Below are 72,089 nucleotides of genomic sequence, written 5' to 3'. Positions count from 1 at the left end.
CAAGTAGATTTGAAGCAGATGGCAAAAGGTCTAAACAATTGAGACTATGATTACGGCATCCCTTTTCATAGTTCTGAAATTGTTTTGACACACATGCATGCTATCTAAGGAAAGGTGTATGATTTTGATAAAGTTTTATCAAAGCATCTCGTATCAGAAATCTGAACTTTGGTAAGGAAGTCAATAAAGTATTGATTTCTAGAAGTCCAGCTGATTTCTGAGTACATGTCAAAGCTAGTGGGAGCATAAGTGTTATGCTAATAATCATCATGTTAGTGGGAGCATGATAATTATTGTTAGTGTTGCAAGTTAGCAATGTTAATTATAGAAAACAAAAGTTTCAATTCGTGAGGTTGCAGGGATTGAAAAAGTTGTTTTGCTATAATTAAGGGAGAGGATATACTTCATTTCAGTTCTAAAGGCTTAGATTGAGACCTTAATCATCTTTAGTCAAGAATATATATATGAATTTCATGTTGTATTGGTTCAACTTAAGGAAATTCTATATATTGCGTTCTCAAAATTCGATTATGATTACGGCATCCCTCTTCATAGTCAAATTTTGAAAACATGGCAAATAAAAATATTGTAGCAAAAGACTGGTCTAGAATCATATCTTTATGTGAGACATCATGAATCGTGTACCATTTGCTTTGGGTACAGGATCGATTGCATGTGCTATAATATTTGTCATTTCTAAATTTTTCCAAATGCCCAGAGGCATTAAGAAGGGAAAAGGTCTAGAATTGGATATGACTAAAATGATTAAGCAATTGTCGAGGACAATCTGAGGTTTACCAAAGATTGGTTGCTCAGGGACAGTTGGAAGTATAGTGCTAATTTTGGAAGGACCATATTGACATATTCTGAAAAGAGGCATCTCTTATTCAGAAGTGATAGTCAAAATGAGAATATGGAGTTGTCTCCATAGGTGGAAGTTATATGTGTAAGATTAGAAAACTTAATGCAAGAAACATGTCCAAAGCAATGTACTTTGAATATGAGACTTAGTTTCCATGGAGTTGATCTCCATTGGAATACCTTATAATGACTGTTGACAAGTCTTTGTGACTTTGTACATATTCATTACAGGAGGGTCAGTGCATATAAGTTTAAAATCTAAACAGATTTCGATAAATGATAGGAATTTGAAATTCTCACATTTTTCGATAAGGATTTGGGAGTGTGAAATTAGAATCATTGAAATTATGTTCAATTGGTTTATTTCACAAAGTAAGGATCATAGACAAACATAGAGTGCATACTTGGTGTATGGCAAAGCTATTGTTTAAGAAAAACATAGTGTACATGCTTGGAGCATGGGACAACTAGTGTTTTTAATTCAAGTATAAAGTTGATAAAACCGAAACAATGAATAATGAGTAATCAGTATGGTGATAAATAAAAGTGTTTATTTATATTCATAGGGTTTGATACCATATTTGATTCATTTATTCTTGTGTTTCACTTTGCATGTTTTAACTTCCAGAATAACTAAGTCGCTCTTCCTGAATGATTAAGTTATTCAAACCATCCACAGTCGGTCATATGTTGGAAGTAGATATGAATCAAGACTGTCATGGGTTGGTTTGTAGAGGTCCAAGTTGGTGGACAAAGTGGTGCTACAACACTCATGAGTGCTCATAAGTTCTGAGTATTGGATTCAACCCGCGCTCATTTGAATCACTTCATGGATTTTATCACGAGTGATCCTGAGACGATAATATCTTATATTCTTCAAACCTAGAGATATGAGTTGTTACTATGAGTTGGTTGTACATTGATTGCACGAAAACGCATTCGGTAACTCGATGTTATAAAACGTGCCTTTGTGTATGATTCAACAAGTAGTAGAACAAGCCATATGAGTCGAAGTTTATCCATTCCTTTTACCTTCGGGATAAAAGCGATATCTGTGGGCCCCTCGATGATTTAAAGATGATACATGTGAGTGCTTGGCCAAGCCAGGACTGATTTGATTTGTTCAATCAGTCATTCATCATGAATCGGAAATCGGGAAACAACAAATGGACAGAGAGAATGATTGATAATCCATGTCTCAGTCCATATGATATCTAGAATGGAGGAATTAATGTCTAAGTCCATAACTATAATTGGTAAGACTTGACCCGACCCGGCATGGTCCATTTGGGTTGCATGGCATCATGCATTTGGATAGACTATAATGAGAGAAATAACACTTAAGGTTGGTTAATATATTATAAGTTCTAATATATTAATAAGGTTATTTAATTAGTATTGATCAAGAATTAATTTGGAATTAATTAAGTGATCAAAAGGAAACTAATTAAATATATGGGTTGATTGTGTAAATCATTCATTCTTATATATGTGGGCTTGTGATCCAAGATTCCTTATGTTGGACTAAGTCCATGGGGTGACCCATGGATACTCCATGGAGGTTAAAATCCATGGAGCATAAGGAATGGGTAAAGTTATGAGTTACATGGTGTAACCCTAATAGCCACCATATAAAAGAATCCCATGGCTCAAGAAATCGTGCACTAATGTGTGAGTGTGAGGGCTAGACGATTTCAAGGAGTGTTCAAGTTTCTCTCAAGTTATTCCAAGTGTATTTGGTGTTGTGTGAACCATTTGAGGTGTCACACTTGGGGCACTAGGCACTCAAGCTTCATGAAGACATTCTACATCAAAGAGGTATGTATTCTATCTTGTTATATTTATTATTTTGTATGCTAGATTAGGATAATACCTTGGATGTTCATAATTGTATGTATAATAGAGAAAACATAGATCCAAGGTATTTAGGGTTGCATGTACACTTAGGAGTGTTAGAATGCTCATAACCCAACAAAAGTGTTATCCGTAATAATAAACCCTAAACCCCGAGTTGTGTTTTTATAATGACACTATATGTTTAAATATAACAATTATGTAATTTAACTATCTAATATGTACTCTTAAAATATCAATTTTAACATCCCTTAATATTTCAAAAAATCATATAAGTTGATTTTTATAAAAAAAGTAAATTAAATTACATTAAAAATTTAATTCCATACACTTCTTCCTTAATAAATAAAAATCTTTTTGCACATGTCATGTTCTCTTTGCTTTTGCCACATGTAATTTTCTTAGCATTTTTGCTTGATTGGTTTTCCACATGTCCTTTTCTTATTTATTCTACTTTTTTTTATTGACACGTCATTAATTTAATTAAGGCACATCATTATTAGAATAATTTAGGATAAATGTGATTGATAAAGCTAGCTCGAAAATGGTTACTTCCTTCTTTGTATTCGTAAATTCAGTAGCTATTTACAAGAGTAATATTGTATAATTAAACGTATTGATAATAATTTCCATGCTTGAATATATATATATATATATATATATATATATATATATATATATATATATATATATATATATATGATCAGTGTTTGTTAATTGTTTGTCATTTCTCCATGCTCAAGTCATCTGTGTTTTTATGGACTGCATAATCAAGTACTAATATTCTCCTTTTGATGCGACATATAGACTTGTAATGTAGTTAATCTGTTATCAAATGTATTTAATCGACATTGAAAATTATTATGTGATTTTACCATCAATGTGTTTGTGATACCGAGTATAATTGGTTCAAATTGAATGTTTTTTCGTTTAACATCTCCATTTCCCCCTTAATTGATTGCTAAACTTAATACAACATAGTCATGTTCTTTCATCTTTTGAAGTCCTTAATAAGACTGAAAAAATTAGTGTTTACTTTAAGGATACTTTTGGAATTTTGTCGACATAGTTGTCTTTATCGTCATTGTCAATTATATAAATTGGCATTGTACTTTCAATGCTCAATTAAACATGGAACATCTTATTTCAATATTAGTGCTGTAAATAACTATGGACTAATATTTTATAAAAACATAATTGTTATATTTAAACAATTAAACATGGAACATCTCATTGGTGCATACATGCACACAATAGTTTTCAGGAACATTTGAACCTATCTCTCTCTCTCTCTCTCTCTCTCTATATATATATATATATATATATATATATATATATATATATATATATATATATATATATATATATATATATATATATATATATATATATATATATATATATATATATATAGTGGATCTGTAACTTCATGTCATTTTGCATTAAATGGAATGGAGTGGTACCAACAACCGTAGTTCTCGACTATTTCTTGTGTTCTCAGGTCTATGAGCTTTTAATTTGTTCTGATGTGAAGGAGGGATGTCACCATATGTCCCTGCAGTTATGATAAAAAGAATTTTGTTTAAGTAACCATAGTTAGTTCCTAGAAAGCCACACATAAATTACATAAGGATTCAAACTAACTCAATAAGCACAAGATAGCAAGATAAAACAGCAAGTGAGCATACCTCTTTTCAAATTAATCAATAAGGGGTTGAACATGAAGCAAAGAACGAACAAATAGAATCAAGCCTTTTCATTTAAGCATTTTAGCAAACACTTGGTGGGCAAGAGTTGCTTTTAAGGTACCATAACACTCTCAATTATCTTATTCAACTTTGGCTTTATACTTCTAACCATAGTTGCAGAAATCGGGATTAATCGGCGATTAATCGATTGGGTTCTCCAACAGTCGAGGATTAGGGTATTAATCGGAAATTTAGGATTAATCGGGTTTGGTGGGATTAATTGGTCTTGGTGGGATTAAGGTCAACGAAAGTCAAAAAAGTCGAAAAATGTCAAAAAAAATTCAAAAATGGTAAAAAAATTTAAAAAAAAATTCAAAAAATCAACTTTTATTTTTACTCCAAAATTTTCAAATTTTCAAAATTTCAAATATTATACCAACATGTTCATATTTTCGTATTTTCAAATTACAAATTTTCTTATTTTCTAATTTTGAAGTACATGTTTTTCTTAAGATATATTAATATTTGATTAATTTTAATATTTTATTAATAATCTATGGTTCCTGATTAATCCCTTAACAACAGTTGACTGTCGAGCTACCGTCGAGCGATTTTTACAACCTTGTTTCTAACTAAAAGCTTGGAAATTCTGCATTATTATGACAAATAATAATTAAAAGGCAAAATATTAAAAAATAAAAAAAACTGATGTATAAAATATACAACATTGGAAACAGATGGGTAAAATAGGGTTGTATTGAAGGGTTAAATAGCCGATTCAAACACATACATTTGAGAGAGAGAGAGAGAGAGAGAGAGAGAGAGATAAGTAGAGTAATAAGAGTGGTTTACCTGATTATCTCCTTTGAGAGAACTCACATCCAAGAAACTGTAGGAAGAAGGATCCATCTTTATGATATCATCGATGAGAATTATTGAAACTTAACAATTCAAGTTAATTCCTTCTATTTTTTGATTTCTGCAATAAAAATCTGATTGCAGAAGACACAAACAAGAAGAGAGGTTAGAAGAAGAAAAAACATGAAATTGAGGATTTGGAAGATGAAAAAAAAGAGCAAACCTCGAGTAAATTCCATCTACTTTTCGATTTATGTTTCAGACCTCAGTAGTAAGATCATCCGTTTCTTGTGATACCTTCTCTGATTTCCATTGATTTCACTTAATGCTTCATTTCGAACGTCGTTTCTTGCAACGAACCATTGATGGAGAGGGAAGAGGATTAGGGTTTAAGAGAGAATTGATAGGTGCATTTTATGCACCTATTTTGCATGTTTATTTTCGTCCTTTCATAGCATTCTACTTCATAATTCTTGCATTTAGTTGATTATTAGCTCAATTGCATAATTTATCAAGAATGTCTGGTACTTCACCATTTTTTATTTATTTTGCAGGCATTATGGAGCTTGGATGCATGGAGCTTGGATGCTTGGAGCTTTGGAGCATGAGGAGAAGATGAACCGGTCATTCCATGGCAGAAAACATGAAGATGGAACCCGAGTCATTGTGCATTATTATCATAGCAAAGGACTATGTTTGAAGCACGACTCATGTCACACCGACACAGGTCGTGTTTGTCCTTTATCATCTTATATTTGAGCAACCTGACTTGTGGTGAAACTAGACTGAAGATGGAGCCAAAAGTGAAGACGTTTTGGAATTTTAGCAAAAAGCATGGGCCATGCCAAAAACACATGGTCAAGACAAATGGCCATGCCAAAAACACATGGGCAAAAGGCATGGCCATGCCAAAAACGCATGGCCTTATGGCAAGTCATGTGAACTTTAATAAAAGAGGAGGAAACGTCATTTTGAAGGCAGAACGGTTTTGGGAGTAGTTTCTGGCGATCTAGGGCAATTTTGGGAGATTTCTCAAAGCTTTTGAGAAGACCTAATCATTGCAAACACTTTTGATTTCATTTTAGTAAGAATTAAACATTGCAATTCCATCTTTATTCTTGTTTGATTTGTTCTTAGCCATGTGTGGCTAAGAAACCCTAGTTTCTAGTTCTTGTTCAAAACATGTTGATTGCTTGACTTGAAGCATATGATTTGATGTTCGATTTGTGATTCTATTTTAGTGATTATGTTTTTGTTTAAACTAGAATCCTTGAATTTGATTTATGTTTGATTGGCCACTTTCATGAATTGAATTTTTGTGCAGTTAATTAACTTTTAAGGCACCTAATCGTTCTATTGAGTTAATAATTGGTAACAAACAATAAGTTTTCTTATTGTAAAACATATATCACATGTTTTCACACTTCCGAGCGTATGAGAAGAAATGAACATTGTTGGGAAGGTTGTACAAAACTTAATGCAATCTAAGAGCGTGTTTAGGTTGAATTAGTAAAGCTAGGTCTAGTCAAAGAGCGTGTTTTGGTTAGATAATTTGGCAAGCGAGAGGTATTAGAGCGTGTTAATATCTTTCAGTACCAACTTAGAATAACAATCATGAATTACATCAAGTCATAATCAAGTTGAACAACAACATTGAGAACTAGAACTAGAAGCACTTTTACAATTTGTTTACAAATCTATTTCATTTTGTGCATGCTTTTAAAGTAGATTGTTATTTAGTTATTTACTTTTGCAAACAAACCCCCCTTTGTGACCAAAGTACCTTGTGTAGAGAGGTATAGACTTTTGTCTTGTGTCTCTGTGGTTCGACCCTGCTTGCCTTGTACTACTTTTTAGTGCATTAAAGCAGTGTATTTGGAGTCTATTGTACCCCTATCATTTGTTGGGTTTGACACGAATAACAAATTGGCGCCGTTGCCGGGGACACGGTGTTACTAATTGTTTATACCAAGATTTTTGTGAGCAGGTACATCTCTATAAAAAAAAACAAAAAAAACAAAAAAAAAAGTGTGGCTCGGAAATGAATACTCCTTACATTGAAGACCAACTTTCTGAGATAGCCCAGATAGTTATGATGATTGAAAGTGACCAAAGTGTGCATCCCACATCTATGCATTGTGATTTTTGCACTCAGAATGGACATTACACCAACATGTGTCCATATTTACAAGGGGGATAGGAGGAAATGCAGGAAAGGGGAAGCTACTACTGGCCAAACCAATGGAGTTATGATCAACCTCGACATGATCAATGGTGGCAAAACAACCAATGCCAAAACCCATACCAAACTTGGGAAAATGACCAATACCAACCAACTCCACAGTTCCAACAACCATATTCTGCACCTCCCCAACAAACTGAAACATCGAGCATGTCCTTGGAAGACATTGTGAAAATCATTGCCACTACTACCCAAATCTTCCAGGAAACAACAAAAGTTAGACTCAAAAGCTTAGAGCAACAAATTGCACAACTTACTCAATCTGTGAGTATATTGGAAACTCAAGGCGAATTACCATCGCAAACTGAAGAGGACCCAAGGCATATTGTTTTTGCCATGACCTTGAATGATGGAAAAAGTTTTGATGACCCAAGATTGCAAATTGAAGACGGGGAAGAGGGGGAAGAAGTAGAAGTGGAGAATGTTGTTAAAGAAGAAGTAGAAATTAATAAGGTTGCCATGGAAGCTATAGAGGAGGTGTTGGAGGTTGACGAAAGAGAGGTTGAGCTACTCACTACCAATGAGAAACTCCTTTCACTGGTAGACCAACCACGGGAGTCGGAAACGATAAATTTGTTGGACCATTTAAAGGATACATATCCCGAGAAGGAAGACACCCAATTAGTCATCAACTCAACCACCGTATCAAAGAAAGAAGAGTCGATTATTTTACTGGACAAGTACATGAAAGGGGTCAGTTGGATGATTGTTGTCATCAAGCGTCTAAGTCCAGTATGGTTCCTAAGCAAAAAGAAAGTCAGATACAAGATAAGTGTCCAATTTGAGGAAGTAGTAAGAAGTTCTCTGAGTTGGAAAGCCCCAATATTCAAAGAATAACATATTCCAAGGGCCAAGTCGAGCCAAAGACTTGAAACAAGGGCGGCTAACCGAGAGGCAACTCGGGGAGTATTTTATTTCCATTCTTCTTTCATTTACTTTATTTTGTTGTGGTGCAATGTTTTTGAGTCTTTTTAGAGTTCCAAAAAAAAAAGATTGAGAGTGAGTATGTTTAAAAAAAAAAAAAAAAAAAAAAAAAAAAAAAAAAAAAAAAACGTGATTTTTGTGTTTAACAGAAAAAAAAGCATGGGCATGTGAAATTGGCATGGGCTTGAACTAAAAACACATGGTCTATTTTTTGACTCGTGTGTAGCAGACGAGGTTTTTAAAAGAAAAAAAAAAGACCACGGCCTTATGTTCAAAAAGCATGGGTAAGTACTATAAAACGCACGGCCTGGGTTCACCCATGCCTTTCTAGCGCAACTTTTTGAACAAAAAAAAGCACGGCCATCTCCAAAAACGCATGGGCCATGCTAAAAAAAGCATGGCCTAAAATTAGACCATGCTTAAAAACGCACGGGCATGTCTTTTGATCGCAACTTTAAAAAAAAATTGCATGGTCTAGCTTGAAAAACACATGGTCTATTATAAGACCATGCTTTTTGCCCTATATTAAAAAAAAGAAAAAAAAACACACACACACACACATTTTTTGCCTTTCTTGTTCCACAAACCTTGCGACCATGCTCTCCCCTCTCTTTAAACCCCATCGCCGATTTTTGTCTCCCCTCTCTCAAGTCTCAACATAAAAGCTCTGATTTTTATTCAATTTTTTTCGAGATTAAAGCTCCAAGGGTTTCAAGAGCAAGCTTGGGGAGGTATTTTGTAAAGTAGATTGGAAGCTTGCATCTCCAATTGTGCAGTCCACCATTGATGTGTTCAAGCTTTTCTTGAGGTTGAAGATGAAGTGAGAAAGTCAAGCACACATCACAAATTCAAGCATTTGAATGGTACATTCTTTCCATATCTCAAGTTTGATGCATGAATCCTAAGATTGTTTGACTAGAATTGTTGAGAATTCGTTCATATGCTCTATATAGTTATACATTTATGTCTTAGTAGGTTGCCCTACCCTCTCCGAGCATCGAGGACGATGCTAAATCTTAAGCTTGGGGAGGGGTCTTTGTACATTAGGTTCTAGTTAGTTTCTAGTTAGTTTCTAGTTAGTTTCCACATGCATTTCATCCAAAAAAAAATCCAAAAACATTTTTACTTTTCTTATTTTTATATTTTTTTTCCATGCATTCATTTCAAAGCATTAAAAAAAAGTTATTTTCATTTTTTTTTCCTTTTTTCTCAATTTCTTTGCATTTTGCATTGTTAAAAAAAATCAGTCTAAAGGAACCTAATCTTCTTAAATAAGTTGAAGTGGTAAATTAGTCGTGGCTTGAGATTAGAACTTGTTCGTTTTTCATTAAAAATCTTGATACGATCTGATCACGCACGAACACGTCTCCCGAAGCCACTCGTGCAAAACAAAAAATGATAAGGTTATCAACACCGAAACATAACGACAGATATAGTTTAGCCCTTGGAACACACGATCGGTCTTATGAGTAGTATTGCTCATTCATATCCAAACTCCAAATTCAAAAGAGTCATAAAATGAATATAAAATTTCAGTGACTCGAATCCTCCAGCGCTCTAAAAAGTCTTTTCTACCTACTCCCTTCTAAATACCCTGCTTGGGGACATTGTTTCCAATTATACTTATGGGTCTTTGCGCGTTTACGTCAGTCCCCCTAAAAGAGTCAAGATGAAAATATAAGGAAATAAACCTGGCAAACAAGATAAAAATAAATAAAAATAAAAAATAAAAATAAAAATAAAAAAATAAAAAAAAGAAAAAATTATTAAGTTAATCTGTGACCTTTGGGACTCGAATAAGTAAACCCCGAGGGGTGTCCTACACCTAATTGCCTAAAGCAAAATTGTTTAGGACTGATTGGGTTGAAAGTTCGCTACACGGGTTCCATAGAAAGTCATGAACTTAATAATAACAAATAAAGCTAATATGTGGCCTTTGAGGTTCGGGCAAGTAAACCCGAGGGATCTCTTTAAATCTAGCACACTAAGGTCATTTGATTTGGATGTGTTGGTTGGAAGCCCGTTACATGGATTTCAAAGAAAGCCATGAGCTTTATTTGTAGAAAAAAAATATAATTAGATAGTTTGTATATATTTATGTTTATAGTTTAATTGAATAATGTGTTTGGGAAAAATGTTTCGCTGTAAACATTGGGACTGACTGTAAATTACTTTGACTGGTGTAAGTGGTTTGAAACATGTAACCAATCTGGGTAAATATTAGGGAATTTTTAGAAAATATTTTTTAGAAAAAGATTGTTGTTAGTCAACAAATAGCTGGAGTCGGTCATTGTCATGCTTTGTAAATGAAAATGATTGAGCATATTTTGCATCACATGTTTTCACAAGAGTAAGACCATAATTTGTTCCATGTGCTAACCCAATACCTGTAAAAGTGAACAAGTGTTGTAACTTTTGATTTTGTTGAGTTGCGTTAGGGAATGGCTAAAAACCTTGTTTTACATGTTATATATCTTTGTGGGGTTAATGTCAAGTTATCTCAAGGCCCGACAGGTACACCTTCGACTGTATGACATAATGAGGTTAATTGGATTGAATATGTTCGTTTTGTTTTGTTTATTGCATTAATGTTTGAAAAAAAAATCTTTTTGTACATATGTTATTTTCATTAGTTCTTCTTTTATTGCATGCATGCACTCTTAATTCCATTTAGTCCTTTTCGTTCCTTCCATTCTTTTCATCCTAGTTTCTTTTTAGTCACCTATCGTCTTCTCTAGGTAGATTCTCAATTTTGTTCTTTCTTGAGGACAAGAAAGGTCTAAGCTTGGGGAGGTTTGATAGGTGCATTTTATGCACCTATTTTGCATGTTTATTTTCGTCCTTTCATAGCATTCTACTTCATAATTCTTGCATTTAGTTGATTATTAGGGCAATTGCATAATTTATCAAGAATGTCTGGTACTTCACCATTTTTTATTTATTTTGCAGGCATTATGGAGCTTGGATGCTTGGAGCTTTGGAGCATGAGGAGAAGATGAACCGGTCATTCCATGGCAGAAAACATGAAGATGGAACCCGAGTCATTGTGCATTATTATCATAGCAAAGGACTATGTTTGAAGCACGGCTCATCTCACACCGACACGGGTCGTGTTTGTCCTTTATCATCTTATATTTGAGCAACCTGACTTGTGGTGAAACTAGACTGAAGATGGAGCTAAAAGTGAAGACGTTTTGGAATTCGAGCAAAAAGCATGGGCCATGCCAAAAACACATGGTCAAGACAAATGGCCATGCCAAAAACACATGGGCAAAAGGCATGGCCATGCCAAAAACGCATGGCCTTATGGCAAGTCACGTGAACTTTAATAAAAGAGGAGGAGACGTCATTTTGAAGGTAGAACGGTTTTGGGAGCAGTTTCTGGCGATCTAGGGCAATTTTGGGAGATTTCTCAAAGCTTTTAAGAAGACCTAATCATTGCAAACACTTTTGATTTCATTTTAGTAAGAATTAAACATTGCAATTCCATCTTTATTCTTGTTTGATTTGTTCTTAGCCATGTGTGGCTAAGAAACCCTAGTTTCTAGTTCTTGTTCAAAACATGTTGATTGCTTGACTTGAAGCATATGATTTGATGTTCGATTTGTGATTCTATTTTAGTGATTATGTTTTTGTTTAAACTAGAATCCTTGAATTTGATTTATGTTTGATTGGCCACTTTCATGAATTGAATTTTTGTGCAGTTAATTAACTTTTAAGGCACCTAATCGTTCTATTGAGTTAATAATTGGTAACAAACAATAAGTTTTCTTATTGTAAAACATATATCACATGTTTTCACACTTCCGAGCGTATGAGAAGAAATGAACATTGTTGGGAAGGTTGTACAAAACTTAATGCAATCTAAGAGCGTGTTTAGGTTGAATTAGTAAAGCTAGGTCTAGTCAAAGAGCGTGTTTTGGTTAGATAATTTGGCAAGCGAGAGGTATTAGAGCGTGTTAATATCTTTCAGTACCAACTTAGAATAACAATCATGAATTACATCAAGTCATAATCAAGTTGAACAACAACATTGAGAACTAGAACTAGAAGCACTTTTACAATTTGTTTACAAATCTATTTCATTTTGTGCATGCTTTTAAAGTAGATTGTTATTTAGTTATTTACTTTTGCAAACAAACCCCCCTTTGTGACCAAAGTACCTTGTGCAGAGAGGTATAGACTTTTGTCCTGTGTCTCTGTGGTTCGACCCTGCTTGCCTTGTACTACTTTTTAGTGCATTAAAGCAGTGTATTTGGAGTCTATTGTACCCCTATCATTTGTTGGGTTTGACACGCCTAACAAGAATATACCTTCAAGAATTTTTTATTAAGTTTGGATATGATTATGATTCCCGATTTATTGCTATGGAATTCCTGATTTATTGCTATCGAATTCAAAACTGATTGCCGATAATTTGGTATATCAATTCACGTCAATGCATAACTATTAAAGCTGAAGCAGGAGGGCATTTGGGGAAATTCACTTTGGTATTTTGAGCGGGAAAAATCAATTTGGGGGGCTAAGAAAATGTCACGTGGAAAAATTGATTTTATTTATTAGATTAGGGGATTAAAATAGCATCCGAGTATAACTTGAAGGGCGGACACAAGAATTTCTCAACACTAGTGGCACCAAACCGACAAGATCCAGTTTCTAAAATATAAACCCAACCCGAAACTGAAACCAATAGGTTAGGTTTCTTAGTTTTCCCGTGTTCGGTTTCGGGTTACTTAGTTTTTAAACCCATAAACTTTAAATTTAGCCACAAAATCACCATTTAACCAATGGTTAGATTGGACTTAGCAACTCTTAAGAATATAAGAAACCTTATATTGAAAGATAACGTAGACATGTGTTGCACACCACAAACAATGTAGGATACCACATGCATTTGAATGAAAAGGAAGGAAGCTACTTTTTTCAATTGAACATGAGACCTAAAACTCTAAGTGTGAGGCGTTGAACCATCGAACTACACTCTGTTTGTGATATCCTTCGGCAAAGTGTGTATATATATATATATATATATATATATATATATATATATATATATATATATATATATATATATATATATAAAGGTTGTGAAAACCGCTCGGCGGTCGACTGACGATAAGCGATTCATTGGATTACGCGGTGATTAATCGGGGACCCTAAAATATTAATAAAATTATTTAAAAAATTAATATTTCCTAAAAAATTAAGTTTTTGAAAATTTAAAATTTTGTATAATATTATAATATTTGAAAACTTAAAAATTTGAAATTTTAAAATTTTGATATAATATTTGAAAATTAAAATTTTTTAATTTTTTAAAATTTTCCTACCTATGACCGCCGAGGACTGCCAATGACCGACAAGCCTGAGTTTGACCGATTTTGACCAATTTCCGCCAAGCACCTTTATCGTAATCGGTTCAAGGCCGCCAAACGATTAATCGGCCGCCAAGGCCGATTTCTGCAACACTGATATATATATATATATATATATATATATATATATATATATATATATATATATATATATATATATATATATATATATATATATATATATATATATATATATATAGAGAGAGAGAGAGAGAGAGAGAGAGAGAGAAAGAACTAGGTTCAAATGTTTTCACCAACTATTGTGTGCATGAATGCACCAATAGGAATTTAGGAAAAAATAAATCATTAACAATAAATATAAGGGTATAATAGTAATCTATACTATAATTAATTATGGTAAATTGATAAAATTAAATAATATCCCCTTTTAAATTTGGATATCAGTTTTAAAACCTCACCCCCACTAGATTAGGGTTTTACGCTCCCTCTTCATCTCATACAGTACCCACACACACATAGAGACCCGATAGAACTACTCTTCTTCTCCAATTTCATCCGTTGGTGCAGATCTGTGCATTCTGGCACACAATACTTAGTAAAAACAAAATAACCTAAGCCTATATATATATATATATATATATATATATATATATATATATATATATATATATATATATATATATATATATATATAGTTACCGAAGAAAACAGATTATAATTTTAATAATATCGTATGCGTAATTATATTTAATATATTAATTATTTGAATAGTTCAATAAAAACACAATAAATAACTAAATAGTATTGGAAGAGAAACATGAGGACTCATATTCATTTTGATCCATTACATAAAAATCCTCAACCGACTTGTTTTGCCATATCTTGTGCATGGACCAGTTGATTCTAACAAACAATCATTATAACACGGCCTTGAAAAAGAAAATGACCTTTGATGTAGCGGCATGGTAGAATTAAGATATATCTACCCTAGTAATAAGAATGATTTTGCCACATGTCTTTCTCTCAATAAATTTGCCACATGTCATTTTGTCACAATTTAAGGATATATTTATTTTCCACTTGTCATTTATTTCATTTTCCATTTTTAATATATTATTAATTTAGTTTCCATAAATTAAACCTACCATAATGATATTAATTTCAAATTTTAAATTTTAAATTTCAATTTCAATTTCAAATAAATTTACAGTTTAAACCTGTGTTTAACATTTTGTTATAATTAACCTGTTTAGTATACAGGTCTAATAACTAAACACATAATTTTAATTTATTTATTTTTTTACATGTTTTTTTTTCTCATAATTTTTATTTATTTCAAATTTCAAATTCAAATAAACTTCTCATTTAATCGTTCCTATTTAACATTTTGTTTTAATCAACCCGTATAATATACGAGTATCACAACTAGTAATATGAATATATTAAGATTGTGGTTTCTCATTCAAAGTTCTAAATCATTTCACATCTCTTTCTTTAAATAGATTTTTCATTTTTTTCTTTAGAATTATATTTCATATTTATTTAGTTATTATACTTTGACTTAATATCCATAGTTTCAGTTTTCGGCTTTCGGCTATTAACTTCTTATTATCGGTTAGTTTTGTTAAACAGATTCTTAAAATGATTTGTATTTATGTATTGAAAACTTAATAGAACATATTAAAATTTAAATAGATAATGATATCTATTCAAATGAAAAATTATAAAAAAAGGCTGTGGAGAAATTTTTTAAGATAAACATTTATTAATTAAATAAAGCTGATAAATTAAAGTTTGAGTATTGTGAACTACGAAAAAATTATGTGGTTGTAAATGTTAATTTGTAAAAAGATCCATATTAGAAAATCTTTTTAATGAAATATGTTATAAAATATTAGTTTATTAATGACCATTGAATTCTCCATTTCTCCCATAACTCTCCATCATTATTTAGCATTAGTAAGAATCATTTCAATGTGTTTTATGAATGTAATAATGCACCATCATAATATGCATTCATATTATAGCTCACCTTTCATCTTATTTTAATAGTATAAGTAGTGAGTCATATGTATTAGAAGCTTGATGATTTCATCACAAGTATTGGAAAAAAAGTTCTCTCCACTCTCATGTTTTTCATTATGTACTCTATAATTTATCTTGTTATTAGCTACATATTTTATAACACGTTATCAGCACGACTCTACCATATAGTTCCAACTTCTTGTCATTCTTGTCATTGTCAGGTTTATATATATATATATATATATATATATATATATATATATATATATATATATATATATATATATATAATTTTTTTTAAGTTCATATGTGTAATGCTCACAAGTAATATAATGCTCACAAGTAATTTAATGATACTTCTTAACTAACATTCCTCTAACATACAACTCTTTAATTTGATTAGTACTTTCACTATGACAAACCTTAGCAAACTTGAGTTTATGGCTCTTGACATTAGTGGAAAAAATTATTTATCATGGATCCTTGATGCTATGGGTCTTGGAAACACCATAAAGGACGTAAATCCTTTAAATGAAGTATCAAGCCAAGAAAAGGCTAAGGCGATGATTTTCCTTCGCCACCATCTCGATGAAGGATTAAAAGTTGAATACCTCACTGTCAAAGATCCAATTGATCTTTGGAATAATCTAAAAGAGAGGTATTATCATCAAAAAACGGTGATACTTCCTTGAGCTCGTTTTGATTGGTTACACATTCGGCTACAAGATTTTAAATCTGTGAGTGAGTATAATTCAGCCATGTTCAAAATTACTTCCCAAATAAAACTATGTGGTGAGACTATAACTGATGAAGACATGCTAGAGAAAACCTTCTCTACTTTTCATGCCATTAACATGCTCCTGCAGCAGCAACATCGTGAGAAAGGTTTTAAAAATATTGTGAATTAATCTCATGTCTTCTTGTGGATGAACAAAATAATGATCTCTTAATGAAAAATCACCAATCACGTTCAACCGGTTCTAGTCCATTCCCTAAAATGAATGCGACATCATCTAATTATAATGGTCATGGGTCTAACCGTGGTCGTGGCCATGGTCGTGGCCGAGGTCGTGGATGTGGTGGAGGTCGTCATAATTATCGTCTCAACAATAATAATAATAATATAAGTAACCACCAGAAGTGGGAAAATAACAAAAACCCACATCCTAATTATAAAAGTGGTCAAGGCAAAAAGAAAGTTGAAAATGTTTTCCACCGATGTGGAATGACTGGTCATTGGTCGCGTACATGTCGCACTCCAAAGCATTTTGTTGATCTTTATCAAGCTTATCTAAAATCTAAAGAAGGGAAAAATGCGGAAACAAATTTTGTTCAAAATTATTTTTCCGAAAATCAACTAGAAATTGGACATTTGGATGTTGCCGATTATCTTGCCTACACGGAAGGGACAAGCGGTGTTATGGATGGTGATGGAAGTATGCAATTTTTCCCATAAAAGGAGATGAATATTCCATATCATGAAATTGTTGGTTTTCTAGTATCATTTGATTTTTGCATTATGTTTGTTTAGAGTCGTTGTCATGGTCAAGAATAATATGTAGTCTTGTTTAATGTGTTTTATTATTTTTATGTCATAGTCGTTTCATGAGAAAAGATCTCGGTGGTTCTTCTCAAAATAATAAAATATGATTTTATTTCTACAAGTTCAATATTTCTTATTATTATTATTATTATTATTATTATTATTATTTGAAAATAAATATGCAGATTCGCAAAAGAAATGAGGAATATATATGTCTTGTAGACAGTGCAACAACATATATAATTTTTAATAATGAAAAATATTTTGCTTACTTATCAATTGGAGAAGCAAATGTTAATACAATAACAGGTAGTGCAAAAATGATTGAAGGCTCCGGAAGAGCAAATATGATATTACCACAAGGGACAATAATTACAATTGGTGATGCATTATTTTCATCAAAATCACCAAGAAAACTTTTAAGTTTTAAGGATATTCGGTCCAACAGATATCATGTTGAAACAACTAATGATGGTGATAAGAGTATCTCAATATTACAAAAAAAGTCTTTTGGAAAAATTACCCGTATTGTCATTTGGATTGTATTATACAAATATTAGAATGATTAAATCTCATGCTATTGAAAATAAAAAGTATGATAACACCTTCAAAGTTTGGCATGACCGGTTGGTCCATCCCGGATCAATTATGTTGCGCAAAATAATTGAAACTAAAAGTGGTCATTACATGAAAAACCAGAAGATTTTTCAAGCTAATGAATTGTCTTGTGTTACATGTTCTCAAGGAAAATTAATTTCCCATACATCATTGAATAAAGTTGGGTATGAAAATTATAGTTTCTTAGAAAGAATTCAAGGGGATATATGTGGACCAATTCATCCACCGTGTGGACCATTTAGATATTTTATGGTTTTAATTGACGCGTCAATTAGATGGTCACACGTGTGCTTGTTATCTAGCTGTAATCTCGTTTTCGCAAGATTACTTGCACAAATAATCTGCCTAAGAGCACATTTTCCCGATTACCCAATTAAGAAAATTCGACCTGACAATGCTGGAGAATTTACATCACAAGCTTTTAATGACTATTGCATGTTGATTGGGATAACTATTGAACATCTTGTTGCATATGTTCATACACAAAATGGTTTAGCTGAGTCGTTAATCAAACGCCTTCATCTAATTGCAAGACCATTACTAATGCATTCTAAACTTCCTACATCAACATGGGGACATGCAATTTTACATGCAACATCACTTATACGCATCAGGCTAACTAGTTATCATAAGTTCTCCGCTATTCAACTAGTTTGCGGTTAGGAACCAAATATTTCCCATCTAAGGATGTTTGGATGTGCAATTTATGTACCCATTTCTCCACCTTACCGCACAAAAATGGGTCATCAAAGAAGAATGAGAATTTATGTTGGATATGAATCTCCATCTATAGTAAAATATTTAGAACCATCAACTGGAGATTTATTTACAGCTAGATTTGACGATTGTCATTTTGATGAATCAGTTTTTCCAACATTAGGGGGAGAAATAAAGAAGCTGGAGAATAAAATCTCTTGGAATGAATAATCACTTTCAGTTTTAGATCCTCGTTCAAGTCAATGTGAACTTGAAGTGAAAAAGACAATTCATTTATAAAATGTAGCAAATCAATTGCCAGATACATTTACTGACCCTAAGAGAGTAACAAAGTCTTATGTACCAGCTGTAAATGCTCCAGTTAGAATTGATATCCCAGAAGGAAAAAAAATACAACTACAAATGAATCTAAGGCACGCCTGAAGTATGGAAGATCAACCGGTTCCAAAGATAAAAATCCTCGAAAATGAAAGGGAGCAAATATAATTGATGGTCCAAAAGAGAAAACAGAATCTCTTGAAAAGATAAATGAAGCTCTAGAAGAGCCCAATGACATAACAAAAGAAACTGGGGTACCTGAAAATTATGAAAATGAAGAGATCTTAATAAATTATGTCATGATAGGAATAAGATGGAACCGAAATAAGATAGATGTCGACGATAATTTTTCATATCATGTTGCGCACGAGATTATGGAAGAAAATGAGGACCTTGAACCTAAATCTATAGAGGAATGTAGAAATAGAAAAGATTGGCCAAAATGGAAAGATGCAATCAACAAATGGGTATTTGTGCGCAAAAGAAACGAGATAAATGAAGTTGTGAGATATAAAGCAAGACTTGTTGCACAAGGTTATACCCAAAGGCCTAAAATTGATTATGAAGAAACATACTCTCCTGTGGTTGATGCAATTACATTCCGTTATCTAATAAGTCTGGCAACACATGAAAAACTGGAGATGCGTCTGATGGATGTAGTTACCGCCTATTTATATGGTTCACTTGAGAATGAAATTTATATGAAAATCCCAGAAGGCTTTAAGTTTCCAGAAGCACAAACTCCTAATTCTCGTGAAGTATATTCGGTAAAATTAAATAAATCTTTGTATGGATTGAAACAATCTGGTCGTATGTGGTTCCATTGTTTAAGTACATTTCTGTTGAAAGAGGGCTATAAAAATGATCCATTAAGCCCATGTGTATTCATAAAAAGATCTGAATCAGAATTTGTGATAAATGTTGTTTACGTAGATGATTTGAACATAATTGGAACTCCTGGAGAATTGGAAAATGCCACTTCTTGTTTGAAAGAAAATTTTGAAATGAAAGATCTTGGTAAAACGAAATTTTGTTTGGGTCTTCAAATTGAGCACACCAAAAATGGAGTTTTTGTACATCAATCCAGTTATCTAGAAAAGGTGCTTAAAAGGTTTTATATGGATAACTCACATCCGTTGAGTAACCCGATGGTAGTAAGGCATTTAGATTCCAAAAAGGACCAATTTCGGCCTTGTGAAAAACACGAAAAACTTCTTGGTACTGAAGCACCATATCTTAGTGCTATTGGTGCACTAATGTATCTTCCTAATAATACGAGACCTGGTATATCTTTTGTTGTAAACTTATTAGCAAGATATAGTTCTTTCCCAACAAGAAGACACTGGAATGGAGTCAAACACATTCTTCGATATCTTCGAGGTACAATGGATATGGGCTTATATTATTCATATTCATCAAATACGGAGTTAATTGGTTATGCAAATGTTGGATATTTGTCTGATCCACACAAAGCTCGATCCCAAACAATTTAGTTATTCACTTGTGGAGGTACCACAATTTCTTGGCATTCTGTTAAACAAACTTTAGTTGTTGCTTCTTCTAACCATGTAGAGATTATAGAAATCAAGTAGTACGGGCCCATACTACCTTCCACACCTACCCATATTTTCCTCAAGTATCATCACAACGCCCTAACAATATATATATATATATATATATATATATATATATATATATATATATATGCATGGTGGTCGCTCAATCCTCACTCCTAGAGGAAGGCTAACTATCTCATAACTGGCCTACTGACCCCACATAACTCACCCATCCATGAAACTTCCACCAACCCTGCAGCACTAGTGCGTGCTAGCCATACATAACGTTGGACCCTATAGACATTCAAATACTCGGTCCTACTCTAAGCCCACAACCAGACAAGGAACAGGAAATAAAGCTAAACCAAATATTCTCAGGCTATGAGATCCTAATTATGTACAACATATAATGCATACACTGAGCAACTATAGTAATGATGTCAATTTCATATAAGGAAAAACCCTAGGCTATCAGGCATCATACAATCAAGCAATTCTATCATGCAATTCCTGAATATCCCTAGCCTAGTGTTAGCATGATGTTCTAACATATCACATAATCAAATAATTGTATGGTATTTTGGGGTCTACTTACTGGCTCCGGTTGATCGTACACTCTACATCCTCCTTTAGTATTTTGAAAACCATTTGAAAATCATTTTGAAAACTTTTTCCTTGATTTGAGACTTGATTCACACTAATGTTCTTCCAATTCACTCAAACCAAGGCTCTGATACCAACTTGTAACATTCATAAAATTTGAGCCAATTTAAAACTTTTTCAAACAATTAAAACCATTAATTATTACAAAGTGTTTTCAAAACAGTTCCATGTCAGAGTATCCCAGAAATCAAAATCATAAAAAGTGAGGAGCTGTACGATCACACCTTCGCCTTCCCGCGATCATCTAATGTACCTGAAACCACAAATGAAACTATAAGCCCTAAGCTTAGTGAGTTCCCCCAAAATACCCATACACACAACAATATACATATAATCACAAACAACATACTATGGGTCCAATCAACCATCGGGTTGGAATGCCAATATACTATGGGTCCAATCATCCTCGGGATGGAATACCCCAGGCCCACAACCATCAGATTGGAATGCCTACATACTACGAGTCCAATCATCCTCGGGATGGAATACTTACAGCCCACAACCATCGGGTTGGAATGCCTAGGTCTGTTGGCTCTCGCACAAAGCAGATAAGCCTCAACCACCAATTAAACATGCGAACATACACCAGATAATCACATAACAGTCTATAGACAGACAAACCGATCTAGCATATCATAAAAGCATATAGCATCCTATCTACCAGGATACTGATCTAACGGATTTTAACAGCATATACATCCTATCTACCAGGATACTGATCTAACGGATCATAACAACATATAATATCCTATCTACCAGGATACTGATCTAACAGATCATACAATACTCGAGCATATATCATATTAGGATAACAATCCAAAAAGGGTCGGCCTTGGTGCCTTAGACCCTTGAGTATAGTGAGGAAAACTCAGCTCACAAATGTCGAACTGAAGTGATAAGCTCAAACTCTCGAATCACAACCACGAACTCCACCACCTATTTTCACCATAAGACCACCTCCATAAATTTCCAATTTACTAAAATACCGCCACAAGTCAAACTGGTCAACCCTTGGTCAAAGTCAAAGTCAACGGTCAAGGTCAACAGTCCATGTTGACCCAACTCGTCGAGTGCAACTTACTAACTCATCGAGTCCTTCCAAAACTCGAGAAATCTTGAAAACCCTAGTTGAATCGTCGAGTTTCCTGACAACTCGTCGAGTCCATGCATGTCCCATGTCGGGAAAACCCAAACTGACCCGTCGAGTCGTCTCACTGACTCACCGAGTCCATGCAGAAACCAAAACGGGGAAACCCTCTTTCGACTCGTCGAGTTGACTCATGAACTTGTCGATTCCCTTCAGTCTTTTTCTTTCATAAATGTTTTTAAGCCACCCCAAAGCCCCAAAATGCAAATCTAACCTCCTAAGGCATGGTTTCCACGTAAAGTTGCAAACTTTACGTACATGCATGGTCCTAAATGTCAAAACCAAGTGAGGGGGATTAACCCAAGGACAAAAGCCCAAGCTTGCTAAATCAGATAACTTTATGGCTATAGGGACCAAGAGGAGTCCAGATCTGAAGTTACAACTTCAGATCATGCCCAATACCCGCAATGACTCCCAAATACACTAAAGATGGCCCTAAACCTAAGCATGAAGAGATCTAACTAAAGATAAACCAAGGTAACGACTTGTTACCTTTAAAATGATGCCAAGATGAAGTAGAGTCAGATCCACAAGCTCCTCTTTGCTCCAAGCTTCTTATATTTCACACCTTCTTCACAAAATGCATCAAAATCACCCTTTAAGCCTCACAAACACTCAAGTACAAGGTTAACAACGATTAGGGTTTCTTCTGGCCGTCAAGAGGTGATAAGGGACCGGAGGTAAGGACTTATGGTCCTTTAAATAGGGTGCAAACCCTACAAAATTAGGGTTTCATCTTCCAGCTCCTACTCGTCGAGTCCGGGTCCTCCGACTCGTCGAATAGGTCCAATAATACACGCCGGCTAACCCGCCTCTACACGACGAGTTGGGGCAACCAACTCGTCGAGTAGGTCTATAAACATGTACATAATGCTTTTAAACTTATACCTGAGAGTCGGGGGGTTATAGTTTAAATGTGTTGAATATAATATGGGATTTTATTTTATTTTTGTTAACTAATTCTACTTAGTTTCCTAAAATATAGGTAATTTTAGGTTATATCTCTAAATAAAATGGCATATATGCCCTTATCATTAATTAAAGTAATTATATAGCACATCTTAGTCCATGTTAGGAACATGGACCCTAAGATCACAACCTTTTAATTTTTTTAATATAATGACCATAATTTGCTCATACATTCACACAATACTTGTGATTAACATTTGATCCTAAACTTATATATATATATATATATATATATATATATATATATATATATATATATATATATATAGGCTTAGGTTATTTTGTTTTTACTAAGTATTGTGTGCCAGAATGCACAGATCTGGACCAACGGATGAAATTAATCAATGGACATGATTTGAGAGTGTATGATATTACAATGGGGTAACATGTATCATATAATCACACAATTTTTAGCAAAAGGGTATTTTGGACAATTAATACATTTATAAAAGGAAATTTTCGGATTTTTAGGGATGATTAATTCTCCTAATTTAAAAAAATCTGAATTTTTTAATTAATTCAATTTCAATTTTTACCGATTTTATTCTATCAGAATATTTTTTGTTAGAATGATACTCTTTCAGAATTTTATTCTAATAGAATATTATTGAAGAAAAACAAAATTCTTGAATCAGATGTTGAAAAATAACAAACATTCTAATATATTCTTATACATCCGAACTTAAATACAAATTCATACATATTCTTACAGACTAAAAGTCTTATACATTTTAATATAGTTATAAATATTCTAAAAGAATATCAACAAAAATGAATAACATTCTTAAAAAATAACAACATTATGCTAGAATACTCTCGTTCTCCATGTTTTCTTCATTTTCCACATCAATGGCAGCCCCTTCAAAACCTAAATCCAAAAAAAAAAAAAAAACATAATCAACTTTAAAATAGTATAACTTTCAGTATATTCTAACAGAATAGAACTATAATTCTAACAGAATGTGTTAGACATTAAAGACTTTTAATTTATTCTAACAGAGTGTACTCGAGTCACTTGATCAAGTATTCCCCGAGTCACCTGATCCAAATTATCGACTTAATCTAATTACAATGACTACATTGTAGCTAACACAGAGGACAATACTTTGGAAAAAGGTCAGCTTATTACAAGCTAGAATGTGGTAAATATGACAGTTCAAAGATCACAAATGTTTCTGAACAAAGAGTTCTAAAAATACAGCTGTAACATCGCATGTTCGAAGGACTATAACTCAACCAATATTAATCAAATTTAAATGACTTCTGAACCTAACTTGTAGCTAACACAAAGGAGAATATGCAGAAACAAATTTCATATCATTCCAAGCTAGTATGAGAGAGATATGATAGTTCAAATATTACAAAAAAAATTGGCTGAAATATTTGATTCAAGCATTTTAACAAACATTTGGCGGGCAAAATCAGATGCACAAATCTTTATACTCCATTTGATGAAACATACAACATATGTAATTAATAAATACATGAATGTGACTAAATTTACAATAAAAAGATAATAGAGTGCATACCTGGAAGCCGATTCCAGAATCTCTCATAGATCGAAGAACACATCCATGGCTATCGCCAAAGTCATACGTGAAGAACAGGCCCGTCGATTTCACGAATTTGGGGATTCCGATGAAGATGATTTTAGATTCTCGTAGGATTTAAGTGAAGAAGGAGTTTCAGCAAAAGAGATCGATTCGCGAGGCTGGACTGTTTTTCCTCTTTTCAATCGCGATCTTCTCATCAAGGATGAAGTTAAATCAAAGGATAATGAGATTCATGCTTCTGATTCTATCACCAGTTCATTACGGAAGCTGTTCATTGATGAACCAGAAGAATCTTCTTCGTGTTCATCATCAGAAGCCGACGAATTGGAAGCTCTACCTTCTGGAACTTTCTGTGTGTGGAGGCCTAAGACGGAAAGTGGATCATCCCCTGTTATGCGTGCGGAGTAGTTCTACCGGGTCTCTATTGAAGAAGAAGACTAGTTCTACCGGGTCTCTATGTGTGTGTGGGTACTGTATGAGATGAAGAGGGAGCGTAAAACCCTAATCTGGTGGGGGTGAGGTTTTAAAACTGATATCCTAATTTAAAAGGGGATATTATTTAATTTTATCAATTTACCATAATTAATTATAGTATAGATTACTATTATACCCTTATATTTATTATTAATGATTTATTTTTTTCTAAATTTCTATTGGTGCATTCATGCACAAAATAGTTGCTGAAAACATTTGAACCTAGCTCTCTCTCTCTCTCTCTCTCTCTCTCTCTCTCTCTCTCTATATATATATATATATATATATATATATATATATATATATATATATATAGAAGAACATAAGGATTCGAATCCATTTTAGGGAATTTTATCCATTTTTTAGATTTTTTTTTTCATTTTATTCGTTTGATATAATATTTTTAAATTATAAATTGACTGACATGAGGGCGTTGAGGAAGAACAAAATGGACAGCTGCACATGGCCCAACTTTTTTATTATATATTTTTATTTAAAAACCAAAACTTATAATAACGATAAGGGCCATTTTTCCCTTGTTCGTCCTAGGCCTTTCAGGATATTTAATTATTGATTGAATGAGTTTTTTTATGAATGGTTGAAATTGACAATCCTTAATACACATGGTTAATTTTAGCGTTGCTACTTTCCTTAGCTCTTGATACTATCCTTTCCTTTTCGTCCAGTTTTGTAGGAATTGTGTTCTTTCTTTTTAGACAAAAAACCAAAATGATGGTTTAAAAAGTTACTCAATTGTTTGTAACAACAATAGGTAGTTGTGGTGATTTTAACATATTACCTAAACATGGATTGATAATTATTAACCCATCCATGTTGAGTCAAGTAGGTAGAAATTAAAGGAGCAGCTTAAGCTAAAACTACAAGCATGTGATCAGTCAAGGAATGATTGTGTGAGAAATTACATAAGCTTTGCTGACCAATGCTGTATGTCTTAAATCTACAAAGGAATCCATTATCTATTTTGTACCTAATCCAAGTTATTTTCAAATGAACAGAGCATTACTCATATGGTTCAGGAATCAGAATCTAGCAAAAACCAAACTTTAATTCAAGTAAAATAACACCCCAATGTCTTACAATCTTGCGTCGACAGATCCGCAAGTTTTGAACAAAAGGACATTGAAGCTTGTTAATTTTGAGACTTTACCTTACAATTACGGAGCAGATAAACATTATTCAAAAAAGAATCAAATGTACGTAAAAAGTGGTGTTTATGAATTGGAAAAATATAAAAGGATTAAGGAAGCAAATTTCGAGGATTGAAGAATTTCCCAATTTGATATATAAAATTAAACAGACGTAATTGAAATAAAAAAGAAATTTCAATCATCTATTATATGTTGCATTTTCTCTTCGTCAGGGGCCAACAAACAATCATTGCAGTGGAGAATTAGTAATATAAGAGAAGCCCAGTTCGAAATTTCCGAAAGGTTAACCAGCAAAACAAAAACCACAAAAGAGCAAACAAAAATATTTAAATAATAAATTGCAAGATTCACGTACACTAGTGGTTCTTAAGGTTTTGAAAATGTTGCACAGATAAGAAGCGATCACTCATCTAAGACATTAACACTGAAACAATCATGGGGGAAGTACCACATCCATTCATAAAAGAACATGCACTGTTGACTTTTATTGTCATCAAGAAAGTAACCACAGCCCCTGTATGGTGTCTGAGTTTCAGGCCATGACTCCGGTTTAATAGCAACACAAGAACTGAACCTGCTAAGAAAGAAAGCATATTCTCCTGTTATGTTTTCAGCCGAGACCCATTTCATTTCACCAAAATTTAATTCCAAAAGCTTTTCTGGTGATGATCTAGACCGATATATGATATAAAGCTTTTCTCCTGAACTTACAAACTCTGGTCCAAACCAGTTTTTCTTTGGATAATTTTTGGTTTCGAGTAAAGTCCATTTGAGATTTTGATCCTGATCGAGTCTGAGTTCACATAAAGAAAAATCCTTGTGTATGCTATATATCTTCCCCTTTATAACATGTAAATCAAGGATATAGGGAGTGGGGCTAGCGGAGGAGATATGATTCCATCCTTGTTTATCCACAATAGAAAAATATACCATTTGTGTACATAAGACAACAAACACCCGCCCAGATATTGAAGGTGAAAAGACAAGGATACACCTGATAGCCGTCATTCCTTTTTCATGAGCACATACACTTAAGGGGTAATCGGGGAAATGAAGTTCATCTCTTGTGATAGGATTCACAAGCCAGAAGTCGCGGGTTTCCCTATCGAATAAGATAAGGTAACCACAAGTTGATCCAAAATAGGTCCTGCCAAAAGAATGGGGAATAATGGTTTTAAATCTTCTTTCTTTGAAGTCCTCAAGGAAATAATAGGAGTCTTCCTTATTAAGGAGGGGCCCGATGCTTATCTTCATGGGTGGTTTGGACGCCATAAACGTGTTCCTGTTAGAAACTGCAAATGACCTCCATGACTTGCAAACTCCACTGAACGAAAAAAAATCAACTACTCCCAGTTTCATCATAATTAAAAAAAGCATATCATGGTTAACATCTAACCAAGATGCCACACCATCGTTGCAAAAGGTCTTCAACTTCTTTCTGCTAGATGATGACGATGATGATGCATCATCATCATCATTTCTTGTAACACTCATTGTCCTGGCCCTTCCTAAATTTGCAAAAGGAAAGTAAAAACCACATAAGATACAAGAGTTGTAAATTGGGCACAAGCATGCACATACAAACAGATAATAGCCTTCTCGATGTATTGGACAATTTTTTTTCGAAAACTATATAAAATTTTGAGGTATGTAAAGGAGACTCCTTAAAGAGGGATGTCCTACAAGACAAAGGACTTACAAATTTAATTTTATGTAAGGGAAACACTAAGCTCAACTTCTAGCGTTATTTATGGGACAAACTAACTTTGCAAGATTGTGAAAGCAAAGTTCAAACCCGTTGCAATAAATGGGTTGTGTCATTTATAAATGGATTAGGATGTGAATGGATAACCAAATTAAGATATCAAACTCTTTATGAATGACGGTGTGTTGTGACAATGCAACAATTTTGGTTCTTAACAATTCAGTGCTTCGTGAAACTGGTGCACATTAGCGAGACTTCTGTAATCATGTCCTATAATGAATAGAAATTTATACAAGTTATCGTTCCCCATAGTTTTTGTTACACTTATTACAACACAACGATATCAAATATACTCCTTTTAATCAAATAAGTTTCTTTTTTAGATATTCAAAAGTAAATTTCACTTGGGCATTTACGGTTCATGTGCGTAAGCACAAACATGTTGAAAAGATATATAATCTCAACTGGATTGGAATTTGATAGAGACAAAGTCTGAAGAAAAATGACAAAACACATACCTGCAACTAAGTATTGCTAGAAGCGATTTTTCAACCACCGTTCTTCAATAAAGATTCTTGACCAATAATTAACTCTAAACAACTAATCTTAATAATTGCAATTCGTAATGGATAATTACTGAGGACCGACGTTCAAGCGTTTGACCGAGTTGAGCCAAATTCATGAACACAAAAATGGGGATAATTAAACAGTCTTCGGATATATCTTGCCCATTAATATATTGTATAAGCCCATTAGGCCATTACTAATATGAGTTCCTACAGAATTATAAACCCTGAGCAGCAGGCCGTCCCGTTAATTTTGAGTGTCTGTATGAAATACAAAAAATGGGCCCTTAAATATAATTTTTTAATATCTAAGAAAAATCTGTAAATACTTTAATAAGTCGATAAATAAGAATTGGATTAGAGAAAACAGATGTAACTGCATTTATGACTTGCTGACCAAAAGAAATAGAAATTAAGTTTTTTTTGAGACTTGGATTTAAAAAAAAAATAAAAGGAAAGAAAAAACAAAGAAAAAAAATTAATGGACTCATAATTAAGTTTAATGGGAATTATGTTAAAGTGAACAAAAAAGGACATGGTGGTTAATGGGATTAACCAAGTGGTAGAAGTGAAACTTATTAGCAAAAAAATAAAACATATCGTGGACGCAGATAGATTCAATCATTGGTCTACTAGTTATTAAAAAGTAAATGGCATGCGTCCTAGCCAGTTGATCTAGCATAGATTTCTAAAATTTGTTGCATAAATTGATATATATTAATGTAAATACTACATAATTTCAGTAAAACTTGGGCCTATTTTTTGGGGCCCCTGTGTGGTTGCACGCTTTGCAACCCCTCAGGGTCAGCAGAGCAATCAATCGTGAAACTTTTTACGGACCCTGAGCAGGCTCTTTGTTGAAGAATCGTTGTTGATAATCGATTAAAAATCCATACCCTTTAGCAATTTTAATTAACATATATGTTTGGGCTTCGATCTCTTCAATTATTCGTCATCGTCAAATCCCAACTCTTTTGTAGTTTACCTGCATACGAGTTGTTTTTTCATTATATGTTTGTATTTTGCATGCATACCAAGTGTACTATGAAACGCCTAAATAAAACTCATTTTTTATACTTGCCATGGTAATTATTTTTTCGTTTTGTTTACGTTTGGATAACTATTTTTTTAAGGTGACAATAATAATATGTGTACACATTTAACAAGTTAAATGTGTACAAAAAAAGATATTTGTCTAAATATGAACAATTTTTTTTTACAAATTTCTTAAGATTTTTTTTATAATTTCTTAAATTTCATACATTTATTTCGAAACTTTTTTTTTTATAATATTTTAAGAGTGTTTCACAGATTTTGTATGACAAATTAATATTTTTTTATAACATTTTAAAATATTTTCGTTAAATACTATTTTAAAACATTGTATTAAAAAAATTAAAAGTTTTTAAACTTCTAATTAAAAAGTATTAAAAAGTTGGAATAATTTTAAAACGTTTACATTAAATAGATTTTTTTTATATTTGCGAAGTAATATTTATTTTTATTTTTTTAAAAGACCCTCCATACTTATTGTTACATATTTAATTTATTTAATTTTATTGTTAGATATTATTTACTTTAAAAATATTGTATATGCTTAAAAACAAAAGAAAAAAAATTATAAGAGGCTATATAAAATATTTCACAAAACAAAAACATATTTTTTAATTAAAAGGTAAAGTTTAAAATTGATAAGTATTTAATTAATATTTACGAAATTATGGATATTTTAAAAATAACGTTTGAAAAAAAAAATAATACAAACAAATATGAAAAATAAAATCGCTATTAAAAGTGGGGAAAATGACTTATCAGAGTAATTAACTTTTTGTTTTCTTCACATTTAGACAATTTTTTTTGTACACATTTAACCATTTAACTTGTTGATTTGTTCACATATTGTTATTGTTACATGCTATAGCCGGTGACAATGGCAATATGTGAACATATATAACAAGTTAAATGGTCAAAGGTATAGAAAAATAAAGAAGTTACCTAAATGTGAACAAATCGATAAAGATGATTACCCCGATAAGTCATTTTCCCTTTTATAAAAGCACGATTTTCTTACAACAATATGGTTTTTGATTAATAAAACTTAGTTATCAACGTACAACGAATGAGAAGACAAACAAGCAACAAGTTGTGCCGCTAAGTCTTTTTGTATGGTAAAGTCAATTCTCTTGAAGAATACATCCATAGATCTAGGGATATAACATTGTTATGCATGATTCGTTGTACTCTGTTATAAAGCTCCACCTCATCCGGTGCAAAGAAACTAAACGTATCAAATGCAAATGGTATGAACACATGTTGATTTTTCATGCACGATTTTTCATGTTTGGTGACCTTGCATGTAGTATCGTTTAATGCAGTCTGTCTCGCCATGAAACCCCCGACCCTCAAGCCCACTGGAGGGGATACCCCTGTAAGACTAAAAAACAATTCTAAATATTATGGTGGGTGTTAGCTCTTAAAATAACCTTTGTTTTTATCCATTTTCACTCTTATGAGATGCCATGAGTGTTTGGTATAACCTTGATGCTGGAAGATTGAGCTGAATACGTTGTTTTTTTTCGTTGGATATGTACAGACTATATATAGCCTTTGTTTTTCTGAATATGAATGGAGTGTGCAGCTTTTGAGTCTAAATTACTTCCATGTCTCTATATATTCTTTCTGCATACATATATACTTGTGAATGTGTGTTATTTGAGAGATAACTTGAGGGCATGTTTTCCAGCATTTGGTATCAGGTTGAAGAGGGTTGGTTTGAGAGTCAAATTTTAGAGGGAGGAGCCTTTGGTTGCAGGGCAACGAGAGCAGCAGAAGCAACAGTTCGGCAACAGAAAGAAGGTTTGACCGGCAACAATCAAAATAAAGAAGAAAGAAGAAAGAAAGAAAGAAGAAAGAAGAAAGAGAGAAAGAGAGAAAGAAGAAAAAAGAGAAAAAGAAGAAAGAAAGAAGAAAGAATGAAAGCAAGTAGCAAGCCCGATCACGTTTGGTGATCAGAAGAAAGAAGCAGCATATTTTTTTTTGTATGAACGATAGCAAACAACAAGCAAGAAAGTTGCATAGTCTATAGCAAGTAACAGGCAAGATAATCATAGCAAGTAGAAAGTTTCAGGTTTGGAGCAAGTAGCAAACAAGAAACAAAATGCAAGAACCAAGAGGAATGAGACAGCAAGAAGTCTAAGCAAGGTCAAGAGCATCAAGATTAAAGGGGTGATTGTTGGGTATAATCTTGATGCTGGAAGATTGAGCTGACCAAAGTCAAGAATGGGTATGGGTTAATATTTAGTATTTATTTGATTTAATTAGTTTTTTGGATAAAGGGTGACCTGGTAATTGGAAGTGTATGTGCATGTGGGTGAACTTGCTCATCAAAGGAACCTATTCTTTAGGAATAGTTAGCTTAGTTTTAGGTTGGTTTTTGCTTATTTCCATTGGATATGTACAGGCTATATATCACCTTTGTTTTTCTGAATATGAATGGAGTGTGCAGCTTTTGAGTCCAAATTAATTCCATATCTCCATATTTTCTTTGTGCATACATATATATACCTGTGAGTGTGTGTTATTTGAGAGACGACTTGAGGGCCTGTTTTCCAACAATGAGATGGTTTTGCATTAGGTTACACATGGCAGCCATGAAACCATAGCCAATAATGATGCTATAATGAGTACTTACACTGTATATTTGTATATTTGAACTTGTTCTTGAATCAACTGTAATTAAATTAATAGAATATTCCATGTTGATAGATAATACTAGGTTACATCATGAAGGATGGAACAAACTAGAACTCCAACATGAAATCATATAAGAATTTGAAAGTGGAGAGATAGAAATCGAGAACATTTAATCTTTACCACGACTGTCTTGTCATGTGAAACGCTTTATAGAATATCCCCAGACTAAAATCAACTATCTTGATCAGAATTAAATATATGAGCACTATTATATACCTAATTACAAATCGAATTTAAATAGATTTGTAGAAAAAAAAATTGTTCAATATCTAGTTCCCAGCCTTTTTTCTTTAGACTACAATAGCGATTCATCACATAAAGGTTTTCACAAAAACTTACAAGCTCCGGAAATGATAAGTCTAGCTTCGGAAAATTATTGGTTTCAAGTAACATCCATTTGAGCTGTTGATTTGGATCCAGCCTGAGTTCACATACAGAAAAATGGTAGTGTAGGGTATATATCTTCCCCTTGAAAGCATGTAAATCAAAGATAGAGAAAGGTGGAGGAGTGTAGGCGACATGATTCCATCCTCGTTTACCAGGTATATAAAACAATATTTCTGGTTTACTCACTCTAGTATACAATACTTTTATATGTAAAACAACAAACACCCACCTAGACATTGAAGGCGAAAAGACAAGGATAGCCCTGATATTGACTTCAAGAGTACATGCATCTAAGGGGAAATCAGGGAAATGAAGTTGATGCCTTGTGATTGGATTCACAAGCCAGAAGTCACGGGTTTTCCTACTGAACAAGATCAGGTAACAACAAGTCAATCCAAAAGCTATAAATCCAAGATATACATTTGATTGTGCCTAGAAATATTAGGAAGGTCCAAGATGACCGAGGGTGGAAATTAGTGGTTCTTGAAGAGATGAATGCTCTTAACCAAAATGTTACTTGCCTACATGGAAGATAGAAGATCCCCCACATGGTAAAACTCTGTTTTTGTAACTGATGATGGTAGAGCTGATAGGTATAAGGTAAGAAGAGTAGCCGGTGTATGATTGATTAATACAAAACATTTGCCCTAATTACTTCCTAAGATTTTGTTTGTAGTTAGGAAATATAGCCAACTGATTTGGAAAATAGTCTAAATTATAGGTTTACATGTCCCTATACAATATTGATAAGGCAAGTGTAAAACATATACGAACAAATCAATTAGTGAACCGCCCTAAAAGATAAGAAAAATAAAATAAACTCCCATTTCAATGGTTGTTAGCAGCAAGTTACTATAGAATTATAGATCACAACAGCTTATTTTGCAGATTAAATCGCACCTTTACTAACTGTAAAGTGTAAAAAGCAGTGTTAATTAACCAAATTAAACTAACGGCAAAAACTCAAACCAGTTGGATTAGGTCAGTCGTAAGACCAAACTAAGGCAAACGAATCAGATTAGGGCGAAAACATCAAATTGGTAGGCTGAAATCTATTACAACTAAATCAGATTTTGCAATAGATTTTGTAGCACGGACATCACAGCAAATTAGGGTAAAAGGTTTTAACGAAGATAACTTAATTTTGGCTTTTTCAAAAAGCTAAAAGTTTGAAAAGTTGTTTGGCAATTATAAAAATCCTTTTACAATGACTTTTTGTCAAGAAGAAAAAGTTATGGTTTTAAAAGTCACAATTTGTGACTTTTGGTGACTTTTGGCTTTTTAGCCTTTATTCCTTCGAAAGCTAATTCAAACACATTTTAAAACCTACTTTTGAAAAAAGCTATAAGTCAAAAAGTCATTTTGTTGAAAAGGACTTTTTAAGCTAAAAAACAATCCCAAACACTCCCATAGAGAAGACAACTCCACATGAATAGAGGAACATTAAATATATACCTGCTAAAGACACGACGTTGAGCGTAGAATCGTAGGGGATGCCGATGAGTCCCGAGACAATTGTGTCTTGTGTGAATCGTGACTCGTGAGTACCTTTATCTTTGGTTAGGATAGGAATGACACTCAATTAAGGAAGAAGTCAACATTAAATCTCAAATTATTATTATTATTTTGAATAAATTATTAAAATCGTCTATGTGGTTTGGTAAAAATTACATTTTTGGTTCTTATTTTTTTATTTTATTTTTTGCACTCAGACCGTCCTTATGGTTTAATTTTGTTGTGTTTTTCATCCATTCTCAACATAACAAAACTTTATTCCCCTATGTATTTTTTTAGTTTTTTTATTATTTGTTTATTATTTATTAGTTAAAGAAAATCAATTACATGATTTATAGACATATAGGACCACTCTTACTCTCACTTGCAACACAACCACCACCCTCCACCAACAACTACCACCCACAGATTCCAACATTAACACCATTCATCTATTATGGCTCAACAACAAACAACATTATCGATTTCATCAGGTCACCCCCAAGATGAAATCCTAGAAATCAAACTAGAACATCGAAATCATAACCATACCAAGATCAAATTCCGAAACCAGAAAGCTAACCAAAGTCAAATCTTAAATCCCGAAATCAAAACCTGGCTGAAATGAAAACCAGATCTAGAAAATAAGCCCAAATCCTAAATCTCGATTTCATCTGAGTCTTTGCGACGATGGTGGTCTGGATTCCAGTGAAGGAGATATTGCGATTGAAGCTGATCAGAAGGTCATCGCTGCGTGAACCACCCGACGACGTGAAGCAGCTCCATCATTTTCAGATCCGTTTCTAGAGATGTCTTTTCCCCCATGGTTGGATTAATGATTTCCCTATCTTCTCCATTGTTCAAATTGTACTTTCTCCTGGTCCAATTTCCCACAACTTCGTTCATCGGATTTTCCCATCTTCTCTGTTCCACTGATTTTGATGGAGGATTTCGAGGACTCTAATTTCATCTTCTGGGAGCACAAATAAAAACTGACTGTCTCTGTGTTTGGTTGCACTAAAGGTTAGATTCGATTCTCTAAGACCCAAAGTAGAATGCATCTAATATATCATACCCAAAAGACTAAAACCCTAGAGCATTTAGCATAGAGAAGAGAGATCACTTAGAGAATTTGGATTCTCTAAGTATATGGAGAGTTAGGCAAGCAAATTCTTTCATTAAATAATCAGATTTAATCTAGATTCAAATCATTTTCTTATCTATTACCTGGAATGATTTCGAAGCCTCCTAGAAGCTGCAAAATGTCCACCCTCTTTAGGATTTCTTATGTGTAATGACAAAGCTTAAAAAATAAGTTTTACTATTGTGGATGCTATTATTTCAAGCTTTACTACTGTTATCATCATTACCTGACAGTTGGTCCGGAACAGTTATAGCCGTTACTAGTTCCGCAGGATCGAAAGAGTTCACTTTTGAGGGAATTCGGGATTTAATTCTAGGCGAAGACGTCAGACGAAGAAATTCCGGGGAATCATCAAGTGAACAATTGAATGCGGTCAGAGGTAGAAGAAATAACAGAGGTAGTGGGAGCGGGAACAGGAGAAGGAGTCAGTCGAGGACTCGAAATGATGTGACTTGTTAGAACTGTAAAGAGGTTGGACATTTCAGGAATCAATGTCCAAAAGACAAGAAAGAAGTTAACGTTGCAGTAGACCATTCAGATGATGATGTTTTGATCTGTAGTGTGGAGAGCAATGTGGATTCCTGGGTTATGGATTCGGGTGCTTCATTTCACGCTACCCACAGCCGTGAAGCACTGCGGAATCTGAAAGAAGGGGATTTTGGTAAGGTAAGACTGGTGAACGATGAGGTTCTTGATGTGACGATCATAGGTGACTTAGATCTGAAGACTCCAGTCGGTCCATGGACTTTGAAGGATGTCCGGGTAATTCCAAGTCTGAAGAAACAGTTGATTTCTGTTGGGCAGTTGGATGAACAGGGACACGAGGTTAAGTTCAGGAATGGGCAGTGGAAGGTTGTCAAAGGAAATCTTGTGATAGCTCGTGGACATAAGAGGGGTTCATTATATATGGTCAGTTTACCGTCTGAGGGAGTAACCGTCCCAGTTCAGAAGAAAAACAAAATCCGGTTTATAGAGTCTCGTAGACAGAAGAAGGTTTGCTTTGCAGATGGCAAACCCAGAGTCACAAGTCAGATTCAGGTTGAACGTGTTTGGAACGGTTCAGAAAAACCAGTCAAGGGCATTCATAGCAGTGGGAGCATGGGCTTTGTTTCAGCTAGAATACCCAGAACACAGTGGGTTAAGAGAACCAGTATTCCATCTGTAAAAGTCTCTCCAGATTATCTGCTTCACATGGAGAGTGTCGTTTGTTCTCAGGATGTTCCAGGATCGGGCAGTTCATTTCAGTGGGAGCCGGTGGAGACAGAGAACAGTTCAGTGGCAGACTTTGCCATGACTGATGTGTTGGAGCTAACGGAAGCTTCAACTAGCCTTCAGGTAAATTGAAGAGAAGGCCAGGGTAACTAGGAAGGAGTCAAGATCAAAAGTTTTTACAGAAATACAGATACACAGTTGAAGCAATGGTGAAGATTGTTTCGTGGCTTCAAGTGGGAGATTGTTGAGTGTGAAGCCATTGGGTTAGTCAAAAGAAGTGGCAGGAAACAAGGACTCTCATGTGAACATGGAAAAATTGTTACGGCTGCAGAATTTCAACAATGGTGGCCTTATCAATTTCACATGTATGTGAATGGAAGAAAAGGCTTACGACTCAAAATATTATAAATAGGCTTCTTCCTTTCATTTGTAAAACTTGTATCTAGTGTAACACAGAAAGAGTGCAGATTAGCACCAAGAAATGTAAATTCCTAGTTACCGGTGGACGTAGGTCAGAGAAGGACCGAACCACGTTAAATCCCTCGTGTTCATCCTTGTGTTCTTGTTTTTCGTGAGCTGTGTGTGTGTTTAGAGTCGTGTGTTAAGTGTCTCGATCCTAACAAAACAATCATGGGGGAAGTACCACAGTGGTTCATAATAGTACCAGTGTCGTTTTCGACTTTCATTAGCATGAAGGAAGTAATCAAAGGTCTTGTATTGTGTCAGATGGGCAGCAGCCCATGACTCTGGTCTAATAGCAGCAGAAGACTTCTTCCACCCACTACTAAGAAAGAAAGCATATTCTCCTATTGTCTTTTCAGGAGACACCCATTTCATTTCACCAATATCCAGTTCCAAAACCTTGTCCTGTGCTGAATCCTCACTTATCAGATAAAGGTTTTCACCAGAACTTACAAGCTCTGGATGTGATATGTCTGGCTTCGTAAAATTCTTGGATTCGAATAACATCCATTTATGTTTCCCATTCAGATTGAGTCTGAGTTCACATACAGAGAGATCGGTATGTAGAGTATATATCTTCCCCTTGAAAGCATAGAAATCACGGATGGGGAGAGTGGAGGAGACATGATTCCATCCTCGTTTACCTTCCATACAAAATGATATTTTCTTATTCAGCACAACAAACACCCACCCTGATACTGAAGGTGAAAAGACGAGGATAGTCCTGATGCTTTCATAAGCACGAACATATAAGGGGTAAAAAGGGAAACGAAGTTCATGTCTTGTGATAGGATTCACAAGCAAGAAGTCGCGAGTTTCCCTACTGAACAAGATCAGGTAACCACAAGTCAATCCAAAACATCTCCTGCCAGTAGAATTGGGAATTATGGTTTTACATGTTTTCTCTTTAAAATCCTTCAGATACCAATACGAGTCTTGATTATCAGCCCCAGACGAAATCGACATGGGAGGTATGGAGGCCATGTATGTATTCCTCTGAGAGACTGCGAATGACCTCCATGACTTGCAGACTCCACTGAATGCAAAGAAATCAACAAATCCCAATTGCATCATTACCAAAAAAAGCACATCATGGTTTAGATCTGACCAAGATGCCACATCACCCTTGTCAAAACTCTTCAACCTCTTCTTGCTAGATGATGATGATGATGATGATGATGATGATGATGATGCATAATTGTCATCATGATTCCGGTTCCCAGTCATATTTCTTGTCTTGGTCATTCCTACTGTTGAAAAAGGAAAACAAATACCACATAACATACAAGAGTTGCAAACAGGGGAGAAACATACACATACTCACATATACACATACAAACATGCGTAACCATTTTCAGAGCACTTCTAGAAGAGAGAAATGGTCTTAACCAAAATGGTACTTAAGAGAATGAAGATCTCCCACATGGTTATATGATGATGGTAGAGCTGAGAGGCATAAAGGTAAGTGGAATAGCCAGAGTAAGATTGATTAATACAAAACATTTGCCCTAATTAGTTCCTAAAATTCTGTTTTATAGTTAGGAAATATAGCCAACTGATTTGGAAAATAGTCTAGATCATAATAGGTTTACATTCCCCTAAACAATAGTGATAAGGAAAGTGTAACACATGAATAAACCAATTAGTGAGTGCTAACTTCTAACCACCCCTAAAAGATAAGAAAAACTAAATAAACTTCCATCTCAATGGTTGTTACCAGCAAGTTACCCTATGGAAACTACTGTTTTCAACATGAGAATCCTTAGTGGCAGAAACAACTACTTGCTATAGAATAATAGATCATAACAGCTTATTTTGCAAAGTAGATGGCACATTTACCAACTGTAAAGTGTAAATAAACACCAGTGTTGATTAACCAAATTAAGCAGATTAGATCACAGTGATTCAATTTCGGAAAAAACTCAAATCTGGTTGATTAGGTCAGACCAAGCTAAGACAAAATAATCAGATTAAGGGGAAAAGATCAAATTCGTAGGCTGAAATCTGTAACAAGTAAATCAGATTTTGTAGCATGAACATCATGGCCTAGAGATTTCAGAAGCCGGGTGCAATTTAGTAAACATAAGCCCTGAAACTAGAGATTTCAAAATTAAAATCACTTGAATCTTAGAGCAAGTAAATCAGGTAGAGAAGATGCGTAGAAGTAGAAGACAAGAACCTTGGAGAGTCGGAGAGTAAAATCAGAATCGGACTTGGTTGCTGCTTAGTGACTTGTTGCCTGCTAGATTCAGGAATGTGGTGATACGAATTCGGATTCGGGGAAACAAGAACATGAGAAAAGAGTGTTGCTAGAGAATCTGGATTCGGGAAGACGAGAACAGGAGAAAAGAATATTGGCTTGATGCAATTTAATCAATGAATCGCCTTCAACAATCAACCATTGATTCATTGATTTTGTTTCATGCCTATCGTCTTCCTTCCACATACAGAAACCGGACTTCAATTTTATGTTCCCGCTTAAACAACTGAACGAGAGTATACGTGATGCGTCATACTAACGAATAAACGAACTTGGGCCCAATTGATGTTAAAAGAAGGGGGGGGGTGTTAAAATCCATGTCATTTATCTAGCAAATATGACAATGTGTGGATAGATACCTATAGTTTATACCATAATAGATCATCATATCATTTGGAGACTTGTGTTTGTTATTTTCAGCCCATTGGGAATGAATGGATATATTCAAGCACATCCATGCATATAATCTCTTGATAACAAAACTGACAACACTACAAAAAATGAAAAGAAAAAGTCGCCTAAAATGTATTTTGACCCGTTATTCGACTCATACAAGATCAAACATACCCCTCTTATATTTTCGGGTTTTTTTTGTTAAAATATGAAGGTAAATGCCTATTTCTTGATTGAGAACTTGTTCATGTTTTGGTGCACCTTAGGGAGTAGGGAGTCGTTCCCTCCCAACCCACCAAACCCAATGAACCCACTGCCACATCAGCTTTTTTCTTTGATTTTTTGTTCATCTTTCGCAACCCACAACACACGGAAATCCTATATTTCTCAACTCACTCAACCCACTCAATTAAAAAAAAAATACAAAATAAGCAAGGTAAAATCTTAATTAGCAATAGAGTTTTCGCCGATACCATTCCCTCTTTAGCCGGTTGTTTAATTGGCTTCACGAACCTACTTCATCATCTCTCTCTACTTTCTCTCTCTCATTTTCTCTTGTACCGTGTGTTTTAAGATTTGTACCTTAGTTGTTTAGTATTTTTTTTATTTGAGTGGGTTGAGTGGGTTGAGAAAGATAGGATTTCCGTGTGTTGTGGGTTGGGAAAGATGAAAAAAAATCAAATAGAAAAGCTGATGTGGCAGTGGGTTCATTGGGTTCGGTGGGTTGGGAGGGAACGACTCCCTCCTCCCTTATAATGGAGAAAATGAGCAAAGATATTTTAATTAATAACCCTATAGCAACCGTGAAAGATACCTTCATTTCAAATTTTCAGTGCCTTGAGGAATGAAAGAAGATTATGTTTGCAAGATGGGATAAATCAAAAACTCAACCACCACTAGCATATTGTTAACTTTTGACCTTAGACATCATAGGTTCATTCATGGTGTAAAGAATCCTTGTTAATAGACCACCACTAGTTTAGATCACAAGAGATGGAATGGAACAAACCAGAACGAGCATCAAACGTATTAGAATTTGAAAGTAGGGTTAATGTCACAGTAATCCCATGAACTATTGATTTAGATCTAATTTGGTTACCAAATCTTATTTTTAGATATATTAGATCCTTAACTTTAAAATGAATAAAACTTTAAAGTAGAAAAAGTATTCAAAAATGCAAATAAACTTGGAAGTCAAATAAAACTTCAACAATATTAACAGGACAACCCAACCCAATCCGACCCGGTTAAACTCAAACTCATTTTGACATGTTATTCAACCCATACAAGGTTATACATACTGGTCATCCTTTCAGGTTCATGGTTAAAATATGAAACAGCATAATTCTTGATTGAGAAGTTGTTCATGTTTTGGTGCATCTTATACCAGAGAAAGTTAGCAAACATGCTTTATTTAACAAGGCAAAAACAAGCTTGTTTTCAGAGGCCAAGTCTCCCCCAAGTGATCTCACACAACAAATTCTGATCCAAGATACAACACCTAACACTATGCTCCTATTTATACTTGTTGTCTAAACGGACCAAACAGACTTTACAAGAAAATGACTATATTGCCCTTACTAACTAACTAAAGACAAGTATCACAACTAAGCCCAGGCCTACTTAGAAGTGTAACACAAGCATGAAAGGGTACCTAGTACTAACAAGTCATCACTCATCTAAGATATTAACATTCCCACACTCATGGGGGAAGTACCACATCCATTCATAATAATAGAACATGTCATGATGTCGTTGAGTTTCATTAGCATGAAGGAAGTAATCATAGGTCTTGTATTGTGTTGGATGGCCAGCCCATGACTCTGGTTTAATAGCAGCAGAAGACTTCTTCCACCCACTACTAAGAAAGAAAGCATATTCTCCTATTGTCTTTTCAGGAGACACCCATTTGATTTCACCAATATCTAGTTCTAAAACCTTGTCCTGTGCTGAATACTCACATATCAGATAAAGGTTTTCACCAGAACTTACAAGCTCTGGACGTGATAAGTCCCGCTTCACAAAATTCTTGGATTTGAAAAACATCCATTTACGCTTCCCATTCAGATTGAGTCTGAGTTCAGATACAGAGAAATCGGTGTGAAGGGTATATATCTTCCCCTTGAAATATTGTAAACCAATGATGGGGACACTGGAGGAGACATGATTCCATCCTCGTTTACCTTCCATACAAAATGATATTTTCTTATTCAGCACAACAAACACCCACCCCGATACTGAAGGTGAAAAGACAAGGATACCCCTGATTCTTTCATAAGCACGAACATATAAGGGGTAAAAAGGGAAACGAAGTTCACGTCTTGTGATAGGATTCACAAGCAAGAAGTCGCGAGTTTCCCTACTGAACAAGATCAGGTAACCACAAGTCAATCCATAACAGATCCTTCCAGCAGAGTTGGGAATTATGGTTTTACATGTTTTCTCTTTAAAATCCTTCAGATACCAATACGAGTCTTGATTATCAGCCCCAGACGAAATCGACATGGGAGGTATGGAGGCCATGTATGTATTCCTCTGAGAGACTGCAAATGACCTCCATGACTTGCAGACTCCACTGAATGCAAAGAAATCAACAAATCCCAATTGCATCATTACCAAAAAAAGCACATCATGGTATAGATCTGACCAAGATGCCACATCACCCTTGTCAAAACTCTTCAACCTCTTCTTGCTAGATGATGATGATGATGATGATGATGATGATGATGCATCATTGTCATCATGATTCCGGTTCCCAGTCATATTTCTTGTCTTGGTCATTCCTACTGTTGAAAAAGGAAAACAAATACCACATAACATACAAGAGTTGCAAACAGGGGAGAAACATCCACATCCACATACACATACACATACACATACAAATATACGCTACCCTTCTCAAAGAACTTCTAGAAGAGAGGAATGGTCTTAACCAAAATGGTACTTAAGAGAATGAAGATCTCCCACATGGTTAAATGATGATGATAGAGCTGACAGGCATAAAGGTAAGTGGAATAGCCAGAGTAAGATTGATTAATACAAAACATTTGCCCTAATTAGTTCCTAAAATTCTGTTTGTAGTTAGGAAATATAGCCAACTGATTTGGAAAATAGTCTACATCATAATAGGTTTACATTCCCCTAAACAATAGTGATAAGGAAAGTGTAACACATGAATAAACCAATTAATGAGTGCTAACTTCTAACCACCCCTAAAAGATAAGAAAAACTAAATAAACTTCCATCTCAATGGTTGTTACCAGCAAGTTACCCTATGGAAACTACAGTTTTAACCATGAGAATCCTTAGTGGCACCTTAATGGCAGAAACAACTACTTGCTATAGAACTATAGATAATAACAGCTTACTTTGCAATGTAGATTGCACATTTACTAACTGTAAAGTGTAAATAAACACCAGTGTTAATTAACCAGATTAAGCTGATTAGATCACAGATTCACAGTGATTCAATTTCGGAAAAAACTCAAATCTGGTTGATTAGGTCAGACCAAACTAAGATAAATTAATCAGATCAAGGGGAAAAGATCAAATTCGTAGGCTGAAATCTGTAACAAGTAAATCAGATTTTGTAGCATGAATATCATGGCCTAGCCTAGAGATTTCAGATGCCGGGTGCAATTTAGTAAACATAAGCCCTAAAACTAGAAAATTATAAAAGTATAAGAAAATAAACTTCTAGTTTTTCATTTCCATCTCGTATAGATATCTAAGACAAAATGTCACTCAGAAATTGGCACAAAATATATACTTCTTCGCCCTAAAATCAGAAAATACAATCTGACAAATGCAAATAATGAATCATACAAAAACAGGGCTGCTGTTCAGGAAACAGGAACACGAGCTCAAAATTAAAATGTGTAGAGCAAGTAAAAGACAAGAAGATGCGTAGAGAAAGTAAATCAGGTAGAGAAGATGCGTAGAAGTAGAAGACAAGAACCTTGGAGAGTCGGAGAGTAAAATCAGAATCGGACTTGGTTGCTGCTTAGTGACTTGTTGCCTACTGGATTCAAGAATGTGGTGATACGAATTCGGATTCGGGGAATCAAGAACATGAGAAAAGAGTGTTGCTAGAGAATCTGGATTCGGGAAGACAAGAACAGGAGAAAAGAATATTGGCTTGTTGATGCAATTTAATCAATGAATCGCCTTCAACCATTGATTCATTGATTTTGTTTCATGCCTATCGTCTTCCTTCCACATACAGAAACCGACTTCAATTTTAAGTTCCCGCTTAAACCACTGAACGAGAGTATACGTGATGCGTCATACTAACGAATAAACGAACTTGGGCCCAATTGATGTTAATATATAAACGAATTAGGGCCCAATTGAACTTAAGTACTATTAATACCAATACCAGGTGATAACGCGTGTACTACACGGTTGGTTGATATTAATCATGCAAACAAATATTTTTTTTTATATAATTTGTACATCTAATCATATAAAGTATCTAACTTGATTAAGTTTTCAATAGTTTTTTATTTATAGCATTTTGAAAAGGAAATGAACTTATATTTTGATTTCTTGAGCCACATTTATTGATGATTTATTGGGGATAAATTTAAAATGGAGAAACAATAAAGTGATACATGACATAGTATTAATTAGGATGTGTATTACATTGACATATGACAAAATGATAGTAAAATTATTCTTTTATTAGTATAGGGATTTTATATATATTTAAGTATACAAATCTTTAAAAAAAAGTATTAATATTTTAGAAAAGTTTTAATAAATTCATAAATTATTTTTCTAAAAAAGAGAAAAGTCCGGTCTTTTTAATTTTTTAAATAGAAAAGTCCAGGAAAAAGGGGCTAATTTATTCATTTTAGCTTTTTTTTATCTGTTCAACAGGTCATGGTATCAAATCTTTAATTTTTCCAAAATACTTGGACTTTTCAGTAGATTTCGTCAAAAAATTTATATATGATGAATAAACTTATTTTTTTATGTATTTATATATATTTTTATGTATTTATGTATTTTTAAGTTTTTATATGTATATGGTTACGTATTTTTATATATTTTAAATTATAAACGTATTTTTTACGTATTTATATGTATTTTAAAGTATTTTACATATTTTTATGTGTTATTTTTTTATGTATTATATATATATATATATATATATATATATATATATATATATATATATATATATATATATATATATATGTATGTATGTATGTATGTATATGTATTTTTATGTATTTATATATTTTTAAGTTTTTTATAAAGATGTTTATGTATTTTAAATATATAAGCATTTTTTTACGTATTTATATGTATTTTTAAGTATTTTATATATTTTTTATGTATTTTTATGGTTTTTATGTATTACATATTTATATGTATTTTGACGTATATATGTATTTTTTTAAGTTTTTTATATAGATTTTTATGTATTTTAAATGTATAACCGTATTATTTTGTACGTATTTATGTATTTTTTACTTCAAATCGTCTTCACCATTTCATCCAATTCTCACACCTTCTTCGAGTATGTCTAGATGGTTTTCCTATGTAGCCACATATTTTAAGCTTTTCTCATTCTCTTATCTTGAAATTAAACATCGAATTAAAAATCAAAATAATAATTTATACATATAGTAAAACTTCACGAGTCTCAAGTGGCATCAAGGAAAACTCAAGTCTCATGTGGAGAAGATAAAGATATGTGTGGTGGAATGTAACACCACGAAAACATGGATAAAATTTTCATTTTAGATTTAATCGAAAACAATCAAGTATTCATAATGATCTCAAACAAAATATGTCAGATAAGAGTAATCATTAGAGTACAAATCCAAATTATACAGAAAATGCGGAACATGGGTGGATGCGCTACGATCATGTCGGGCCATTTCCTTTTGTACCAGAAGTACCTGAATCCAAAAACATAAATGTAAACACAAAGCTTAGTGAACTTCCCCAAAATACCACATACAATAAACATATACATATAACATCATGTGGTTATGTCAGGTCCGTATCAACCCCATATGACAGCATGTAGCTGTGTCGGGTCCGTATCAATCCCCGAGTCCATAATGACTCCGAGCCCAGATTGGCTATATATATATATATATATATATATATATATATATATATATATATATATATATATATATATATATATATATATATATATATATAGTTCAATCATATTATTTGATATTCACATAATCACATATATCCAAATAAATCAGGGTCGACATTGGTGTCTTCGACCTACTAGTATGGTAAGAAGACTCGCCTCTAAATGAAGATAACTGAACCGTACACTCAAGGTGCTGCTAACACAGCTCCTCACACTAATTATATCCCAAAAATAACCCTAATTAATAATCTAGGTTTTAACCCATAATAAATGGTCCAATTATTCCATTATCTTAACAAGGGCAAAAAGGTCATTTCTTATTTCTAATCATAGCTCAATCTATCATTCCCAAACCAAAAGGTCCAAGGCCCAAACGGATGGACCGAACGCTGAGTCCGAGCAGTACGCTCTGCGTACATCCTTGTACGCCCCGCGTACAAGCGGCTGATGCAAAAAGGAAGTCGGGGTCGAGCTGCAGTATGCGCAGCTGAAACATTCCAAAAATACAGACCAAAAATTTCTCTTTAAAATCAATTATATTAAAACCATAAGTCATCCATCATCATAAAGAAAATCACAATCATGTATCTCAGAACATCGTGTCAAATACTGTATCAAAATCACATGAGAAAAATATCAGAGTCTAAAACATCCCAGGCTGAAACTGTGGTGTGTGCCATGCGATCATCCCGAGCCCTTCCCCTTGGTAGTGGAAGTACCTAAAACCAAAACTGAAAATTGTAAGCACGAAGCTTAGTGAGTCTCCACAACTACCACATACCATACACATATCACATAACATATCTTGGGCCCCGCCCCTGCTACATCGAGTCAAGCTCGACATCGGCTTTCCCCGTATTGGTCCCCGCCCGGCATCGAACCATATACGGCATCGAACCCTGCCCGGCATCGAGCAGATCTCGACATATATATACATTTCAACAACATATACCATAAGCACATAACCCTAGCATGAAAACATTCCTCAGGCCCCGCCCGACATCGGACCGGAGTCCGGATCATGCTATCATAACATATTAACTAGACATTCTTCGGGCTTGCCCCGACATCGGGCCTAAGCCCGTAACACATAGCACATAACAAACACATGCAGGAATCACAAAGACATCAAGCATACAAGCATACAAGCATTCCTCGGGACCGCCCCGACATCGGATCGGAATCCGGAAAACATATAAACCTACTTCGGGCCCCGCCCGGCATCGGACCGTGGTCCAGAACTACTGCTATCTAAACGGGTCGGCCTTGGTGCCTTAGACCCGTTCCTATTAGAGAAAACTCACCTCGCAAAGTTGTCTGGAAAAACTCGCGGTGAGGAATATCTGATAGGTGCTCCAACGACTCCCCGACTATCAATATCACAATAATACTCAGTCAAAATATAATAATCCTTCTCAGGGTAAAATGACCATTTTACCCCTGGTGGAAGTCAATATCCTGGTCAAAGTCAAAGTCAAGGTCAACTCCCAGCCAACCCCAACTCGTCGAGTCATCTCCCAACTCGACGAGTTCATGAACAATTCATAATCGTCGTCAACTCGTCGAGTCCCTTCCCAGACTCATCAAGTTCTTCCTATCATAACATCAGGACATATCGACTTCAACTCGTCGAGTCCCTCCTTGGACTCGTCAAGTTCTTTAGCTTCCGATTCCTAATCTTTTCCAACTCACTGATTCATCTCCAAAACTCAATGGTTTCACTCACAACCAGAAAAGGAGTTAGGGTTCACGACCCGACTCGCCGAGTCCAAGAACAACTCGTCGAGTCCTCCATGTGACATATCCATTCAGTCGATTCTAATCCATTCCAACGCTTCTAACTCATAGATCTGGACTCCTTAGACTAGCATTACACGTAAAGTTGCTAACTTTACGTGCATGCATGGTGTTATGAAGCTAAAACACCCAATCCAAGCCAAAATGATGGTCTAAGTCATAGAATGGAGCCATGGCTGAATAAATGTGGAAACTTTGAGCTTCTAAAGCTCAAGAGTGCCCAGATCTGAAGTCCTTACATCCCCAAAGGTCCAAAACTCGGAATGTCCTTGGAAATGACCCAAACATTACAACATACAAGCTAAGAAGGAGATCTAAGTGAATAACAGCCAATGTATAAGCTTTATACCTCTATGAAGACAGAAATGAGTCCTTAGCTCTGGATCTTTGACCTTCCTTCTACAACTCCAAGCCTTTTGCTTCCTTCTTCTAGCTTAAATCACAAAAATGGAAAGAAATAACTCAAGATCACTCAAGGTTGATTAGGGTTTCGAGATTAGGGTTTGGAGGTGATGGGGGCTGGGATGGAGGCCAGATATGATTCTTAAATAGGGTGCAAACCCTAAAGATTAGGGTTTCATCCAGCCTATCCTACTCGTCGACTCAGGACTTCGACTCGTCGAGTAGCTTACTAAAAACCCGCGCCTAATTTGCCTTCTACTTGATGAGTTTGGGCCACCAACTCGTCGAGTAGCCCTTCCAAAATAAATAAATAATAAGGTTAAATGCGTACCAGGAACCAGACATTACAATTCTCCCCCATTTGTCTTAGACTTCATCCTCGAAGTCTGCTGCATCTGAAAACAACTATGGGTAGTGCTCCATCATCTCCTCCTTAGGCTCCCAAGTCCACTCTGAACCCTTGCGGTGCTGCCATTGCACCTTTACCAACTCCACTCTCTTGTTCCTCAAATCCTTCGACTTCCTGTCAAAGATAGCTATAGGTCGTTCGATGTAGTTCAGGCTGCATCAACCTGAATATCCTTAAAGGGTACCACTGCTGAATCATCCACTAAGCACTTCCGCAACTGAGAAACGTGGAAAGTACTATGGATCTGGCTGAGCTCTGCTGGAAGGTCTAACCGGTAAGCAACCCGACCCACCCGGGCCAAAACCCTAAACAGACAGATGTACCTGGGGCCCAACTTGCCCCGTTTCCGGAACCGAATGACATCCTTCCACGGTGACACCTTCAGGAGGACCATGTCGCCCACTTGGAACTCTAAGTCTGAACGCCTCTTGTCAGCGTAGCTCTTCTGCCGACTCTGAGCAGTCTTGAACCTGCTGGATCCTCTCAATAGTCTTGAGTACTGTTTCAGTACTCCCCATAACTCTCTGACTGACCTCACCCCAACCGATTGGAGTCCTACACTTCCTCTCATAAAGCATCTCGAAGGGAGGTCGGTCTATGCTGGCGTGGTAACTGTTGTTATACGGAAATTCCACTAACGGAATATACGTATCCCAACTACCACCGAAATCTAACACACATGCTCGTAGCATGTCCTCGAGAGTCTGTATCGTCCTCTCGCTCTGTCCGTCTGTCTGAGGGTGGAAAGCGGTGCTAAAGTGGAGACGAGTACCCATCTCCTCGTGAAACCGCTTCCAAAATCTGGAAGTGAAACAGATATCTCGGTCTGACACTACCGAGACAGGAACCCCATGCCGTGCCACTATCTCACGCACATATATCTTGGCCAACTTCTCGGCCGATATGCTCTCCTGGATCGGGATAAAATGAGCGCTCTTGGTCAACGATCCACGATGACCCATATCGAATCTACTCCACGTGCGGTCCTGGGAAGCTTGGTAATGAAATCCATGGTGATATCCTCCCATTTCCACACGGGAATGTCCAACGGTTGCATCTTGTCGTGTGGTCTCTGGTGCTCAGCCTTGACCTTTCTATAGGTCAAGCACCTCTCCACATACCACGCTACGTGCCGCTTCATGCAGGGCCACCAATAATCAGGGCGAAGATCTCGGTACATCTTCGTCGCCCCAGGATGGATGGAGAACCTCGACTTATGGGCCTCATCCATCAGAACCTACCGTACTCCGCCTCCATACGGAACCCAGACCTTCCCATGCAGGGTCATCAATGCTCGGCTATCATAATCGAATGAGGCCACCCGGCCTACAATCCTCTCACACTTCTGGAGCTCTTCCTTCAGGCCCTCAACCTGCGCCTCTCTAATCTGCTCCAACAGTGGAGTGATCACCGTTATCCTCAAACATATGTCTCTAATCAGAGCCGCTACCACCTTGCGGCTCAGGGCGTCGGCCACCACATTGGCCTTGCCCGGGTGGTAAAGGATCTCACAGTCATAATCCTTTACCACATCTAACCACCGACGCTGCCTCATGTTCAGATTCGGCTGATCCATAAGGTACCTCAAACTCTTGTGGTCCGTGTAAATGGTACAACGGACCCCGTAGAGGTAATGCCGCTAAATCTTGAGGGCGAACACCACTGCCCCCAGTTCCAAATCATGCGTCAGATAGTTAGCCTCGTGAGGCTTCAGCTGCCTCGACGCGTAGGCTATCACATGACCCCTCTGCATCAGAACTGCACCCATGCCTGTAATCGACGCATCACAGTACACCATGAAGTCATATACTCCCTCGGGCAGAGTCAAAATCGGTGCCTCGCACAACCGCTGTATGAGAGTCTCGAAGGCCGCCAGCTGCTCAGGCCCCCATCGGAATGTCACCGACTTCTTGGCCAGTCGGGTCAAGGGAACGGGGATCTTGGAGAAATCCTAGATGAATCTCCTGTAATAACCCGCTAGACCAAGAAAACTCTGAATCTCAGTTGGAGACCTCGGAACCTCCCACTGCATCACGATCTCTATCTTGGCCGGATCGACCAATATGCCTTTATGGTTGACGAGATGCCCTAGAAACTGCACCTCGCGCAACCAGAACTCACACTTGGAGAACTTTGCGAAAAGTCTCTCCCTCCTCAGTGTCTTCAGCACCTCCCTCAGGTGCTCCTCATGCTGCACCTGAGTCTTGGAATAGACCAAGATATCATCGATGAAAACTATCACAGACCGATCCAACATCGGTCGATGAAAACATTCATCCAATTTCCCGGGAAACTAAGTTCATTCCAAGGATTTATTGTAAGTATCCTTACATAATCTTGTGTTTTCTAACACTTTAAATTGTTATTTCACTAATTTACATACAATATCGTGTATAAATATTATTAGGATACGACTGTTTACACGTGTTCTAACCCGAGGGTCATCGCTATCACTATTATCCAGCCAAGAACACACCCGATGTGAGTTCATACCCCTACAATTTACACGATTTTTATATGTTTTTAGGGGGAATACAACTAAAACACAAGAAAATTGTGTTAATATACAAACCGTTACATTTATATTTTTAATAAATATAAATATACGTATGGATACAAATTTGATACAACTAAACTTTAACCCTTTTTGTAACATGTCGAGCAAAAAGGGTATAATTATATAAACGAGCATATATAATTATTTCATTTCATTTTATTATCGTGACAAATTTGATAATAGTCTACAAAGGGTTCACTATTTCAACGAAACATTTATATAAACTATAATATGTATAGTTTATGGAACATTCACACCTTTTTACCCTTTGGGGACAAAGATATAACTGTTTTGAAAGTATAAAGATTTTATACCATGTAAACGGACGATACATACACTTACAAGAAAAGGAGTTTTTCTCAAACTACACGTGAAACAGTCAATATGGCTTTGTGAGACACGTCTTCAAGTACTTATCTAAGTACCAACAAAAGTCCTGAAATTATAACCAGAATCTCCTGTAAGAGAGCGAGACAATTATGTATAGATCTATACGGGACTGACCATCCCGCACCTAAATTGTTAGCTACAGTTGGACCGGCAGGTCTGGGGTGACAAATGTCGTTACAGTTCTGACGCATGAAGAACATCGTTCAGGCCATCTAGTCGCATTAGTATGGTTATAATAACTCACAAAGGGTATTAACAATACGTTTAGTCCACAAATACATACACATCTTCATATGGTTTTATTTATTTAAAACTATATTACATTATTTTCTAGTACAATACAATTTACATTTCAGGAAACATACATTCAAAGGGTTTTACATAGATACAACTACAGTACATTATTTCACAGTACCATACCACTTACATTTCTGGAAACATGCATTCAAATAAGTTTTATAAAGATATAAAACTACACTATACTACTACAAAGTACAACAATACTTATACATTTTGGTCTTGAAACAACTAAGACTACATTGCATCTAAAAGAGAATATTGGATTTTCAGGAAGGACATACTAACATTTTTAAGGAACAAACACATACCTTTTTCATATTAAATGCTTATGAACTCACCAACTTAATTGTTGACACTCTCTTTTTCAAAACCACTTGTATTCTCAGGAAATCAGTAAACAGGTACCCACACATATTTTGATGAAGACGGAGCTTAGTATTGTTACGTCTTATATTTTGTTGTATGCTTTTGGAGTCAAACAACGATTCAAATATAATGTAAATACTAAATCATCAATATAATGTTTGTAATGCTTTGATCTCTATTATGCAATTGTTGTGATACTGTACATGACGTCATCCGCCCCCGGACGTTTCCGCCGTTTACACGGTTCGGGGGTGTGACATAAAGCCCTTAGTTTAGTACCAAAACAAATTGTAACATCTAATGCATGCATTTGATCTTTTAATGTTGGATTTAGTTAAAGAATGTAAAACACCAATTAACAACTGGTCACAGTGTGAGGAAGGAAGCCTCACGACGTGGCCATCGAGCTGAGATGCGTGTCCATCTTCTTGGGTCACAACGTGACGCATAGGCGGTCATGACGTGAAGACAGATTTACCCTAATCCTGTGGTTTGCGCCCTATTTAAAGGAAATGATGGGCTAAGGTTTGCAGACCCTTATCCTCCATCACCTTCCTCCTGTCCAAATTGAAGTTAGCCTCCTTTGTGACTTGGAAGAGCTCATTTGGTGATTTTTGGCTCCTTGAAGAAGAAGAAGACTCTTGGGTGCATCATTTTTGGAAAACAAATACCTTCCTCACCACCTTGCATTGCTTCTAGACCTTTGTAAGTCCTAAAGCTCTTGCCTTTCTCCATTATGCATGCTAGATCTAGGTTTTATTCCTTTCTCTTCATGATTGGGTTGGATAGCATGCATGGGATCCATAAAGTTAGCAACTTTATGGATCATTGAGGCCTATTGTTTAGTATAGGTTCCATATATGAGGTTTGGTGGTGGTTTTAGGCTCTAAGCATGAGTTTTGGCTTCATTCTCTCCTTATTAACCTAGTTACTGTTCAAGTCATGCATGACTGAAAAGCTTTGTTTTTTATGGTCCTTTGGATTGGAGAAGACCTTTTGGAAAGTTTAAAGGATTTGCTTTGAGATTAAAAATTTAATGCTCAAAGCTATCCAGAACAGATCTCACGATGTGACAGATGACATGTCACGTCGTGATGAGCAGTATGTTCGTGACTGTTTTGTCCTGCACCTGTCATGATGTGACCCATGGGTGGTCACGACATGACAATCGATTGGGGTGACCATGGTTAACTTTTAACCATGGTTGACTTTTGGGGTCAACTAGGTTTTTAAGGTTATAGACTGAGAGGGTATTTCTTTACTGTTGGTAGGTGTCTTGTTGCTCCTGTCTACCCTGTGTGTGAGAGCTATTGCATTTCTAGCTGCTATTCGCAAGGTGAGTCTTCTCACTTCATTTACATGTGTGGTATTTATGTCTGTGACCAGCTGGGTCTTAATTGTTGATTATATATATATATATATATATATATATATATATATATATATATATATATATGAATTGAATTGAAATGAATTGAATTGAATTGTTGATAACTTTGGGATTGCTGAGAATCCCCAGGGCTGCTGATAACCCCTGAAGCGTGTTGTTAATCCACAGGGCGTGCTGTTAGCCCACTGGGATTGCTAAAAATCCTCAGGGTTGTTGATAACACATAGTTGTTTATTATGCTGTGCTGTATGAATATTTTGGAAAGGACTCACTAAGTTTTATGCTTACAGTTGCGGATTAAATGTGTTTCGGGTACTTTGGATGATCGCGTAAAGGTAGAAATAAATCCCAAAAGTAGGAAACTCAGTACCAGTATCAGGGCGTAGTAAATATTTTGTGATTTGCCCCATTTCCTCTTCTGTGGAAACACAATACGCAGTACGCAGGGCATAGTAAATGAGTATGCATGACGTACTCATAAAAGTAGAAATAAATCATTATGGGCTTTGGGCCATGATTGGGTGGGTTTAGCCTTGGAATGATAAAATGGCCTTTTACCCTTAGTGAGAGAGAATATGAAATGGACCTTGATTATGGGTTATTACCCTAATTATCAATTAGGGTTGATTTTGATATGTTCAGTGTGAGAAGCTTTTGTAGCAGCAACGTGTGTGAGATTCGGTCATCTTTAGATTGAGGTGAGTCTCCTCACAATATTTACGGGTCGAAGGCACCAATGTCGACCCATTGCTTTAAGTTTATAGGATGTAGTTGTCCGTGTGACTCTTGCATGTGTTTGTATGTATATCGGGCGGGGCCTGATGAATGTGTTGGACGGGGCTCACCACATGTTACCGACAAATTTGTACAGTGCAGGGCCTGATGGATGTTGAGCGGGGCCCGATGTATGTATGATATGTGATCTTTTGGGGGAAACTCACTAAGTTTTGTGCTTACAGTTTACGTTTATGGTTTCAGGTACCTCTGGTTCGAAGGAGAATGGTCCAACATGACTGCACCACATCCACCAATGATTTGCATTCGACGTTTTTGATTTGTACCATGATAACTATTCTCTACATTATCACGTCTTTATCGGTTTATGAAATTAATGATTGATGGTTCGGTTGATTTAAAAATAAAAATTTTTACTTAGTATTTTTGGGACGTTACACAAAACTTGATTAAAAGTCTCCTTAAATGTATTCAAATGCAAATTAACCTGTATCAATTTACTTAGAAATATTAAATTACTATTGTAATAATGTAATATTTGTAATAATATATAATACATTAATTATTTATGGAAGTCAAATAAAACTTTCATAATATTAACAGAACAACCCAACCCAATCTAACATGGTTTTGACTCAAACTCATTTTGACATGTAATGTGACACATACAAGGTCATACATACCCCTTTATCTTTTTGTGTTCTTGGTTATAGTATGAAAATGGTACAAGAAGGTGGATGCATATTTCTTGATTGAGAATTGTTCATATTTTGGTGCATCTTATACTATAGAAAGTGAGCAAACATGTTTTTAATTAACAACTCTACAACAAGCATTAAAGGGGACCTTGATTTCAGTGCCTCGGGCGATGAAAGAAGATTATGTTTGCAAGATAGCACAAATCAAAAACTCAGCAAGCAACCACTAGCAAGCAGATTGTTAACTTGACCTTGACATCATACATTCATTAGTTGTGTAACCAATCCTTGTTAATAGACCATCACATAAAGGTTTTCACCAGAGCTTGTAAGCTCTGGATACTCTAAATCCGGCTTTGGAAAATTCTTGGTTTCGAGTAACATCCATTTAAGCAGTTGATTCGGATCCAGTCGGAGTTCACATACAGAAAAATCATAGTGTAGGGTATATATCTTCCCCTTGAAAGCATGTAAATCACGGATAGAGAAAGGTGGGGGAGTGTAGGCGACATGATTCCATCCTTGTTTACCAGGTATACAAAACAATATTTCTGTTTTACTCTCTCTAATACACCATACTTTTCTATGTAACACAACAAACACCCACCCAGATATCGACGGTGAAAAGACAAGGATAGCCCTGATACTGACTTCAAGAGTACATCCATCTAAGGGGAAATCAGGGAAATGAAGTTCACGCCTTGTGATTGGATTCACAAGCCAGAAGTCACGGGTTTCTGTACTGAATAAGATCAGGTAACCACAAGTTAATCCAACACAATTCTTTCCAGCAGAATGGGGAATGAAAGTTCTGAACCTTCTTCTTTCAAAGTCCTCCAGGTACCAATATGAGTCTTCATTACTAACATGGGAGTATATCTCCATGGGTGGTTTGGATGCCATAAACATGTTCCTGTTAGAGAGTGAAAATGACCTCCATGACTTGCAAACTCCACTGAATGCAACGAAATCAACAACTCCCAATTTCATCATAACTAGAAAAATCACATCATGGCTAAGATTTGACCAATGTGACACACCAATGTTGTCAAAAGTCTTGAACCTCTTCCTGCTAGATGATGATGATGATGCATCATCATCATCATCATCATGATTCTGGTTTCTAGTTATACTTCTTGTTTTGGCCATTCCTGCACTTGAAAAAGTAAAATAAATACCACATAAGATACAAGACTTGTAAACAGGGGACAAACATATACATATAAACATGGTACTTGCCTACATGGAAGAATGAAGATCTCCCACATGGTAAAACTTTGTTTTTGTTACTGATGATGGTAGAGCTGAGAGGTATAAGGTTAGAAGAGTAGCCATTGTATGATTGATTAATACAAAACATTTGCCGTAATTACTTCCTAAAATTCTGTTTGTAGCTAGGAAATATAGCCAACTGATTTGGAAAATAGTCTAAATCATAGGTTTACATGCCCCTATACAATATTGATAAGGGAAGTGTAACACATATAAATAAACCAATTAGTGAGTACTAACTACTAACTTCTAATCATCCCTAAAACATAAGAAAAAACAAAATAAACTTCCATTACATATGGTTGTTAGCAGCAAGTTATATAGAATTATAGATCACAACAGCTCATTTTGCAAGCTAAATTGCACCATTACTAAGTGTAAGGTGTAAACAGCCGTGTTAATTAACCAAATTAAACTGATTTGAACATAGTGAATTAACTAAGGGCAAAAACTCAAATCAGGTGGATTAGATCCGTCGTCAGACCAAACTAAGGCAAAATAATCAGATTAGGGCGCAAAGATGAAACTCGTAGGCTGAAATCCATAACTAAATCAGATTTTGCAATAGATTTTGTAGCATGAACATCAAAGGTAAAAGGTTTTACTGAAGATAAATTAAAAATACTTAGAGAGTAGAGAGTAAAAAGGATGAAGAACTAACTGGAGAAATAACTCGACATGGAAAGAGGAAGAGTAAAACATACCTGATGAAAACACGGCGTTTAACGTAGAATTTTGGGGGGGTGTCGATGACTCTTGAGACAATTGTGCCTGTGAGTCACGACTCGTGAGTACCCTTGTCTTTGAGTGGGATGGAAATGACGCTTAAGTACTGAGGAAGTGAACATCCACAATTTTAAAACTAAAAAGTTTTTTTGAAAACTGAAAAAAGCTATTAAAAATTATTTTTAATTCAATATTATTATTATTATTTAGAAAAAAAAAAAGGTTGCCTACGAATAAAATCAATAAATAAACAAATTAAAAAATGTTCTTTTGTAAATATAAAAACGAGCTTTTATAATTAAAGTTTTTTTTTTCATTAAAAAGCTTTTCTAATTTGGATCTATTTACAAAAAAAAATCTCTAAAAAAACCACAATATTTTTGGCCAGTTTACAAAATAGTCCAAAATTATTATTTTTTTTACACAAAAAATCTTAAAAACAAATAAAATGTTGCATTCTGACCATTTTTTTTCCGGTTCAACAAGTAACAAATTAACTTGCGACTATTTCGTAAATTGATCCAAAATATTGAGACTTTTCTGCAAAAAACCAAAATAATAAGACTATTTCGTAAACTAATTCAAAATATATACGAAAAACGTTTGTATATATTTTTACACCTTAAGAAGCATTTTCAAAGCTCTTTTTTCAATTTAAACGTATTTATATGAATTATACATGTATGAATACCAAGTATCCATATACACTCTTTTTTATACATATATTTAATAATACGTATAAATACATTTAAATGAAAAAAGAACTTTGAAAACGTTTCTTAAGGTGTAAAAATATATAAAAATGTTTTTCATATATATTTTGAGATAGTTTATGAAATAGTCATAATATTTTGGTTTAATATTTTAGATCAATTTACGAAATAGTCACAAATTAATTTGTTACCGCCTGAACCGGAAAAAAAAGTCAATTGCAACATTTTACCGGTTTTTAGGGCTTTTTTGTAAAGAAATTAATTTGAAACTACTTCATAAATTGATCCAAAATATTGAGATTTTCTAAAGATTTTCCTTTTACGAATTAACATTTACAACCACATAGTTGTTCACAATACTCAAATTTTTATTAACTTTATTTAGACTCGACACTACCAAAACCTTTTTGATTCAAGGAAAATATCACTTCAATGTCTTACAGTCTTACAATCTAGCGTAGGAACGAAGCTTCTTAAGGGCGAGGAGGGCCTGTGCCCCCTGTTTTTTTTTTTTTTTTGAAATAGTCCATAACTATTAAAATTTTTACATATTAGGCCTAAAACTATAAAATTTGACTGTGGCCCATTTGTTCTCTTGTTTTTATACATAGTATACTTTCGCCCCCCCCCTCCCCCCCAAATCAAAAGTTTAAGCTCCGTCACTGGCGTCAGCAGATCGCATGTTTTGAACAAAGGGGACGCTAAAGCTTGTTGAGTTTGAGTATTTAACTTACAATTGTGGAGCACATGTTTTGAACAAATGGGACATCCAAGCTTGTTGAGTTTGAGTGTTTAGCTTACAATTGTGGAGCACATAACATAATTCAAAAAAAGAATCAAATGTAAAAAGTGGTGTTTATGAATTGGAAAATCTAAAGGGATTAAGGAAGCAATTTTTAAGGATTGAATAATTTCCCAATTTGCACAAAATTTTGTTCATTATTTTGGACTTTATGCAATGACAGTCTACAATACCAATTGATATATAAAAGAACAAATTACACGAATGGTCCTTAAGGTTTTGTTTTTTTTCCCTAAAGTAGTCTTTATGAAACTTTTTTTCCCTTAAATGGTACCTATGGAGCAAACTTTGCACACAAATGATCCTTAAGACTAACTTTGTTAACATATTTTATTAAGTGTGTGTGAAAAGACGAAAATGCCCTTTGTTTTTATTTATTTATTTATTTTTAATATTTTGTTAATTTGAAATTAAGAAAATAAGTCTCTCTCTCTCTCTCTCTCCGCCTACTACCTCCTATTTGGACTGATAAGGCTACACCTTATAGCCGGAGTCCGTCGAACTCCGATGAAGGCGACGCCAAAATTTTCTCCGTCACTTTGTCTCCCTCTTCCACTGGTATGATCGTCGGAGAAGACGAATGTTAGATCTGGACAGGTGGGCAGATCCAGCCAGGGTCCGTAAAACCACCATCATCGCCAAGATTAACCGGAAAATCGGCCCATCTGAAACTTAACTCCCTTAGAAACCTCCAGACGGACTCCTTGCCTTCGCCTTCTCCAGAGTTCTACCCCTTCCTCCTTTGTTGCCTTCACCGGAAAATGTCGTCTGATGGTTTTAGATCAGAGCATTTTACAGATCTGGGAAAGGTTTCTAGACGGTGTTATGGTTAGGGTTTTTTCAGATGGTGGTGATGGAGGTTAGATCTGCAAACGGGATCTGGAAATCTTCAAAAGCACCGGTGAGAATAGTGACGTGTCTGGCGAGAATGGTCACAATGATGTCCAGATCTGATCCGTCACATGAGAGTCAAATTTCCGGCTAGAACAGGTGGCGGCAATGGAGATCTTTCCGGTACAGGTTTGAATCTTTGATGGAGTAACGTTGTGGATGTGCTGGAATGGAGGCAGACACAACCGAAGTTAAGGTTCTGGTGGTGGTGCTCCATCAGAAAATGGTACTCCGGTGGTGGTGTTGGAAGGATGTCATCTAGGAGAGAGAGAGAGAGAGAGAGAGAGAGAGAGAGAGAGAGAGAGAGAGAGAGAGAGAGAGAGAGAGGCCCACTTTTTTTTTTAATTTCAAATTAACAAAATATTAAAATTAAAAATAAAATAAAAACAAAGGGCATTTTTGTCTTTTCACACACACTTAGCAGAATCTGTTAATAAAGTTAGTCTTAAGGATCATTTGTGTGCAATGTTTGCTCCGTAGGTACCATGTGAGGGAAAAAAGTTTCGTAGGGACTACTTTAGGGAAAAAAGAAAACCTTAAGGACCATTCGTGTAATTTGTTCTATATAAAATTAAACAAATGTAATTGAAATAAGAAAGAAATTTCAATCACCTATTATTGCAGTTTCTTTTCGTCGGTTGCCATACAAACAATCATTGCAGTGGAAAAGAAGGAATATAAGAGTAATCGAACAAAACCCACAAAACATTAAACCAAAATATTTAAATAATAAGTTGCAAGATCCACGTAGCCAATAGTGGTTCTTAAGGTCTTGAATGTTGTACAGATGGGAATTATGTAGTCCATAACAAAACAAAGATAAGAGTGATAAGAAGCCATCACTCATCTAAGACAGTAACATTCAAACAATCATGAGGGAAGTACCACATCCATTCATAACAGAACATGCACTGTCGACTTTTATCATCATCAAGAAAGTAACCACAGCTCCTGTATTGTGTCTGAGGTTCAGGCCATGACTCCGGTTTAATAGCAACACAAGAAGTGAACCTGCTAAGAAAGAAAACACATTCTCCTGTTGTCTTTTTTCGGCGGGACCCATTTCATTTCACCAAAATCTAATTCCATAACCTTTCTCGGTGATGATGAAGACCGATATATCATATAAAGCTTTTCTCCCGAACTTACAACCTCTGGTGGAAACCAGTTTTTCTTTGGATAATTTTTGGTTTCGAGTAAAGTCCATTTGAGATTTTGATTCTGATCGAGTCGGAGTTCACATATAGAAGAATCAGTCATGTGTAGGGTATATATCTTCCCCTTTAAAACATGTAAATCAAGGATATCGGGAGTGGGGATAGCGGAGGAGATATGATTCCAGCCTTGTTTGCCCACTATAGAAAATGATATATTTTTTCTATGTAACACAACAAGCACACACCCAGATATTGAAGGAGAAAAGACAAGGATACCCTTGATAGCCCTCATTTGTAGTTCATGAGCACTTAAAGTTAAGGGGTAATCGGGGAAATGAAGTTCATCCCTTGTGATAGGATTCACAAGCCAGAAGTCGTGAGTTTCCCTTCCGAATAAGATAAGGTAACCACAAGTGAATCCGAAATAGGCCCTGCATGAAGAATGGGGAATAACGGTTTTAAATATTCTTTCTTTCAAGTCCTCAAGAAAATAATAAGAGTCTTCCTTATTAACGTGGGGCCCGATGCTTAACTGCATGGGTGGTTTTGACGCCATAAACGTGTTCCACTGCAAGTGACCTCCATGACTTGCAAACTCCACCGAATGCAACAAAATCAACAACTCCCAGTTTCATCATAACTATAAAAAGCACATCATGGTTAACATCTGACCAAGATGCCACACCAAAATTCTTGAACCTCTTCCTGCTTGATGATGATGATGATGATGATGATGATGCATCATCATCATCATTTCTTGTAACACTCATTGTCTTGGCCATTACTAAATTTGCAAAAGGAAAACAGAAACCACATAAGATACGAGAGCTGCTGTAAACAGGGCACAAGCATACACATACAAACAGATAATGCCCTTCTCAAAACGTTGTAACCAAAGGAGAAAACATGTACACAAGAATCAGCAGACAGAATATTAGTCATACATAAAGTTTTGAACGTTAAGAGCCCAGTCAGTGACTTATTAACCAAGTGAGATCCCAATGAGAACAACAGATATACAGAATAGTTGAAGTTGGTTTGCAGAACCAGAATAAAGGCATTACAGTAGCAAGATAAAACATTTCATCAAAGACAATATTGAGATGGGATTGAGACAAACATTTCTATAGGGTAACCAAAGAAGCACTTTGATTCTCTATAACATTGAAAGGGGAAAGTGACACATATATAGCACGAAATCAATTTCCTTCAACTGTGACTTGATAATTAATATCGAGTCAAGTGAACCATAGTGCTAACGGTTAACTTGGAAAAAAAAATTAGAGTAGAAGAAAATTAGCTGAAGAGCATATATAGAAGATAACTACTCTACACACTTGAATCACATTTTTTGAGTACCAAGGAGGACCAAAAATGAACATGAATTTTAGCCAAATTTAAATTACTCAACAAATGCTACAATTGCAAGTGGAAACTGGTGCACCATTAGCCACTTCTGGTGATATGTCATATAATGAAATAGAAATTTATACAGGTTATCGCTCCCCCTATATTTTGTTACACACTTATCACAACACAACAAAATCAAATCAAATGTATTTACATACTCATTTTAATCAAATTAAGTTTCTTTTTCAGATAATCAAAATAAATTTCACTCGGGCATTTCATCAAACGGTTGCGTAAAATTCCAAACATGTTGAAAAGATATATAAACTAAACTAGTAAACTGGATTGGAATTTGATAGAATAAAAAATATATCTGAAGAAAAGGGACAGCACACACCAGTAGTTGCTTGAAGCGATTTTTGAACCACACCGTTATTCAACAAAGCTTCTTAACCAATAACTCTCCTCGCGACTTTAAACAACTAGTCTTAGCCCAGATCACAATTTGTACTGTTTCATGATTATTATAATTGTAATTTGTATAAAATGGATAATTACTGCAGATCGACGCTCAGGAGTGTTTCACGGAGTCGAGACATTTATAAACACAAAATTCGGTTTGATAGACATGTGAACTAGGTTTAAACCTGACGAAACTACGGTTAAAAAAGACAAACACTATTGATAATTTTGAATTGTAATTATCCTTATTTATAATTAATATTTTAATTATTCTGTTCTCGATAAGGCAACATACAATTAACCGTGAATAAAAACTGAAAAGGAATACTTTTGAATTTCAAAATAATTAAATGACACTTTATTTATTGGCTTTGTTAACAGACAAGAATTCGAAAAATGATTTTCGATTGATGAGTTTGTGTATGTGTTTTAATTCTCTAGACAATCATAATCTTGATTTAATTATCGATTTCCAATAAAACATTTTCAGCATCCAATAACAATAAAAAACCTAACTCAAATAAAGAAAAGCCCTTACAAACGCTTTAGTTTCAAGTGGTATGTTTCTGGAATTAGAATGCCTTTATGAAGCCGATTTCTAGAGGGGAGAAATGACTATTGGACACATGTGATAGGTTAGAAAAGAAAGGGAAGGAAAATATTGAGAGAAAAGAAAGGGAGGGGAAGGAAATGATTAACTTTTTCGTGTTACCGAGTTCGAAGGAAAGGAAAGGAAATTTATAAAAAATGTATTCGGAGTTGGAAGGAAAAGAAAAGAAAGGAAAGGAAAACAATAACATTACAATTTTACCCTTATTTTTAAACAATCATATTACATGCATAGTTCTAATTGGGACCTTTATCTTATAATTTTCTTGTTCGTATAGACACACATTAGTTCAAATGAACATTACTATTACTAAAATAATATAAATATAATAACATAATTTTGACATTCTGTGTCGGACTAAGTTTGTTGTTAATGGCATGTGCTAAATCCAACACATGATGAATATCCCAACAAATCATTTGTTTTGATATTTGCAAATTACTTAAAAAGTACTTAATATTGTAGGAAGCAACTGGAGCATTCAAGAAAACAGTATCTTGCACTATGCACTTTACAAGGATATATTCCCAATGTGGGCTTTAGCTACTTACCCTAAACAATTGCTCCCACAGCTAGCCCACGTGCATCTAGCACAGTACCATCATTGTGTATCGCTACTGATCATCATTCTCCTGATCAGTGTTTTATTAGTTTCGATGCAACTACACATGCCTCCAAAGATGTTCACGAAAAAACTAGTTAACATTCATATTTACTTTCATATACTTAACATTCATATTTACTTTCATATAATGATGTTCTATAAACATATAATCATGGTTAACCTAATGAATCAAGTCAACTGTATCAACAATAATGAGAAGAAACAAAGCACAATGAAGCAGAAAAAAAAAAGGTTCTAAAATATATTGTGAACACGGATATAACAACAAAAAAATGCAGGGGAGAAGAATGAAACCCGATGGATGATGGAAGCCTGCAGCGACGTCAAAACACAGGATGGAAGACCGATTTTTTTTTTTTTGTATGTTGAGAATGATACGTGATCTTATATAACCGTGTGTTGTTATCCTTATCATTGATTCTCTTCTCTCCAAATCTCTCCAATTTGGGAGGAAGATTAGGAGGGAAGATTATTCCCCAATTTCCTTTATTTTCTTTCCAAATCATTCCAAAAAAAAAAAAAAAAACTCGGGAACACGGTAGCTTACTCTTTCTTTTTATTTTCTTTCCAAATCATTCCAAAAAAAAAAAAAAAAAAAAAACTTGGGAACACGGTAGCTTACTCTTTCTCTCAAATTCCCTCCTTTAATTTTCTCTTCATTTCCCTCGTTAAATGAGACTCGTGAACAACAGGGTGTAAAATTTTGATATAGTTCATATAACAACCATAATCATACATGACATTACTTTGACTTTCTTTTAGAATTCACAAAATGTAAGGAAATGATGTCATAAGTAACAAAAACATAATCAAATAAACGTGTAAAATACAAATTGGTTATAAAAAAATATTACATGCGAATGGATAAACATTAAAGATTTCTAGGCAATGCTTCAGATATTAAATAAGAATAGAAAAAAGTCATTTTCTCTTTCTGCGAGCGGTGAATAATTTCTTTCAAAAACATTTCATATTACAAAGAACGTCTAATGTATTGGTACATGTAGATAGTTAACTTATGAATGGATGAGATATCGCAGAGTTGAAATATTTTTTAACTGAAAAAAAATGAATGTAGCAAATGAGTGTCCCCGTGTTGATGTAAAGTAAAAGAAAAAAATTGCAAACCAAAAGAAATTAGTTATATCATTTGTGTTGCTAGAAATCTTTGATTGCTATCATTTTGTAGCTCAAACATGTTTTTCCATGTGCTTTTGCACATGCTTATTAACTACAAACGAAAAATAATGTGTCGTTGAATAAATTAAAATTACTGAAAAAGAATTCAATTTAGAATTTCATTGTCATATTGAAAGTATAATGTTGCAATAAAAAATAATGAAGATAAAATGCTATAACAAAGTAATAACGCCAAATAAGATTATACCAATAAAATTCAAGCTATTTTCAAAAAACAAAATTATATTAAAACCATGAATTTCCTAAAAAAACATTTATGTAACTAAAAATTTTATAGACAAAAAGGGCTTTATTAAAGCTTCTCTTTTTATTCCATAACAGGATAAAAAAAGGACCCTTTTCCTAAGGAATGTAAATTAAGAAGATAGAAGTGATCGGTTCATTCAAGAGTGTCCCATTACGTTAAATGAGGGAGAAGAAACTTTTTTTCATTACAATATTCTGTTACATAGATTAATTATATCATCACTAAGATGTTGCTTCTATGCCATGTTTTAAAAACCGGTTTGAACCGGTTGGCCCGGGAACTGGAGAAATGAGCGGCTCAACTAGCACTGGTTTTATATCTATTTTTGAACCAGAATGAACCGTCCGGTTTTTATAAAAACACGGTTGAACCGGTTAAATTATATAAAAATACATGGAAATGAATTATTTTGCATAAGAAACTTAATTTAGTGTTTTTTCAACATCTATTTGGATTTCTTTGAATAAAAACACACGGTAAATGTTATAAAATTTTCAAAGCATTTGTATTCATCTAAAACTATATTTTGTTTCCGTATTACACTTTATTTTCATTTTGATGTACGTGAATTGATGTAAAACTTATGGTTATGTATTTTTTAAAATTTATTTGGATTGATCTACAACTTGTATTTATGTGTATTTTTAATGTTTAAACTTTTGGGTGTCTGTGTATGTGCAGGAAAATAGGAAAAAATATGAAAAATTATAGAAACCGGTCAAACCGGCGGTCGAACCAGTTAAACCGATTGAACCGGGAACCGGTCACCATACCGGTTCAACAAAAAACCGGTTTTTAAAACATTGCTTCTATGATGCTATATAGCTTGCCAATACTATAGAAATCAGAATATTTACCATTCACAGTTCCATATTCAGCTAACACCGAACATATCACCTGTTCAAATAAAGCTAAAATATAAGATAAAAAAATAAGGAGCAACTATTTCCATGTTTGATATGTGCATATTTAGTCATATATTTAGGCATTAGTTTAATAAATTTTAAGACATATTTTGGTTATTTGCAAATATATTTGGTACTTATTGAGTTAAATTACATTTTGCTGCCAAATATAACATTCTTGAGGAAAAAGGACCAAAATCGACAAAAGCTGGAACGTGGAAGGATTGAAGCTGAGCTAGGAGTTTAATGGAGCTTAAAAGAAGAGAAAATTGAGTCAAATAGAAGCTCATGACGTGAGAATGAAGATTCTAGAAGATAGCTACGGAATGAAGTTTCCTTTCCAATCACGATATGTGTCGAGCTCTCGACGTGAGCCATTAGTGCTCACGACGTGGGAAGCGATATTTGGAAACTGTAACATTCCGATTCCTAGGTATGAGAATTTTAATAAAAAAGCAATTTTTCCCTTGGAACTCGTCGAGTTGATGGCCTCAACTTGACGTGTTGAAAGTTTTGGGCGGCAGATCCTTTTGGACCAACTCGACGAGTTGGTGAGAAAAACTCGACGAGTTGGTGGCTGATTAAGAAACCCTAATTTTTAGGGTGTTGCACCCTATTTAAAGGCCTTATACCCTTTAGGTGGCCTCCTTACCCGTATTCCCAATCCAAAAACCCTAGTCTCGTGATTTCTCTTCCATATTTGTGTGTGTGTGTGTGTGCTTGAAGAGTGTTTTCTTGGTGTTCTTTTGAAGAAGCTTGAAGGTTGAAGTGGTTTGTGTGCAAAGGAAGCTATAGATCCATGATCTTCTCTCTTGTTGCAGTCATTTGTAGGTATAAAGTTGGCACCTTGTGTAAGACCAAAGGTAATCAAACAACGGAAGTTACTTGCTGTCAAAGCTTTATTAATAAGCTAAACTAATTTCTGAATACAATTAAGAAAAAGACACGTCCTATATTTATACTAAAACACAAGGTGTTTGACTCAAACACAAAAACTAGGAATAAACTCAATAAAAGGAAACTTTCCAATTTTACCCTTGAAACAAGAAAACTGTTTTTTGAACTCCCTAAACCGATTAACCCAACAATCACCCCCTTAATCGGTTTATCATACCACTCGTTCACAACATCGTTTAATCACCATCTTTTCGAATCATCCCGATTCTCGATCTTTCCCGGACACCTGACCTTCACCTCGGTCACGTCCAACGTCTTTTCTCAATCCCTTTGTTTGTTGACAACACGTGTGACATATACCATGGCATCCCGTTGGACATGTTCATTACCATCTTGACTTTTTCCGGATCCCGACCTCTCCCCAGCCAGATCTAAAGCCATCTGATTTGAACTTCCACCGCCATAATGACACCGTGTTGTTTCTCCAATCTCGTCCTTTGTTTCGATTATCGTTCTTCAAAGAGGCATCTCCACCGACTAAGAAAACAAAGCCACCCGCTCCACAGTTTTCTTTTAATCTGCCAAACGAACTGAATCCAAAGCTACCTGCTTTAACGGATCCTTCCTGCCTGCTTTTCACGCACCTACGTCAGTATCCCCTTATCACGAACAAACCGATCAAGATCTTATTCTCTTTTTTGACAAACCCGACCTAATCAAACTTGTTCCAAGAGCACTTTTCCACCGAACAACAAGACAAGGTCACGACCACCTTTACCGTCTTCCGTCACCCGCAAAACGAACCGAATCAAAGTCACTCACTTTGACGTCTTCTCGTCCATTTTATTCTGCGCCTCCAGTTAGTCTCTCTCTACCTTAGAACAAGCCCGATCAAGAAAAATCGAGGCTGTTGTTGAGATGCTTCAACTCGCAATAAAAAACAATCCACACCCCCCTTAAACCGAACCCGGTTCCCTGCTACGTCTGCCCCACATTGAAAGGCTACGGTTTTCTTGAAACCGACTCTCAAACCGGCACCGTCTTCACCTCACTCTGATACCAAGTGTAAGACCAAAGGTAATCAAACAACGGAAGTTACTTGCTGTCAAAGCTTTATTAATAAGCTAAACTAATTTCTGAATACAATTAAGAAAAAGACACGTCCTATATTTATACTAAAACACAAGGTGTTTGACTCAAACACAAAAACTAGGAATAAACTCAATAAAAGGAAACTTTCCAATTTTACCCTTGAAACAAGAAAACTGTTTTTGAACTCCTTAAATCGATTAACCTAACACCTTGCTTATCTATAGCTTAGATCTCATTCCTTGAAAGTTTATTGTTATATTGGCTCATTTTTTTGGGTTTATTCTTAGTTTGAGCATGTCATGAAGTTAAAACTTCAGATCTGGACGTTTTGTGGCCTACATGGGCTTAAAGTTTCAAGCGTTATCTAGATCTAGGTTTCCTTCATGTTCTAAGTCCCTTAATAAGCCTTCTTTGAGTGTTTAGCCTCTTTGTGTTATGCATGGACGTAAAGTTAGCAACTTTACATGGATTTTCATCTCTTGGGTTCTAGATTTGCATTCTTGAGCGTTAGAAGGGATGAAAAAGGACTGAATGAGTTAAGCTGGGAAAACTCGACGAGTTGTCCTGACAACTCGACGAGTTGGCTCGAGTTTTCCCGCTTTTCTTGGATACTGTAGGAACTCGACGAGTTGTCCTGATAACTCGGCGATTTGGCTCGGGTTTTCCCCGTTTCTCTAAGTACTAAAGGAACTCGACGAGTTGGTAGGTGCACTCGACGAGTTGGGTCAACATGGACTGTTGACCATGACTGTTGACTTTGACTTTGACCATGGTTGACCAAGTTTGACTTTTGAGGACATTTAGGGTATTTTGAGGTTTTGGATGGGTTAGTCATGCTGGTTGTAGGCTTTGAGTCGGGAGCTGAGATTCAGAGTTAGATCTTATCAGTTCAGCTGCTTGTGAGGTGAGTGTTCCTCACTATACTTGTTGGGTCGAAGGCACCAAGGCCGGCCCTTTTGGATTGTTATCCCGATTATTGAATGTTGAGTATTGTAGTGATCTGTTAAATCTGTATCTTGATAATAGGATGATACTATACTTAGTGATCTGTAAGATCTGTCTGTTTGCTTGATTGACTGGTTATATGTTTAATTGTTATGTATATGTCGACATGTTATGTGTAGGTGGGTTGAGACGGACCTGCTTTGTGATGAAGGAAAACAGAGCCAGGGCGTCCCGGATAGACTGAAGGCCAGTGGGGCGTTCCAGTCTGGCCGAAGGCCTGGAGAACGTTCCTGATAGGCTGAAGGCCCTAGGTGGCGTACCAATCATGTTGTAGGTTCTGTGAGCGTACTAGATAGACTGTAGGCCAGTGGGGGCATTCCAATCACACTGAAGGCTTTGAATGCATGTTGTTTGTGATATTACTCTGGTTTTTGTATTGTGATTGGTATTTTGGGGGAAACTCACTAAACTTTGGGCTTACAGTTGTTGGATTATGTCTCCGGTACTTCTGAGGATCGCGGGAAGGCGAATGCGTGATCGTGCACCTCCTCATGTTTTTATTTCACGATTTTGGGATTTCTCTGATATGAACTTTATTTTGGAAACAGTTTGTAAACAATGATGATTTTGAATGTTTTTAAAAAGTTTAAATTTTTCATGAATTACAAGTTGGTATCAGAGCCTTGGTTTGAGTGAATTGGAGGAACACTCGTGTGAATCCAGTCTCAAACTAAGGAAAATATTTTCAAAATGATTTTCAAACGGTTTTCAAAATACTAAAGGAGGATGCGATGTCTACGATCAGCCGGAGCCAGTAAGTAGACCCCAAAACACCATACTATTATTTGATATTGTGATATGTTAGGACATCATGCTAGTGATAGGCTAGGGATCTTCAGGAATTGCATGATAGAATTGTTTGATTATATGATGCCTGATAACAACCTTTTACCGGTTTTAGGACTTTTTTGTAAAAAAGATAAATTTGAGACTATTTCGTAAACTGACCCAAAATATTGAGACTTCTGAAGATTTCCTTTTACAAATTAACATTTACAACCACATAAGTGTTCACAATACTCAAATTTTTATTAACTTTATTTAGACTCGGCACTACCAAAACCTTTTTTGATTCAAGGAAAATAACACCCCAATGTCTTACAGTCTTACAATCTGGTGTCGACAGATCTGCAGGTTTTGAACAAAGGGGACACTGAAACTTGTTGAGTTTGAGTGTTTAGCTTACAATCGTGGAGCAAATAACATCATTAAAAAAAGAATCAAATGTAAAAAGTGGTGTTTATGAATTGGAAAATATAAAGGGATCAAGGAAGCAAATTTTGAGGATTGAATAATTTCCCAATTTGCACAAAGTTTTGTTCATCATTTTGGACTTTACCAATTGATGTATAAAATTAAACAAAAATAATTAAAATAAGAAAGAAATTTCAATCACCTGTTATTGCATTTTCTTTTCGTTGGAGAAGTAATATAAGAGTAATCGAGTTTGAAATTTGCAAATGGAAAACTAGCAAAACAAAACCCACAAAATAGCAAACCAAAATATTCAAATAATAAGTTGCAAGATCCACGTAGACCAATAGTGGTTCTTAAGGTCTTAAAAATGTTGTACAGATGGGAATTATGTAGTCCATAACAAAACAAAGATAAGAGTGATAAAAAGCCATCACTCATCTAAGACAGTAACATTCAAGCAGCAATGAGGGAAGTACCACATCCATTCATAACAGAACATGCACTGTCGACTTTTATCATCATCAAGAAAGTAACCACAGCTCCTGTATTGTGTCTGAGGTTCAGGCCATGACTCCGGTTTAATAGCAACATAAGAAGTGAACCTGCTAAGAAAGAAAACATATTCTCCTGTTGTCTTTTTCGGTGGGACCCATTTCATTTCACCAAAATCTAATTCCATAACCTTTTCCGGTGATGATGAAGACTGATATATCATATAAAGCTTTTCTCCCGAACTTACAAACTCTGGTGGAAACCAGTTTTGCTTTGGATAATTCTTGGTTTCGAGTAAAGTCCATTTGAGATTTTGATTCTGATCGAGTCTGAGTTCACATAAAGAAAAATCGATGTGTATGCTATATATCTTCCCATTTAAAACATGTAAATCAAGGATATCGGGAGTGGGGATAACGGAGGAGATATGATTCCAGCCTTGATTGCCCACTATAGAAAATGATATATTTTTTTTATGTAACACAACAAACACACACCCAGATATTGAAGGTGAAAAGACAAGGAGACCCTTGATAGCCCTCATTTGTACTTCATGAAAACTTATAGTTAAGGGGTAATCAGGGAAATGAAGTTCATCCCTTGTGATAGGATTCACAAGCCAGAAGTCGCAGGTTTCCCACCCGAACAAGACCAAGTAACCACAACTTAATCCGAAATAGGCCCTGCATGAAGAATGGGGAATAATGGTTTTAAATCTTCTTTCTTTCAAGTCCTCAAGAAAATAATAGGAGTCTTCCTTGTTAACGTGGGGCGCGATGCTTATCTTCATGGGTGGTTTGGACGCCATAAACGTCTTCCTGTTAGAGATTGCAAATGACCTCCATGACTTGCAAACTCCACTAAATGCAACAAAATCAACAACTCCCAGTTTCATCATAACTATAAAAAGCACATCATGGTTAACATCTGACCAAGGTACTACACAACCGTTGTCAAAATTCTTGGGCCACTTTCTGCTTGATGATGATGATGCATCATAATCATCATCATTTCTTGTAACATTCATTGTCTTGGCCATTCCTAAATTTGTAAAAGGAAAATAAAAACCACATAAGGTACAAGAGCTGTAAACAAACAGAGCACAAGCATACACATACAAACAGATAACACCCTTTTCGATGTTTTAGACAATTTTTTTTTGAAAACTATACACAGAATTTGACATAGAAATTTAAGTTTATGTACGGGAAACCCTAAGATCAACTTCTGGCTAGTTATTCCATATTTATGGGAAAAAACTTAGTGACTATGTGCAAGAATGTGAAAGCAAAGTTCAAACCCATTGCAATAAATGGGATGTGTCATGTATCATGGATTAGGATGTGAGTAAAGAACCAAAGATATCAAACTCTTTATGAATAAC

At 35.1% G+C, this 72,089-nt stretch overlaps 4 protein-coding genes across 4 annotated transcripts; all 4 read right to left on the bottom strand.

The window, feature by feature from the left end:
* Nucleotides 1-26,917: 26,917 nt before the first annotated feature.
* LOC145126855 (uncharacterized) lies at nucleotides 26,918-28,009 on the bottom strand. The gene has a single exon (XM_079062142.1). It carries the CDS (start codon nucleotides 28,007-28,009, stop codon nucleotides 26,918-26,920), a length of 1,092 nt encoding a protein of 363 aa, XP_078918268.1.
* A 4,701-nt stretch (nucleotides 28,010-32,710) lies between these two features.
* On the bottom strand, nucleotides 32,711-38,465 carry LOC145126854 (uncharacterized). The gene is made up of 3 exons (XM_079062141.1): nucleotides 37,441-38,465; nucleotides 32,879-32,960; nucleotides 32,711-32,755 (listed from the first exon to the last, which is right to left on the bottom strand). The coding sequence occupies exons 1-3, from the start codon at nucleotides 38,463-38,465 to the stop codon at nucleotides 32,711-32,713; spliced, it is 1,152 nt and encodes a 383-aa protein (XP_078918267.1).
* Nucleotides 38,466-41,562: 3,097 nt separating this feature from the next.
* On the bottom strand, nucleotides 41,563-42,654 carry LOC145126853 (F-box protein At3g56470-like). Its single transcript, XM_079062140.1, has one exon. The coding sequence runs from the start codon at nucleotides 42,652-42,654 to the stop codon at nucleotides 41,563-41,565; it is 1,092 nt and encodes a 363-aa protein (XP_078918266.1).
* A 12,327-nt stretch (nucleotides 42,655-54,981) lies between these two features.
* LOC145125233 (uncharacterized) lies at nucleotides 54,982-57,094 on the bottom strand. Its single transcript, XM_079060725.1, has 3 exons — nucleotides 57,039-57,094; nucleotides 56,302-56,366; nucleotides 54,982-56,213 (listed from the first exon to the last, which is right to left on the bottom strand). The coding sequence occupies exon 3, from the start codon at nucleotides 56,209-56,211 to the stop codon at nucleotides 55,354-55,356; it is 858 nt and encodes a 285-aa protein (XP_078916851.1). The 5' UTR covers nucleotides 56,212-56,213; nucleotides 56,302-56,366; nucleotides 57,039-57,094; the 3' UTR covers nucleotides 54,982-55,353.
* Between the last annotated feature and the right edge of the window lie 14,995 nt (nucleotides 57,095-72,089).

The sequence above is a fragment of the Lactuca virosa genome, chromosome 7 (assembly GCF_052849685.1).
Source record: "Lactuca virosa cultivar CGN04683 chromosome 7, Lactuca_virosa_CGN04683_v6, whole genome shotgun sequence".
Classification (NCBI taxonomy): domain Eukaryota; kingdom Viridiplantae; phylum Streptophyta; class Magnoliopsida; order Asterales; family Asteraceae; genus Lactuca; species Lactuca virosa.
Note: the sequence above shows the minus strand (reverse complement) of the source record. Positions and strands in the feature narration are given on the sequence as shown.

What these genes read in the sequence shown, in the direction of transcription:
- LOC145126855 (XM_079062142.1), bottom strand. Translation starts at nt 28,009, where the DNA reads ATGAGTGTTACAAGAAATGATGATGATGATGCATCATCATCGTCATCA.
- LOC145126854 (XM_079062141.1), bottom strand. Translation starts at nt 38,465, where the DNA reads ATGACTGGGAACCGGAATCATGATGACAATTATGCATCATCATCATCA. An exon ending in GAAAGTCGAAAACGACACTG is followed by an intron (nt 32,961 to 37,440) that starts GTACTATTATGA and finishes ATGTGAACTCAG; the next exon opens with GCTGGATCCAAATCAACAGC. An exon ending in ACTTATCATTTCCGGAGCTT is followed by an intron (nt 32,756 to 32,878) that starts GTAAGTTTTTGT and finishes ATTTGTAATTAG; the next exon opens with GTATATAATAGTGCTCATAT.
- LOC145126853 (XM_079062140.1), bottom strand. Translation starts at nt 42,654, where the DNA reads ATGACTGGGAACCGGAATCATGATGACAATGATGCATCATCATCATCA.
- LOC145125233 (XM_079060725.1), bottom strand. Translation starts at nt 56,211, where the DNA reads ATGGCCAAAACAAGAAGTATAACTAGAAACCAGAATCATGATGATGAT.